Below are 72,089 nucleotides of genomic sequence, written 5' to 3' on the forward strand. Positions count from 1 at the left end.
CTGTATATTTCGTTTTGAGTAGAGTGATTGTATTAATATCTCGTTCTGAGATTAAATGTTCCGTACAAACACCTGTTTTAAGACATTATACACACTTATTGTCTTTTGTATAGCCATAGTCCATAAAGTCAAATACTCCTTGAAGGTTATGAATATGTACATTGCATACTTAGTGTTTCGTCGTTGTCAATGTGGTTTATAAGTGTTTCTCGTTTTTCGGGTTGTTCCTTTAAAGATTAAAAGTTAGTTTTTCTGTTTAATTTGTTTTACACTAATAGCTTGATAATACTTTAGATATAAATGACTAACAGAGTCGAAATAAGGTGAATTATCGGTCAAATCCTATACCGTATAGTAATTTATAGATGGCTCCAACATGAAATTTATAAAATATTTGAGAGAAAAAAACAATAATATAAGTGTACAACAAATTCAACTATTATTTAAACTTTGTACTTTCGTTTTTCTGGCTTTCAAAAGTTTTTCATCAGATCGTCACTGTTTAGTCTTGTTTAGATGAAACGCGCGCCTGGCTTATTAAATTTAAACGTGGCATCATTTGTTAGCTATTATTCGTGTGTTTCTCTGTCCTTAATGTTCCCCCATATATCTGTATCGTAGTCCAATCATGTAATGTTGTCATCTTAATGTTACATTTAACATTGCCATAATAGCGGGAGGTTTGCGAGACACAAAACCAAGTTCAAAATGTCCTGTACCAATCATTGTTGAATTATAGTTCGTCTCTGTGTGTGTTACATTTCCATGTTGTTTTCTGTTGTGTCGTAGTTCTCCTCTCATATTCGATGTGTTTCCCTCAGTTTACGTGTGTGTGCATAGGCTGTGTTTTCTTATTGGCACTCATGCCACAACTTCTTATTTATATACACAAAAATGTATAATAGGCATTGCATACATATATCGTCATTTGTAGAGTAAACTAAAAATTACATCAAGAATTGGTACTGAATACATTTACTCTCATTAAAAAATTGTTTGAATCGAGCTTTTGTGTACACAAGTTGTCATGTATTGTATGCACAAATCGTTTTTAGTTCTTAGTATCGGCTTTGTATACACAAATAATGATGACAATACTGCTTATTTTTATGATTCTACATATATGTTTTACATGGATAAATAAAATCGTCTTGTGTTCTTTGCATTGCATACACGATTCATGTAAGTAAATAAAGTATATCAAGCTTTCTCCGTTTGCAATTTATCATTTTTGCCACTTCTTTCTCCAAAATAAAGTCATTTTCGTCTATAACAATATTTTAACGTCACTGTTAATTTTTGAACCGCCACGTTTTCCTCTTAGGTCATGTAGGTACTGATATAGTCGTCAATAAATTTTGTTTGTGCATATACCAATTAAAGATCATATTGTTCAGGTCAGTTGATTGTTGTCTACTAAAACTGATACTCGTTGATTGTCATTTTGTTCGTTATAATCTTTCAGTTGGTTTGTGTTTCCATGCCGTTGTCTGTCATATATTACTATTCGATATAAGTTTTCCACATTTAAGAAGACTTTTGGTATTTATATAGAAAAGAAAGAATATTTATACAAATTTACGACACAAATCCGTTGATGAACAGCAAAATCAACAAAACGAAGAGGAATAATGCTTTTTTTCTCTCACTTAAAGTGTATGAGGACTTAAACACGAACCGAAAGACTCTAGCCATGCTGACCTATTTGCAAATTCAAATTTTAGACAATCCCTAGTACCGGTCTTTGCAAACTGACGATATGTGAATTGAAGAATTAAGCAATGCAGAAGTATCTATGAAATAAATCTGGCAAACAAAACAAACATGTTCTGTCGTGATAAGCCGGACTATCACAATGAACCGATAAAAATATACAAACATTTAGACAACCACGAGGCGAATCCAGATGAATGGTATATAACTTCGCAGGATACAAAGCATATAGTGCAATAATGCAGTTTTGTTTATATTATCGTTCGATGCCCTTATAAATGATAGTCTCATTGAGAATTATATCATATAAACTTATTTGTATAGTTAACACAAACGCGTTATGATAATTCGCGTTGTATTCACTGCCAGTGCCTGAATGCCTTGGACGAACATGGAGGTTGAATCGGAAGTTTCGAAGAAAACAAGTTTTTATTGTTTATCACAGCTCTAAAATATATACGCCAGTCCATTACAGCTGTATGGGCTTTACAGTAAGAAAGGTATGTATTTATCTATAGAATTCAGAAACTGTCATGTATCATTAATACATTTAAAAATTGTATCGGAGAAATTTTCTTACTTTTTAAGTTAAAACATCAATTATGTAAATTACGCATGCACTCTTGTCCTTTTTATATTCCCCATGAAACATTTATATAAATATATGTTAATGATATGCAATAGCGAAGTTGTGATATGTTGCCAGTAATTTTATACCTATGAGTTAGAATGTTCCTCCGGTATATTTCGCCTCTTTTCTTTAATAAATATCCCGTTTGTTGATTGTTTTATTTCAAATTTACAAATATGGATCAATAAATTTGCAACAAAACCAAAACATGTTATTATATAAATAAACAAGCCTAGATACTTTAAATTCGTTTCGTCTTGAAAGATGCACATTTTCTCTGCTTTCAAAATGTTTTTGTTTGAAGATGTCCTGGTTTTCTTTGAAATATCCTACATCATATATATTATAAATAAAGATGAGGCTTTACATCATACAGCTAATTGATTTGACTTCGTTATTTTAATAGTATAAATGTACCAAGTCAGGAAAATGACAGTTCTTGTCCATTCGTTTTTGATGCGTTTTGTTATTTGATTTTGCCATGTGATTATGGACTTTCCGAATTGATTTTCCTTTAAATTCGGTATATATTGTGATTTTACTTTTTTTTTGTATCTGTACAACTTAGAAGGGAGTTGTTCAATATTACTGAAATGAATGAATAGATGAGTTATAATTCTGAATGTAAACTTTCCGTTACTACCGATTAGGTGTAATGTATTCTCACTATGAATAATTCATATATTTTGGCTACTGGAACCCAGTTATGATCAAATAGAATAATATGGTTGTTTAAGGTGCTTACGTGTTAAAACATGATGGATATATAAACAACTATCAAAGAAGCTTTAATAAAACAAAGTTTAGACCAGCATTTGTTTAGGGAAATACATGTTCAAAGTCAAGAATATAGCATTTGTTATCGATTCGTTCTGTTGGTAGATACAGTTTGATTTTGTCAATAATATGGACTTCCTCTTTTGGAAATAAGTTTGGAGTGTTATAGTGTTTCTTTACTTTGATAATTTCCAGGGTTCTTTGATCGTCTTTTTGACTTTGTATCATTGAATACTTCAAATAAATCTTGCGATAGGTTTGTCTCTCATAGTAAAGTTCAACTTGGAAATCAACAAGGAGACTAGCATCGATATTAAACCAAAAGTGGTGATTTCAATTCAAATACTATGCACTTTTCAATTTTACAATTTTACAAAAACCTGACAAATGTAATATGGTCAATCTTATAAGAAACTAATTTATCTACAACTCGTGTACTGATAGTAATGTAAAGATTAAATATAACTGTCTTTTGTTTTTTGTAAAATTGCCTATTACTTTCCCTCTATCTAACCTTCATATAATAGTGCAAATAATTGAACGTACACAAGTACTTGTTAATCTTGCGTGCTGAAAATTAATAAAAAAGAGAACACATAATTGTTATTTTCCAATCATTAAGCCCTTTTGTACTTACTGGGATATTTGATTGATAATGGGTCTTTAAAAAATAGAATGTATAAATTAAAAAGAGAAATTGCCATTTCTAATTATATAGAATAACAAAAAAACAACAACAATAACAAAATGCGTCTAATTGTACATAACAGATTAAATCAACGAAACAAATAAGTTGCACTGACTCTATTTTGAGTTATGCTTATTGCATTAGAATTAGGTCAGTTTAACAAAATGTCTTTGTTTATCTTTTGCTATTCACGAACTATTTCGAACAATACACATAAGTACAAATGAAAACACCATTTTCGTAAAACTTTCGATCATTTCACTTAATTTCGTTGCCGTAAGTAGTTCGTTTTTACAGACTTCTTCAGATTTAATTTTACTTTTTTCATATTAATATTTTATATGTTAAACATTTTAGAAGATACGAATTACTTTAAAGTATTTTTTACTATAATGATATTTTTGATAAAACTATGAAAATTATAGTGTAGAGAAGTTAATTAATAAGAACGGGTAGTAATCGTTTCGACTGTCATAAAAGTGAGAGGTTTAGCTAGCTATAAAACCAGGTTCAATCCACCATTTTCTACATTAGAAAATGCCTGTACCAAGTCAGGAATGTGACAGTTGTTATCCATTCGTTTTATGTGTTTGGACTTTTAATTTTGCCTTTTGATTTTTGATTTTCCTTTTTGAATTTTCCTCGGAGTTTAGTATTTTTGTGTTTTTACTTTTTTTTTTATAGTGTGCGAGTCATACGTTTCATTGTAAGACATTTCTAAACGTTATAGTTAGAAGAAATTCATGTTTCCATTAGTCGATAGTGTCTTTGAAGCTAATAGTTGACTATGAAAAAACAGCCAAGAAAAATCGAAACATGAAAACGTTCGTGGTGTGAATTGACTGGAAGTTTCTGACAAAACCAAAAACAATTCGCATTGTAAATTGCGAACATGAACATTTTTACTGAATATGTATACAAGTGTATGAAAAAAGCAACTAGCATCACCAGTATCAATCTGCTTCCTGAATTCAGCACTAGAGAAACCATGCATCCATTTTGATGGTTCGAAGTATTTGCATTATTTAAGCACATGTTGGTGTCTAAACGGTAAAGCATACACATTTTTCTTAAAACAATTCAAATATTCAAAAACTAATACATTGTCTTATCGGTGATCGATATAGTTTAATAATCTGACAAAAAAATTGTTAAGCAAAAAGATATGTTAATAGACTAAATAAGTAATGGGACGTTTGTTTTGTAAAACAAATAAATTATTTTTTTCAGACTTTAGATGACAACAGACTAAATATTGATGGAGTGCCTTGCTTACCTTCTGGGATTTTCACTTCTTGTGCAAGTTATAGCAAAAGGTAAACTCATCAAAGTCATAACCAACGATTAAAAATGTATGATATAATAAACCATTTTATGACATGTTTTGCTCAAATGTTTCTTTTACACTCAATGTAGTTGGTTATCTGTGTAAAAATCTTGTTACGATAAATTATGATTAATAAATCTATGATTAAATTGCAAAAGATAATGACAATTTTAACAATATTAAAATGTGATTCCAAAATGATTGTTTTTGATATGTTTTTTCTTTTTGGAATGCTAAAACACTCCAATTTTACAGATATATTTCTTAACGATGATATTTCCTTAAGTAAAAAGGCAGCCACAAAATTTTTAGTTCGTCGTAAAAGGGGCTGGTGGTCGAACGCGGCGGAAGAATGTAGAGAAGGTTGTTCCTGGGAAGAATGTGAGGAGAATTCGTCATCTAGAGAAGGAGGCGTTAGTATATTAAGATGAATATGATAAATAAAATTCTTCATTCTTATTTTCAACTTTAATTAGTATTGAACTTCTGTAAAATGTTAAACATTAGCAATCTTTGCTTTCTTCTGTCTAGATTTCAATGAAAACACATCATAAAATATATCATACTATAATTTTAATTTGAATAATTAAAGAATGTTAATCAAAATAGTAATTAGTTAGTCCCTACTGCAGGTCGTTTTAGCGCAGTCGTTTCCCAGTAAAGTAAATAATTTAATTGAATCTTATGAAATAATAAATTAATACAAATTATGTAAAATATGATGTGTTGTTCCAATTGGTAAACAAATTTCACAGTTAGGGCCAATGCAATTTTACAAATCTGCAAAAGAGTGAAGTATTAAAATGTATTTGTTTCAAGACACAAGTAAGTTCATTGAAAATTTAAAAAAAAATCCTATCACTAATGACACTATGGACATTACGGACACGAGTAATGACAAATAGACTGCACTATTTATTGTCATTATCAATCTTTCGACTGCAAGTGAAATTGCCTTTAGTTTGTTGTCGATTTGAATTTAACATTTATTAAGAAACTGTCCGTTTCGATAGTTTCCTTTGAGTTTGGTATATTCATTTTTACTTTTTGCATACATATACGCAAATTGTCAATATGTTCAAAGAAGCAAGAAACAAAACAGAAAAGGCGATTCTAAAAAGGTATTGTTTGAATTTCATTTTCGTAATTTAACTTGGATGAACAAATATTATAGAATAATCTGTACAATTAATGTTCAATACGCTGCATTTATTTTAGAGAGAAATCATGAAGCAATATAAATGCAGATCGTATACCTGTTCTTCAGGATGTACAAATACCAATTCTAACTACGGACATATCAATTATCTGACTGTTGGATGTATCGGTAAGACACATGGAAATATTTTTTGTAGTTGAATATGTTGAGTAGGCATTTTAAATTATCTAACTGTTTTATCCGGATCGAAAGTGTCGTAAAAATCTTATTTGATTATTTTGAACGAAATTATAAAGAATCATGTAACATGTCAATGAGTATTATTTTTTTTAAAACATTTTCAATTTATATTTGGTAATGATTAAATGACAAATTGATTAATTGAATTAAATATCTATGTGTAAAATGTTTTTATGTTTAAAAAATTGATTTCAGTTCACGGAGGATGGTCTTCATGGGGAAGTTGGTCTTCTTGCACAAAAGCATGTGGAAGTGGAACTAGGTATCATACACGATCATGTAGTAATCCTAGTCCGAAAAATGGTGGAAATTACTGCTCTGGTAGCACATCGGCCTACGCCTCCTGCAATACACATGCCTGTCCAAGTAAGTATTTGAGTTACTAGGCAGATTTAACTGATAAGTTTTGTTAGTTTGTGGGTAAAACCAAAGTTTTACTGTTATAGATGATTATAAAAATAGTTGATCATAATAACATACATAATCATTCCGACAGATATTTATATATAGAGAATAATACATGGCAAACTCCGTATCATATAACGTATCATCCCGAGATACCAGTATCAGCCAGAGGCCCAAAGGATAATATTGATCGAGGGTGATACGGCATGTGATACGAATTTTGCTATGTATTATACTCAAACTATTCATATATTTTAACAGGAGAGTACACATGAACTTCTTTCTGATCCCTAGCACCTTGGTTACCTTCAGTTCTACTTTTGTCTTATTTTAAAAGCGTTAACAGATATGCTCAATTACTCATCTGAAGCACCTGGATTGCTTTACAATTTGCGTGCTATTGTTTACAAAATATTTTGTTAATTGTATTTTTTTGGTGTGTTTTGTATGGTATTTCTACTTGTTTCGGCTTTCAAACTTTTGTATCTGGGCGTGACTAGTAGATCTGGTGTGGACCAAATGCACTTCCGGCGTATTAAAATTTTAAACTTGTTGCCTTTTGTTGGCTGTTCTTCGTGTGTTCCTTTGTCAATTGTATTTTCCAATTTATTTATATTGTAGTCCTGTGGTGTTGAGTTGTCATTTTAATATTATATTTCACATGGCTATAAAAGAGGGAGGTTTGGAATGCCACAAAACCAGTTCAACCTACCATTTTTCCTTTAAACATGTCCTGTACCAAGTCAGGAATATGGCCCTTGTTATATTATAGTTCGTTTCTGTGTGTGTTACATTTTAACGTTGCGTCGTTTGTTTTCTCTTATTTTTGAGTGTAAATTCACATTGCGATAAGACGTGTCACGGTACTTCTCTCTCCCAAATTCATATATTTGGTTTTGATGTTATATTTGTTATTCTCGTGGGATTTTGTCTGATGCTTGGTCCGTTTCTGTGTGTGTTACATTGTAGTGTTGTGTCGTTGTTCTCACCTTATATTTAATGCGTTTCCCTCAGTTTTAGTTTGTTACCCCGATTTTGTTTTTTGTCCACGGATTTATGAGTTTGAACAGAGGTATACTACTGTTGCCTTTAATTATTGATCATGAGTTCTTTATAGTGCATTTCGTGTGTCAGAAATATGAAAATTGACGTTTGTGACGACACATTCCAAACAATGACGGCATTAAATAAATTGCGCCACGCCAAATGACCATTCATTAAAAACCCATTTTGAGGGGGGGGGGGGGGGGGGGGGGTGAATCTGAAGAAGCTTGGATAAACTAAAACGGCGTTAATGTAAAACCAAAAAAATTGGAGGGGTGTAATAAAGGGTGTGATAAAGGGTATGAATAAGGGTGCGCATCAAAGATACGCGATATGGATTAAATAGCAGGCTATTTATCAAATATGAAAAACTACTAGTACTGAATGTATGATAAAAATCAATTAAGATCTTTATGACAGATAGAGAGTCTTTTTTTTCTATTGTGTTTTTATTTATTCTGTTTTCATGTTGCATCTTAATGTTTTACATCAAGTATAACTCTTTAAAAAATAATTTTCACATAGTATTATATATCAGTGTGCATATCTTATGCATTCTATAGCAATCAATGACACTTAAAGCATAATTGGTACTTCAATTTTGCTATTTTATCTTTTTCTTCAAAACCAAGTCTTACAATGATACATAAACATTAATTCACATTAAGGAGACTTTCAGAAGGATATGATTTCAAAAGTTGAAAATGTGAATATAGATTGTAAGCAAATTCAATTACCCTTAGACATAGCGGAATTGGAAAATTTTATATAATTATACAAAGTGTTTTGAAAAAGAATAAAAAGACCATTGGCGACAAAAATAACACGCTAAATATTAAATAATAGTACTCTGTTCTTGTGAATGTTAATAAATTGTAGAGTAAAGACGTTTTGTTAACAATTATATCATTTAAAAAAATAGCCTTTTAACTTTTCTATTATGTAGTTAATGGAGGTTGGTCGTCGTATGGGAGTTATGGATCTTGTTCTAAAAGTTGTGGTACTGGCTATAAATATAGCTACAGATACTGCAATAATCCATCACCAGCTCATGGCGGGAATTCTTGTTCGGGTAGTTCTGTCACAAGTAGTACCTGTAACACCCAGGCATGTCCAGGTATGATGCATTGTGTCAAATTTTAACAAATAATAGGTTATACTTTTTGTTAACAGGTTTAAACAAATTGATAATAACATATGTTCTTTAAGAAAAAAGTATTGCAGTTTGTGTAAATTCTTTTTATGAACTACGATACATTATTAAAAAAGTATATAAATAAACTCATCATAGATACCAGGACTAAATTTAGTAAATACGCCAGACGCGCGTTTCGTCTACAAAAGACTCATCAGTGACGCTCGAATCCAAAAAAGTTAAAAAGCCAAATAAATTACGAAGTTGGAGAGCATTGAGGACCAAAATTCCTAAAAGTTCTGCCAAATACAGCTAAGGTAATCTATGCCTGATGTAGAAAAGCATTCAAAAAATTCAAAAATTTGTAAACAGTAAATTTGTAATATAACCATATCAATGACAATTCATGTCAGCACAAAAAGTAGTTAAAAATACCTATATGTTACTATATTAAGTATTATAAATGCAAAACACGAAAAAAAAAATTTTTCGGTGAAAACGTGTTGTACAACTATATATACACGTTTATTTTATTGTTTGTTGTCATGATTTTTCGTTGATTTGGATATCTTTACCAAAAAGTATCACTTATTGGTGACATCTTTTATTGACAGTCAATGGAGTATGGAGTGAATGGTCTAAGTATAGTTTATGTCCAGTGACTTGTGGAGGCGGTACAAATACCCGGAGAAGAGCATGCGACAATCCAGCTCCTGCTCACGGAGGAAAAGATTGTGTTGGTACCACAAGTGAAAACGGAGCATGTAATACTCTAGCCTGTCCAAGTATGTATTTTTAATGCCTCCATCAATGTTTCCGATAGTATATCTTCATAGGAACATTATTTTCTTCATTTCTACACAAGTATATGTTGATAGGGGATTAGTTGGGGAACCAAAATAGCAAAACAAAAATGTAGAGGTCAATATGTTTGTTTTTAAGATATTCGTCATTGGTTTAATGTTCTCTCTTGAGTTTTCATAGCTTTATCATTGTCAAGTTAAAGTTCTCATAATCTATACAAAATATTAATAAGATTTTATAAGACTTTAAGAAAATTTTCGGAAACTAGGTCTACATCTAGGATTACACCTTAGACTTACGATTACAGTTAAAAAAAAACAAAGGGTCATCTCAAAATGAAAAAAAAAACAAAAACAATTAAAGATACATAGTAAAATGATTTTTTTTATTATGTAAATAAGTATTTACGGCGGCAAACGAAGGCAGCACATATGGTCAAAACAGATGTTAATCGCTGTCTGGGATGCTCCACAAAGTCCCCATAACTTTATAATTTTTTTAATTCTCCGATTGCGTGTTCAACCTTAACTCTATAGTGGGTTATCAGTCTACTTAACTTTCTACATTTTCTCTGCATATTAATCAGCGTTGCTATCAAAAATATGTTTAAACGGAAAAAGAAAATTGTCGCAGTATCTGACCAGGAGTAATTACTTATGCTGAGGGCATATCAGACACACCCGTGTTCGTGGGACAGAATAATTAACACAGTAAAGAAAAGCATCCGTATTCTGACAACCGATGCACAAGATCTCTACAATAGTTGCATAAAAAAAACCATATCAACAAAATGTCCCTAGCCCATCAACTGCAAATGACAAAAGGGATAAGATACTTGAGGATCTATCCTCCGAAGATGATAATAACGGGCCACTTAAACTCCATTATAAAAAAAAATATAGAGCAGGAAGAACTAAAAGAGACAGAGGAACCAAAGGAACGAGACGACACGAATGAGGAGGAAATTGAGCAACCGCAAGCTGGCAAGAGGACCAAGCTACAAAAACCAAAACCCCCAAAAATGCCGTTCATGAATTTGATTAGAAAAAATCACGAGGCCTACAGCATGTTTATTACGAAAAAGGTTCCGAAGTTGCTACGTAGTCTTAAATTGGTGTCTCTTCATCAGAGTCTGACGATGATGAATTATAGTTCAAATTCTATATTTAAAAGATCGACATAAATATAATCACCAAAAATGGGTTGTGTTTTTCTTTTTCGTATACCTTTGAATGTGTATTGATAGAGGAAACGTAAACAAACTGTTTTCGCGATTGAGATAAAGTTAAACTTATAAAAATTTACCGAAAGGGAAATGAATGACCACGAAAAAAATATTATATATACATGTAGTTCCTAAACAATAACTTGCTGAATCAGTTGTCAAATTATTTAAGAAATGATTTTCGTTCATTTCTTCATATAAAATATATATGAAGATGTGGTATCAGTGCCAATGTGACAACTCTTCATCCAAATAACAATTCATAAAAGTAAACCATTATAGGTCAATATACGGCCTTCAACGTATGACATACTTAAACTATAGTTTAACACAACGACCAATATTAAATATGTTAATTATAGTTACATGTTTTGCTTGAAAACTCAATTGTTCAACATTTAAAATCATCATAAAAGAGATAACATTGGTTTGGAACGACAGTTTGTATTCACACTTTGAGACGACCAAAGTTTAAATGTTACCTGTAAGTGTAATCGTAATCCTAATCGTAGGTGTATGCGAGTTTTCGCAAATGTCTAATAATTATACATGTGAAAGATTTATAAAAAGAAAAATGAAGATCCATTAGAGGGTCCATGGGCAAATTTGTTAATGCATTCAAATGGATAAAACGAGATGATTTCGGAAATCTGACTTAATTCCAAAACATTACAATCTAACATCCCTAAACAATTTACTGTGAGATAATGAAGGAGTCATTTTGATATGTATTTTTGTTTTAACTAGTTTTATTATTCAAAAAATCATTGATAAATTGCAGTCCTGGTATTTATATATAATGATTTTATTTAAACTTTATAAATGATGTTTACAATACATTTGATCTTGATCGTTTTCAACATTGATATCTGATTGCAGATTACTGCGGGACTGGCCCTTGTCGAAACGGCGCAGCGTGTGCGAATATTCACTACGGTTACCAGTGCACATGTTTGATAGGATTCGAAGGCACCAATTGTGAAACAAGTAAGCTTAAGTTGTCAAGAATAAATTTTGTCGACACGTAAGTCCAATACATTAAATGAGTGGCAGTGAAAAGATGTTAACAGTATAAAGCAAAAAAACATTTTGTCTAAAATAGTTGAATCATATAATGTTTTCATAGGAAAAACATTTTGCAAAACTATATCATTTAAGTAATGTTACCCTATGAACTAACAGAGAAACTTTTGGTTTTCATTCGTTTAATGTGTTTGAGGTTTAGATTTTGCAATTCGATAAGTACTTTCTTATTTTTGTGATTTTACTTTTTTTGTTGATTTTCGTTTTAGATATTGATGATTGTGTCTCTGTGGATTGTCAACACGGTGGAAAGTGTATAGATCAAGTGAATGCTTACAGTTGTGAATGTCTTCCAGGATACGCTGGTCGTCATTGTGAAATAGGTATGTATACAAACTATATCTTAAACACTTTCAACTACCTTTAATTACAATTGCCACTTATAATTAAATACAAATCAGACAATCAAGTTCTCCGTTTTTCAAATTTGTGTTATTAAAAAGTCAATTTGAGAAGCAGCAATATGACATTGTATCACGATAATATAATCTTTCGTAGAATATACGCTAAATATTTTAGACCGAATTCTGCTGCGTGATCGGTTTTGTTATTACGACTATCGGCATTACTTTGTTGACTTTGAATCTCATGATGACAAAAGTCTCTAGAAAGATAAGGAGGTACGTATACTTTAGAAATAATTAATCAAGTTTTCTCATACAAAGAACGTAGAAAGCAAATATTTACTTATCAAAATGACCTTACCTTTTTAATATCGTTAATAACTTTTTAAAGATTTTTTTGTTTGTTAATGATGTCCTTTTACTAAATATATTGGAAGTTTGGATGTGAACTGATTGCTATTTTAGTCTTTGACAGCATTTTAAATGTGAAGTTATAAATATTTATATATCACTATACTTACGTTTCTGCAAATAACCTGTATTGCTACTTTAAGCAAGACATTTTCGTAAATTTTGCTTTTACTCGAGAGTTGTAAATTTTTTCTTACATTGATAAATAAAACAACTAACCGACAAGTTTCACGTTCACAAGGACTTATGCACGTTGTGCGTGTTAGAATTTAATAAGTGTGTAAGGTTGTATCTTCTTTTACAATTTCGCGTTCAATTATGCCATTTTTACCATTTAAATACTTTGTACTTGTCAATAGAATGCCTTGGCGAAAATTAACAAATAATTTATGAAAAAGAGTTGAGTGCAGATCTGTCAGGCAGATATCTTTTGTCTTCTTTTTTTGTTTAATGAAAAACAAAATCAATATAAAATATTCGTATGTCATAAGTTATTAGTGTTAAATACCAGTAAGCTGGATATTGTCATTATCATTTTAGATTTGAAACAAGTCGAAATATAATCTTCATGACACATCTGTAAATACCTAGTTTTTTTTATAAGTAAATAATATGTGGTGTACTACTATTATATTAGTAAGATCCGGTACTTTCCAGTCATAGATTTGAAAGAAGGAAAAAAAGTAATTAGAAGATTGTACAACGTGTGTAAAAACCTTTGTTTCAAAAACTTCAACAAAACAAGAAAAAATTTAAATTTAAAGAATATCAAATATAAATATATATGTATAGAATGATTATGGTTAATAAACTATACTATATATGGAAATAAATGAATGTTGATTTATGAGGTCGAATGTTCCTCTTTTAATGCATGAGCAACATGATCAACTCGACGGGTACCAAATGCAAGCAGGATATGTTTACCCTTCCAGAGCACCCGCGATCAGTCCAAGTTTTTGGTTGGGTTTGTGTTGCTATGTTTTGTCTTCTGTACTATTATTTATCTCTTTGTCTATTTTTAGGCATGTCGTTGTCAGTTTATTTTGGATCTATGAGTTTGAATATCCCTGTGGTACCTTTCTCCTCTCTTTTACTCTTGTTTTTTCTCTATCGATTTATGAATTTTGAACAGTGGTATATATGAGAATGTCATCAAAGTGAGAGGGTTAGCGCTATAACACCAGGTTAAATCCACCATTTTCTACATTTGAAAATGCCTGTACTAAGTCAGGAATATGACAGTTCTTGTCCAATCGTTTTTGATGTGTTTTGTTATTTGATTTTGCAATGTGATTATGGATTTTCCGAATTGATTTTCCTCTGAGTTCAGTATTTTTGTGATTTTTCTGTCGACTATTTAATGATAAATATAAGAACATATGTTTTCAATTTACAAACTGAAATTCACACAACTCCTCCTGATGATACCATAAAAGATTAGAAAATGATACAGACAAAGAAAAATTCACAAAAAACGGGAAAATATGATACAAAACAATTACAGAAAAAAAAACAAATATTTGGTGCTTAAATAATTAAAATAATAATAGCACCGACATGTAATTTTTTAAATAAGCACATTTTGTTAGTGTTATTTGATTATACGCTTACCGATTTTCCAATTGAGATATTTCTTATTTTTATACATATTCTTTTGTTCTGATGAACATTGTGCGTGTTTAAAGTTGGTCATGTTGAATTATATTTGCTTACCCATTTTGATACCTCATCGAATAACAATAAAGGAGTAGGTCCAGTAAGAGCCCTTTTTGGCCTCAAAATATAGCAGTTTTACAAAATTGATAAAATGTAAACTTTTAGTTATTTATTGAAAAGTAGAGTGCTTCTGCTACATAAATATGGACTATTTTCGACTATACAGTGAACATATATCGGTTACTGGCACCTTATAGTCATGCTAAATTTCTAAATTCTTCAAAATTCTATCATTTTAGTTAAATTTTAGACGGTTTTCGTGTAAAACGAAAGTGGCCGCATTCGTATTCATCCTTAATATTGGGATGGAAGTTGTGTTTTATGATAATACATAATATATATAAAGATTGAGGATGAACACGGATGCGGCCACTTTCATTTTTGACAAAAACCATTCGAAAAGTGACATATTTCGGCATATTTGGTTGATTTTTCATATTTGAGCTTGAATCGGATCGTTTTTAATGACTAAATCAGTTCAAATCTTTCACAATAACTAATTGATTCATATCAAATAGGCACCTAAGTGTTTAAAATGTGGTCAAAATATTTTGTCAGACGAACCTGAAATTTGAGGCCAAAATCGGTCCTTACCGGACCTACTCCTTTCCAATGCAACTTTTGCCTTTCAAATTAGCGGCAATTTACATCAAATGTTAAAAAATATTTTTTTTTTATCATTGCTATTGTTGTATCGTACACATTGTTCCAAAATCGAATGTAAGTCCACTAGACACGTTAGTTATTATTTAAGTTTTAAAACAGATATATTGCAAGACTCATTACCGAATTTGAACTAAATAGATAATTGATAAGACAACATAGTAAAGCAACTCATAAAAATCAGTTGTCAATGTAGGATATAGTTTACCTGATATATTTAAGAAGTAAGCTACAAACATATACAATGTGTAATGCTTTTGGTAAATCATTTTCAATATCAAATGATTATTACCTGATATTCTTCCTCAGTCAGAATAACCTTCCATTATTACCGAATTGAACAAAGAAATAACACGACGGATGCCGTATACGGTGCAGGAAATGCTTACCCATCCAGAGCACCTGATTTCACTCCCGGTTTTTAGTGGAGTTCGTGTTGTTTCTTAATTATTATTTGTAACTGTTGATGTAAATGTTCTTTGGCTTTGTGAGTCTTTGTTTACTCCTTGGTTTTGATTGTTATTGCCTTTAACTTACTTCAAATTTCACTAGATTTAAACCAATATTAGGTTAAAAAGGTTCATGAGGCATACTAATAAAATAAAATTTATAGTAACTTTTCATTTATTAATAGAACAAGGACATGCATCAACGTTATTGCAGATATAGGATATTGAATACAAGGATCTTAAATCGAATCAGGTTTTTTTCAAATAAATATTACCGAAATAAAAATATATCATCAACAGATCTACGAAATTGCTGATATTAATGAATGTGACTAATCTGTACGCCAGTATAGAGGTACCTATCGTGATAGAGTAAAATCATACAACTGCAAATTTGCCGCTAGATAACAGGCAATAAGGTTTTTTTTTTACAAAAGCTCGAATAACTTTCCAGTAGGGTTCTGCATCCCCTGTGAATGAAGAAATACTTTATAATAGTTGAGATGGTATTTGAAAATGTTGACAAGGGAAATTGATTTATATAGAGTTCCTATAACAAAGGACTCACTTTTCTGCCAACAATTATGTGTACTTTGTATATACGAAGCTTGCAACCTCAAGGTGAAGCTTGCAATCTCAAGGAGAAGCTTTCGTGTCAAGTTGTTCCTCACAAATATATAATCATGATTTCATTGGAAAATAACGCATAAGGAACATGATTGTCTGACTAGGTATACATCAATTAAATATTTTTGAAGGGTTCTAATTGTAACACACAATTTTCAATGTTTAAGAAAAATTCTTGATGTTTTAATACAGATATTGATGAATGTGCGTCTGGACCCTGTGTTAATGGAGGTAGCTGTACTGATGAAGTGAATGGATACACTTGCACATGTGCTCCAGGTTATAATGGTGTTCACTGTGAAAGAGGTAGGTGTTTGTCATGCAGCGGGATTTGTAAAAAATCTATTTCAGTGCTTATTTTCATATTTCAATCAGTAAGTTTCACGTAAGAAAGTTTACGAATGGTAACAGACAATTTAAGGTTCAGACGGATTTGGTGACTGAATACAAAAGATTTTCCATCTCAGGAATAGATTATTTAAATAGTGTTTGCCAAAACTGTTTGCATTTTGAAGGTACTAATTTGAACAGCTTTACCAATTTCATTGGTCTGTTAACACATCATCTTGTTGATTACAGATATTGACGAATGCGCGTCTGGACCCTGTGATAATGGAGGTAGCTGTACAGATGAAGTGAATGGATACACCTGCAAATGTGCTCCAGGTTATAATGGTGGTCACTGTGAAAGAGGTAGGTCTTTGTCATTATGCGAGATTTATCAGCTCAACTCAAATAGTCCATCAGCTAGTTCTGAAAAGAGCGCTAGTTAAGGAGTTTGTGTTACACCCTAGGGTACCGCGATTTTTTTGATATAATTCAACTTCATTATCTTATTGATAAAATACAAGGTGTTAGACTAAAAAAAAAGTGTCCAAAAGACGATTAAGAACGTCCCTTCCAATGGTACCCTCATTTAGCAATCACGACTAAGTAATTTTTGATTAGATTTTTTAATATAAAGCGATTTAAAAAAATAAAGTATATGTTTAAACAAAAAAGAGATACAAAACTTATCATATTGATTTTAACTCGGAAGATTTTTTGTTTAAAATAAAATGTTTTTTACATTACAAACAATCCGATTTTTTGGGTTCAAATTAAGGCATATTTTCTCCTTTCATAAAGAAATACGTTATACAATTACCCGTTTTAGCTAATTAAACTTGAGAATGAATCATTATGCAATGTTTAAATCATTTGCAGTATTTTTATATCGTCTAAAATATGAATTATTTAATAAAGTATATGTACGTGCAAATACTCGTGAAATACCGAAAATCATTAAATAACCGTCTTTGATTCAGTATACAACATGTACAATGTATTCACACTTAAGCATTATCAATTTGCAACTGAAAACAAACATTTAATTGTCGATTTATGATGTTTTTGTGAGACAAATATTTAATAAAGTGAATGTGTAACGAAATATTTATGAAAAAAATACAAAGTAAGGTGATTTTGTTTGCGATCAGAAAAGGTGCACTCTATCGAACTCAATAAAGGTGTGCTTGATAACATTTTGTGTTGTACATTTAGCTATGAAGTGACTTAAGATTGTAAAGTCATTCAATCGAAAAATAACGCTTTGAACGAACGTCAAATACTCAGCAGAAGGGTTTGGCAATACTTTTTACTCTCTTAGCTTTCTTAGAGATACCAAACAAATGGCTTTGTTGGTTTCAGTTTAAATAAAGATTCTGATAAACGTTGGTTGCTAAATGCACATGAAAGAGCTTCAATATCATTAAAATGTCGAGACTTGGTAGAAATGGTTAATCCTGAAACATCCGCCCAAAAAAACTCAGAAAAACTCGAATGAAGCGAGACGAATCTGATGTTTTGAAATTGTTTCAGACACTGCAGAGCTTGCCAATTCCATTATAACATCTGAGCAGTAAAATGGCTTGTTCTCGGGTTCTGTTCTTCGGAATTAATGTGCGACCTTCTTAACTCGTATGAAAAGGGAAAATTTGCTTCAGAAATTTTCATTACGGAGCGGCTTATTCAGAAGTCAACCGATAAACCGATATCTTCAAAACACTCAAAAGAAAATCATTGATTACATTTTTAAAAAGGGAAATAAAAGGCAAGCAGTTAATGGCAGATAAAAACAACAAAAGATTGAGAGCAGATGAAAAAAAAATGTCGCCTGCTTGTCATAGCCCAGACAAGATAGTTGGTTATGCGATAGATTCTCCAGTTTGATTTAGGTCCTCTTCCAATGTATCTTGCAAACTTTGATTGTACACATGTAATGAAAAATTAGAACCTGTCCTGAGTGGTCTTTTAGAAAAGGTTCATTCCTTAGGGAAGCATGTGGATATTTGATGACATGACAGTTATTCAAACAATTACTAGGATACCAAGCACATTTTTTGATTTGGAAATTGTTATTCTAAAAACCATCCTTTTAGTTTCAAAAGGTGGTCCCGCATTGATTTTGTCACTGAATAGTATCGCACAATATTCCTAACGAAATTGGGAGGGCAAATCATTACGATAAGTTGTAAACCTCACAATCGTGTTCTTGGGAAAGGAAGAAATTTTTGTTAGTTGGGGGAAACAAAGTTGCTTTTGTTGAATTCTTTTTTTTTTAAAAGAGTAAAGAATCGTATAGATTTACACTTGAATGTATTGATTTATTTGTATCACATGGAAGTATGTGCCACAAAATATATGTTGAAAATGAAAGAGCGTAAAATGGTTTTAGCTTATAATCGAATAGGAATAAGCCAATACATTTACAATATTTTTTCTTAATAAAATGAAAAAAACATGCAGCTGACAAAGGTTACGACTCCATTGTTATAAAACCTTCTGACACTGTTGTGGAAGTATTGGCTTACTATTTTCACAGTTGCATATCAATTCTAACATTGTAAGTCTGACATATACATCCTCCAAATGCAGATTATTAAATGTGCAATCAATGTGTGCAAATTTGGTGAGAATGCATGTTTGTAGAAAACTGCCAGGATTTCGCGCCAATACAGGTTGTGATTCAGTAAGTGTTTTGTCTGATAAAGAAAAAAAGCATTCGGCTTTTTGACACGTTATGTGGAGTTTTCAGAAGGTCTATTCCATCTTGGTGAAACCTGGGAAGAGGTTGGCGAAGAGTTGTCAAAACACTCGAGAGGTTTTCAAGTTCTATATATGGCTACGAAATTAAAAATTTCGATAAATAAAGATCAGAACGTTTTGAAATGCAAAAGATGCAATGTTAAAGCACATTAAACAAGCCAATTTTCAGACGAAGATTTGGAAATCTACTCTTAAACACAACACTGGTATGTTGTCAAACAACTATGGTTGGATTGTGTAGAGCGCTTTGATCATTATCAATTTGCTTGACCAACCACCAGCGTTAGATGCTTTGGTAATTCTGATGTGCTGTTCATGTAAAGCTGGTTATGCCAAAAAAGATGTTCATGTGTTTAACCAGGTTTATCCTGAACAGATAGCTGTATGTTAATGCTCGAAAGCTTGTAGATATAAGCATTATCAAATCGTTGATATTGCTAACGATGACGACGAAGATGATGGAAAGGATGATAATTCGGTAGATGCAAGGGACCAAACTGATGATGATTCTATGGATTGACCTTCTGTGTGACCTTAAAATGTGGTGATGCGGTTGTTAAATTAAAAAAAAATTAGAAACTTAGAAACCCTGATAGTTTTGTGTGTTTTAATATGTAAGTTATTTCATGAATGTGATATATAAATTTCTGACAGAATAGTGCATTTCTGGTTGCTTATGTTTGTGTTTGTCGTTGATTCTCGTTGTCTTTGTTTCTTATCTTTAATTTTTTTTTCAACAGCCTTTATATACTTTATGCTGTATGTTTCAATGTAAAACAATATACCATTTTATCAAGAAAATTAGAACGTATGCTTCTTTTCATTCAAAAACATGACTTTTGGAAATTGACCCTCCCCCTTTTTTTCTTGGTCCTCTACGATTTAAAAATTAATCAAAAATTAGCCTGCGTTTTAATAAGATATGATGTGTTCCATTTAAAAAAAGTTAAGTACTAAATACTTAGTTATTTTTCCATTTTTCTGTAATAGTGTGCAAAACAAAATTTTTGATATACCCTGAAATAAGTCCCCTTTTAACCCCTTGTGGACACTTTTTCAAAAGTCTGACACCTCTTAAAATATTCTTCAGATATTACTCTTTACATTTATACAAAAAAAATTGCGACACCCTGGGGTGTAACACAGAACTGAATGTTTGCCCTACCAGCTGATGGACTAAAAACTGAAATAGTGGAAGACTGATATTCCATATCTTATTCAGATCTTATTTCAATACTTCATTCAGTAAGTTTTACTTAAGAATGTACTTAGGTGAGGTTTTGGAATTTGGTTCAAATGTTCAGACTCCTTGGTGCTTTTCCATTTAACACAATGTAGAATATTTTGCCCCATACCACCCATTTATTTTTTCATGTAAGATTAAATACTTCATGAAAGATCATTTTCCAAAATTTTAGAAGATTCTTAATTTTCTTTCTTCTGTTTTGAGACCCAATAATACCAATGCAAATGTAAGGTAAAAGTCCGAGTCAGTCTTTTCCCGCCATATTTAAAATCTCAAATATCGCGAAAAGGAGGTCCACGACCTATCAATATTTGTAGCTTATTTGTATCCTTATTTGATGCTCTAATAGATTAAATTATCAATTTTGACTTCTTAATTTATAAATTTTCACCTAACCTCACCTTAGTACATCCTTAAGGACCTAAGCATGGTGACATCAAATGTGATGTACAAAATGATTTGATGACCAAATACTTAGGTTTTTGTATCCAAGAATACAGCACTTAAGCTGTATTTGGCAAAACTTTTAGGATTTGTGGGTCCTCAATATTCTTCAACTTTTTTGGATTGTTTTAAATGATTTTTGAATCTAGTGTAACTGGCCAGTCTTTTGAAGTCGAAATGTGTTTCTTGTATACAAAAATGCAATGCTAGTATCTACAATGAGAAGATGTTGTAAAAGTGTTGATGAGGAAACCCTCAATCCATGTCACAATTTGTAAAAGAAAAAAAAAGCATTATTAGTTATAGTACGGTCCTCAACACGGAGCATCGGCTAATACCGATCACGTACAGCAAGCTATAAAGGGTCTTAAGAATGCCTAGTTTAATATTTCAAACGGACCTTCAACGGTGTAATCTATATATCAAAAAAGAGAAACACTCATAAATCACATCAACAAAGGACAACTAAAGTACATCGGGTTCCAGAATTAGGATTGATACAGACAAAAAGCAACAGGTTATAATGTTTAAATAGTTCCCATGTGGAACTAAAGTGAAAATAACAACAGAAAAGGACACAATATAAAGTATGAATCGAAATGGCCAAACACAACTAAAAGACATATAAATACAAGTAACGTGGTTTCAGAAAGTCAACAATTAACTTTAACAAATAGCCGCCAATTAGAATGATGTACAAAGGTAAATGAAAATAATTTTGTTGTAAGGTATACAGTATAAATTGAGGTAGGATATATATTGACAAAATAAAAAAAATTCTGAATAAAAAACGACATCAGCCAACCATTTTGGTAGGTTAAATGATTACAGAAAATTAACAATAAACTTGAACAAATGGCCGCATATTATAATGTACAAAGGTAAATGAAAATAGTTTTGTTGTAAGGTATACAGTATAAATTGAGGTAGGAAATATTTTTTTACAAAATAAAAATGTGAATATCACAACAGAAAAAGACACGATATAAAGTATGAATTGAAATGGCCAAACTCAATTTAAAGACAAATAAATACAAGTGAACATACACTAAACGAATAAATTTGATCTTTGATAATGTAAATTCAAAATCAACAAAATAAGTAGTGAATAATATGGACAACCGTCTATCTCTGTGTTATTTAACGTGGTTTCAGAAAGTCAACAATAAACTTAAACAAATAGCCGCTAATTAGAATGATGTACAAAGGTAAATGAAAATAATTTTGTTGTAAGGTATACAGTATAAATTGAGGTAGGAAATATATTTTTACAAAATAAAAAAAATTCTGAATAAAAAACGACATCAGCCAACCAATTTTGGTAGGTTAATTGATTACAGAAAATTAACAATAAACTTGAACAAATGGCCGCATATTATAATAATGTACAAAGGTAAATGAAAATAGTTTTGTTGTAAGGTATACAGTATAAATTGAGGTAGGAGGTCCGAGTACACAGTTATCGTCCTTTGATTTTCGTTGTCCACGAATATAGTCCTTAGTGTGGACAGTGTGTTACTTGCCAATTTTTGTTATACCCCTTCCAAATTTAATTATCCATGTTTTATGCCTCATATAGCAAGTTGGGGGGTGAAATGACACTGTAAAAAAAATTGGGTCATAAATATTTAGGTAAAGTAGTGATTAGGTCCAGCTGAAAAAGGTCAAAAATTAGCACTTCGGAAGCTGTCAAAAGATTTCAAGACCCCCTTAACACAAAATTGTCCCTATTTTGAGTTAGAGCTGATGAAGTTTTCTATAATTTTGATATAATTTGTCCCAAAAGTAGTACAACACACTGTAAAAATATTATTGAGAAAGCGCAGGTGGGATTTTTTTTATTTACATTTATTGTCTAAAAGAAATGCACTACGAAATAACTGTGTACTCGGACCAGGAAATAATTTTTTACAAAATAAAAATGTGAATATCACAACAGAAAAAGACACGATATAAAGTATGAATTGAAATGGCCAAACTCAATTTAAAGACAAATAAATACAAGTGAACATACACTAAACGAATAAATTTGATCTTTGATAATGTAAATTCAAAATCAACAAAATAAGTAGTGAATAATATGGACAACCGTCTATCTCTGTGTTATTTAACGTGGTTTCAGAAAGTCAACAATAAACTTAAACAAATAGCCGCTAATTAGAATGATGTACAAAGGTAAATGAAAATAATTTTGTTGTAAGGTATACAGTATAAATTGAGGTAGGAAATATTTTTTTACCAAATAAAAAAAAATCCTGAATAAAAAACGACATCAGCCAACCGTTGTGATAGGTTAAATGATTACAGAAAATTAACAATAAACTTGAACAAATGGCCGCAAATTAAAAAAATGTACAAAGGTAAATGAAAATAGTTTTGTTGTAAGGTATACAGTATCAATTGAGGTAGAAAATATTTTTTTTACAAAATAAAAATGTGAATATCACAACAGAAAAAGACACGATATAAAGTATGAATTGAAATGGCCAAACTCAATTAAAAGACATTTAAATACAAGTGAACATGCACTAAACGAATAAATTTGATCTTTGATAATGTAAATTAAAAATCAACAAAATAAGTAGTGGAAAATATGGACAACAGTCTATCTCTGTGTTATGTAAGGTGGTTTCAGAAAGTCAACAATAAATAGCCGCTAATTAGAATGATGTACAAAGGTAAATGCAAATAATTTTGTTGTAAGGTATGCAGTATAAACTGAGGTAGGAAATATTTTTTTTACAAAATAAAAAAAAATGTGAATAAAAAAGGACACCAGCAAAAGGTAAATGAAAATAGTTTTGTTGTAAGGTATACAGTATAAATTAAGATCGGAAATAATTTTTACAAAATAAATAATTTTGTTGTTCATAGTAACAGAAATGGATCTTTTTTGTTAATTGCATTTTCGCCAATTACATCTTGTGTTTTGTATAATTTTACAGATATCAATGAATGTGCATCTGGACCATGTAAACACGGAGGTAGCTGTACAGATAATGTGAATGGATACACATGTTCATGTGTGCGCGGATATGACGGAGTTCATTGTGAAATAAGTAAGTCTTTGACATTCAGCGCAGTTAGGCGTTTCAGAATCAGAATTATGGGGAATTTTATTGTTGGTACCCGAGAATTAAAAAAACGTCACGTCATTAAATTAATTCAATACTTGTTGCTATACTGCATACAGTAAGTTTCATTTTAGGAAGTAACAAAATGGTTATAGACAACATGATTTCAAAGGAATTTACTGACAAAATAATCAAGATTTGCTATTCCATGATTAGATAACTACTTTACATGTATTTAGTAAAGCTTTTATGATTTTTGGGCCCTAACATATTAACTGTTTTGATTCGAGCGTCTTTTATAGCCAAAACCAACGTCTTGTGTTTAAAATGTCTATGCTTGTATCTATTATAAGCTTGAAGGTTGAATGCATTTTACCATCAAGTATGTACGTAGGTGAGGTTTGGTGAAAATTAATAAATTAAGAATTTAAAATTGTTACTATAAGCTGGTAGAGCATCCATTAAGGATAAGAATAAGCTAAAAATATTGATGGGTCATGGACCTCGTTTTCGAGAAATTTGATATTAAAACTATGGCGGGAAAAGGCTGACTAGGACGTTTACCTTATATTTGCATTGGTATTATTTGGGACTCGAAACAAAAGAAAGAAAATCTTGAATCTTCTAAATTGTGGCAAATGACTTTTCATGAGCTCTTAATTCTTTGATGAAAAAATTAATGGGTGTTATGGGGCAAACTATTTTTCATTGTGTTGTATTGAAAAACATCAATGAGTCCGAACAATAGACACATATTCCAAAGCCGCACCTAAGTACATCCTTTAACCTCTTTTTTTAATTTTTTTTTTGAATTCAACAGATATAAATGAATGTGCATCTGGACCATGTGAGCACGGAGGTAGCTGTACAGATAATGTGAACGGATACACGTGTTCGTGTGTTCCCGGATATGACGGAGTTCATTGTGAAATCAGTAAGAAGATAGTTTTGTATTAATGTCATCTTATTCTATCATTTGTAACTAAATGAGACAGTCTTCTATATGTTGTGAGAACAACACAGATTCGCCTCAATTTCATAAAAGTTCGGTTAAGATTAAAACATATGAACACTTTTAATTTATTGACTGCAGATGTACATGACAAAATATCTTAGTACAAAGCATTGCATATGAAACAACTAACATTTATTTTTCAATAACATTCAGACATAAACGAATGTGCTTCAAAGCCATTTCAAAATGGAGGTACTTGTATTGATGGAATGAACGCATACACCTGCATTTGTGCGGCTGGATATACAGAAAATAACTGTCCAACTAGTAAGACAAACGGGAATATTTCAGTTTCCCTCCCCTCTCAATTTAAAAAAATATAAAGTAGTAATTGAGAATATGTGTGGTACATAACACATTGAGGAACAGTGAGTTTGTATGATAAAAATTCAATATTTTTTTTTATAATAATATGTGCATATTATAGGTTGCACTTTGTAATTATAACTGCTTCTCAAACCACGCCTCTTTTAAGGAGATCTAGAATATTCATAGAAAATTAATTTTGTTAACATACTGGTTCCCAGTTATGCTCTCTGTGTTCCATCTCATAGAGACATAACTTGGGAATGTTACCAATAAATATACATGTGCATAGTGTTTACATTGAAATCTATGGTAACCATTCACTCAAGGTAAGGGTAGTTAAGAAAATTAGTGTTAGTTTAAACTGTGAGAAGTTCAGGGCATATAAACGTTGAAAATATGACACACAGCCCTATGTTTTGACTTTTGAAAAAAAAAATTGTAGTGCATATCTCTAAATTCTAGAATGATATTTTTTTCAAAACTTCAGTGTAAAAGTGTTACAGTCTTAGCCGTAAAAGGAGTTCCTATGGGAAATTGCAACGTCAATATTTATAGAAATGCAACCTATAGGGCAGAAGCATACAAACTCAAAGCGAGGCTTGATGTGTCAAAATGTCAGTCAGAAAATATGATTTACTTAATGTAAAAAAAATGAATTTTGTATATGTTAACATAATTAACTTGATTGTCTCACTAAGCTTTTGTAGGGTACCAATTGGACCACCTTTACTATTTTCTGGTCTGTTTACACAGATCATCTTTTTGTTTACAGATATTGATGAATGTGCGTCTGGACCTTGTGATAATGGAGGTAGCTGTACAGATGAAGTGAATGGATACACCTGCACATGTGCTCCAGGTTATAATGGAGTTCACTGTGAAATAGGTAAGATTTTGTCAATCTATTATGGGATTTATCAGCTCAAGTCAGAAAAGAAATATCAAAAGACTAATTTTCAAAATCAAATTTAGACCTTGTTTTTATACTGCTTTAAATAGTAAGTTGCATTTAAGAAAGTAAAAGAATGAAGACAGACAATGAGATGTTCGCAAGGATAAATGAACAAATACTACGGATTTTGTATTCCAACAACAGATTACCTCAGCTAAATTCGACAAAACAAACGTTTAAAATTTTTGTGTCCTCAAAGCCCTTCAATTTTGTACCTTTAATTGGCCTTATCAACTTTTTGATTCGAGCGCCACTGAGGGGTCCTTTGTAGACAAAACATGCATCAGGCGTAAGAAATTTCTATACTAGCATCTATAATGAGCGTTTGTGTTCATTGCAACTTCCCATTAAACATCTTTTGTTTTGTTTGATTTAACAGATATAAATGAATGTGCATCTGGACCATGTGAACACGGAGGTAGCTGTACTGATGAAGTGAATGGATACACCTGTACATGTGCTCCAGGTTATAATGGAGTTCACTGTGAAAGAGGTAAGTCTTTGTCATTCAGCGGGGTTTGTCAGCTGAAGTCAACCAATAAATAATGAAAGACTGATTTTCGAAATCTAAATTCAGTCCTTTTTTATATTTATTGTTGAGTTTGTTTAACCTTAGAAAGTTATAGAATGGTGAGTTATGAGGTGTGAAAGGATTTGGTGACCAAATTATTAGGATTTTCTTTTCCAGGAATAGATTACATTAGCTGCCTTTGACAAATGTTTATGATATTTGGGTCCGCAATGCTCTTCAACTTTGTACTTATTTATGCCATTGTTTCACTTTTTTATTAGAGCGCCATCGATCAGTCTTTTGCAGACAAAACGCACGTCTGACGTACACAATTTCTATGCTAGTATATATTATGAGCTTTTGTGTTGATTGCATCTTCCCATTAAACATCTTTTGTTTTGTATAATTTAACAGATATCAATGAATGTGCATCTGGACCATGTGAACACGGAGGTAGCTGTACAGATAATGTGAATGGATACACATGTGCATGTGTCCCCGGATATGACGGAGTTCACTGTGAAAGAGGTAAGTCTTTGTCATTCAGCGGGTTTTGTCAGCTCAAGTCAAACATTAAATAATGAAAGACTGACTTTCAAAATATAAAATCAGTCCTTTCTTATATATGTATCGTTCAGTTTGTTTAACTTTAGATAGTTATAGAATTGTGAGTTATGAGGTGTGAGAGGATTTGGTTTGCAAATTATCAGGATTTTCTTCCCCAGGAATAGATTACATTAGCTGCTTTTTACAAATGATTTTTGGATCCCCAATGCTCTTGAACTTTGTACTTATTCGGCCATTTTGTTACTCATTTTATTAGAAGGTCACCGATCAGTCTTTTGTAGCTGAAACGAACATCTGTCGTACACAATTTCTAAACTAATATATATGATGAGCTTTGTTGTTGATTGCGTCTTCCCATTAAACATATTTTGTTTTGTATAATTTAACAGATATCAATGAATGTGCATCTGGACCATGTGAACACGGAGGTAGCTGTACAGATAATGTGAATGGATACACATGTGCATGTGTCCCCGGATATGACGGAGTTCATTGTGAAATAAGTAAGAAGACAGTTTTTTATTAGTCTCATCGTATTATATCATTTGTAATTAAATGAGATATTCTGCTGTATGTTGTGAGAACAACACAGGTTTGCCTTTAGTTCATAGAATTTCGGTTAAGGTTACAACATATGAAATATGTTTATTCATTGATTGCAGATTGAAAAGGCAGAACCTTTTGTGGAAAGCAATGTTAATGAAACAACTAACCTTTCTTTTTTAATACCATTCAGATATAGACGAGTGTGCTCCAAAGCCATGTCAGAATGATGGTACCTGTACTGATGGAATAAACGAATACACATGCACATGTGCCGCTGGTTATACAGACAATAACTGTCAAACAAGTAAGACAAAATGGAAACATTTTATAATCCAACAGTTGTTTTCATCCCTTTGTAAAACAATAGTTAGTAATATTTGAAAATATGTGTGGTACATAACACATTGAAATATAGTGAGTTTGTAGGACGCCAATGATAATGTGTATTGTATATGTCGAAAGCATATGAACTCCACGTGAGGCTTCCTCTGTTGATAACGTCAGTCAGAAAATATGATTTACTTGCTATAACAATTTGATGTCGTTTTGAATATGTACACATAAGGAACTTGATTGTCTGACTAAGTATAAGTTTTTGTAGGGTACCAATTTGACTACCTTTACTATTTTCTGGTCTGCTTACTCAGATCATCTTTATTTACAGATATTGATGAATGTGCGTCTGGACCTTGTGATAATGGAGGTAGCTGTACAGATGAAGTGAATGGATACACATGCACATGTGCTCCAGGTTATAATGGAGTTCACTGTGAAATAGGTAAGATTTTGTGAATCCATGGGATTTGTCAGCGCAAGTCAGAAAAGAAATATCGACTGATTTTCAAAATCAAATTAAGACCTTGTTTTTATACTGCTTGAAATAGTAAGCTGCTTTTAAGAACGTTAAAGAATGAAGACAGACATTGAAATGTTCGCAAGGATAAATGAACATATACTACGAAATTTTTATTCCAACAATATACCTCAGCTAAATTCGACAAAACTTTAAGATTTTTTTGTTCTCAATGCCATTTTATTTTTTTACCTTTAATTGGCCTAATCAACGTTTTGATTCGGGCGCCACTGATGGGTCCTTTGTAGACGAAAAATGCATCTGGCGTAAAACATAACTATGCTAGCATCTATGATGAGCGTTTGTGTTGATTGCAACTTCCCATTAAACATCTTTGGTTTTGTTTAATTGAACAGATATAAATGAATGTGCATCTGGACCATGTGAACACGGAGGTAGCTGTACTGATGAAGTGAATGGATACACCTGTACATGTGCTCCCGGTTATAATGGAGTTCACTGTGAAAGAGGTAAGTCTTTGTCATTCATTGGGTTTTGTCAGCTCAAGTCAAACATTAAATAATGAAAGACTGATTTTCGAAATCTAAATTCAGTCCTTTTTTATATTTATCGTTCAGTTTGTTTAACTTTAGATAGTTATATAATGGTAAGTTATGAGGTGTGAAAAGATTTGGTGACCACATTATCAGGATTTCCGTTCCCAGAAATAGATTACATTAGTTGCCTTTGACAAATGTTTATGATATTTGGTTCCGGAATGCTCTTTAACTATGGACTTATTTGGGCATTTTTTTTAACTTTTTATTAGAGCATCACCGATCAGTCTTTTGTAGTCGAAACGCACGTCTGGCGTGCACAATTTCTACGCTAGAATATATGATGAGCTTTTTTGTTGATTGCGTCTTCCCATTAAACATCTTTTGTTTTGTATAATTTAACAGATATCAATGAATGTGCATCTGGACCATGTGAACATGGAGGTAGCTGTACAGATAATGTGAATGAATACACATGCTCATGTGTCCCCGGATATGACGGAGTTCATTGTGAAATAAGTAAGAAGACAGTTTTTTTATTGGTTTCATCTTATTCTTTCATTTGTAACTAAATGAGACAGTCTGCTATATGTTGTGAGAACAACACAGATTTGCCTTTTGTTCATAGAATTTTGGTTCAGGTTACAAAATATGAATTTGTTGATTCATTAATTGCAGATGTAAAAGGCAGAATCTTTTGATGCAAAGCATTGCTTATAAAACATTTTTTTTTCTTTCAATACCATTCAGATATAGACGAATGTGCTCCAAAGCCATGTCAGAATGGAGGTACCTGTACTGATGGAATAAACGAATACACCTGCACATGTGCCGCTGGTTATACAGACAATAACTGTCAAACAAGTAAGACAAAATGGAAACATTTTAGAATCCAACAGTTGCTTTCACACCTTTGTAAAACAATAGTAAGTAATATTTGAAAATATGTGTGGTACATAACACAATGAAATATCATGAGTTTGTAGGACAAACACTCAATATTTCTTCTCATGATAATGTGTATTGTATATGTCGAAAGCATATGAACTCAACGTGGGGCTTCCTCTGTTGAAACATCAGTCAGAAAATATGATGTACTTGCTATAAAATTTGATGTCATTTTAAATATGTACACATGCGGAACTTGATTGTCTGACTAAGTATAAGTTTTTGTAGGGTACCAATTGTACCGCCTTTACTATTTTCTGGTCTGTTTACACAGATCATCTTTTTGTTTACAGATATTGATGAATGTGCGTCTTCACCTTGTGATAATGGAGGTAGCTGTACAGATGAGGTGAATAGATACACCTGCACATGTGCTCCAGGTTATAATGGAGTTCATTGTGAAATAGGTAAGGTTTTGTGAATACATGGGATTTGTCAGCTCAAGTCAGAAAAGAAATATCAAAAGACTGATTTTCAAAATCAAATTAAGTCCTTGTTTTTATACTGCTTTAAATAGTAAGTTTCATTTAAGGAAGTAAAAGAATGAAGACAGACAATGAAATGTTCGCAAGGTTTATTGAACAAATACTACGGATTTTTGATTCCAACAATAGATTACCTCAGCTAAATTCGACAAAACTTTTAGAATTGTGTGTCCTCAATCCCCTTCAATTCTGTACCTTTTATTGGCCTTATCAACTTTTGGAAACGAGCTCCACTGATGGGTCCTTTGTAGACGAAACATGCATCTGGCGTACAAAATTATATGCTAGCATCTATGATGAGCGTTTGAGTTGATTGCAACTTTCAATAAAACATCTGTTGTTTTGTATAATTTAACAGATATAAATGAATGTGCATCTGGACCATGTGAACACGGAGGTAGCTGTACTGATGAAGTGAATGGATACACCTGTACATGTGCTCCAGGTTATAATGGAGTTCACTGTGAAAGAGGTAAGTCTTTGTCATTCAGCGGGGTTTGTCAGCTGAAGTCAACCAATAAATAATGAAAGACTGATTTTCGAAATCTAAATTCAGTCCTTTTTTATATTTATTGTTGAGTTTGTTTAACTTTAGAAAGTTATAGAATGGTGAGTTATGAGGTGTGAAAGGATTTGGTGACCAAATTATTAGGATTTTCTTTTCCAGGAATAGATTACATTAGCTGCCTTTGACAAATGTTTATGATATTTGGGTCCGCAATGCTCTTCAACTTTGTACTTATTTATGCCATTGTTTCACTTTTTTATTAGAGCGCCATCGATCAGTCTTTTGCAGACAAAACGCACGTCTGACGTACACAATTTCTATGCTAGTATATATTATGAGCTTTTGTGTTGATTGCATCTTCCCATTAAACATCTTTTGTTTTGTATAATTTAACAGATATCAATGAATGTGCATCTGGACCATGTGAACACGGAGGTAGCTGTACAGATAACGTGAATGGATACACATGTGCATGTGTCCCCGGATATGACGGAGTTCATTGTGAAATAAGTAAGAAGACAGTTTTTTTTATTAGTTTCATCCTATTCTATCATTTGTAATTAAATGAGATATTCTGCTGTATGTTGTGAGAACAACACAGATTTGCCTTGAGTTCATAGAATTTGGTGAAGGTTATAAAATATGAAATATGTTGATTCATTGATTGCAGATGTAAAGGGCAGAACCTTTTGACGCACATCATTGCTTATAAAACAACTCACTTTACTTTTTCAATACATTCAGATATAGACGAATGTGCTCCAAAGCCATGTCAGAATGGAGGTACCTGTACTGATGGAATAAACGAATACACCTGCACATGTGCCGCTGGATATACAGACAATAACTGTCAAACAAGTAAGACAAAATAGAAACATTTTAGAATCCAACAGTGGTTTTCATCCCTTTGTTAAACAATAGTAAGGAACATTTGAAAATATGTGTGGTACTTCACACATTGAAATATAGTGAGTTTGTAGGACAAAAACTCAATATTTCTTCTAATGATAATGTGTATTGTATATGTCGAAAGCATATGATCTCAACGTGAGGCTTCCTCTGTCGAAGCTTCAGTCAGAAAATATGATTTACTTGTCATAAAATTTGATGTCATTTTAAATATGTACAAATACGGAACTTGATTGTCTGACTAAGTATAAGTTTTTGTAGGTTACCAATTGTACCACCTTTACTATTTTCTGGTCTGTTTACACAGATCATCTTTTTGTTTACAGATATTGATGAATGTGCGTCTGCACCTTGTGATAATGGAGGTAGCTGTACAGATGAGGTGAATAGATACACCTGCACATGTGCTCCAGGTTATAATGGAGTTCATTGTGAAATAGGTAAGGTTTTGTGAATACATGGGATTTGTCAGCTCAAGTCAGAAAAGAAATATCAAAAGACTGATTTTCAAAATGAAATTAAGACCTTGTTTTTATACTGTTTTAAATAATAAGCTTCATTTAAGGAAGTTAAAGAATGATAACAGACAATGTGATGTTCGAAAGGATAAATGTACAAGTACTACGGATTTGTTTTATCCCAACAATAGATTACCTGAGCTAAATTCGACAAAAGAAATTTGTGTCCTGAATGCACATCAATTCTGTATTTTTTATTTGCATTATCAACTTTCTGATTCGAGCGCCAATGATGGGTCCTTTGAAGAAAAAAAATGCATCTGGCGTACAAAATTTCTATGCTAGCATCTATGATGAGCGTTTGAGTTGATTGCAACTTTCCATTAAACATCTTTTGTTTTGTATAATTTAACAGATATAAATGAATGTGCATCTGGACCATGTGAACATGGAGGTAGCTGTACTGATGAAGTGAATGGATACACCTGTACATGTGCTCCAGGTTATAATGGAGTTCACTGTGAAAGAGGTAAGTCTTTGTCATTCAGCGGGGTTTGTCAGCTGAAGTCAACCAATAAATAATGAAAGACTGATTTTCGAAATCTAAATTCAGTCCTTTTTTATATTTATTGTTCAGTTTGTTTAACTTAAGAAAGTTATAGAATGGTGAATTATGAGGTGTGAAAGGATATGGTGACCAAATTATCAGGATCTTCTTTCCCAGGAATAGATTACATTAGCTACCTTTGACAAATGTTTATGATATTTGTGTCCGCAATGCTCTTCAACTTTGTACTTATTCATGCCATTGTTTTACTTTTTTTTTATTAGAGCGCCATCGATCAGTCTTTTGCAGCCAAAACGCACGTCTGACGTACACAATTTCTATGCTAGTATATATGATGAGCTTTTGTGTTGATTGCATCTTCCCATAAAATATCTTTTGTTTTGTATAATTTAACAGATATCAATGAATGTGCATCTGGACCATGTGAACACGGAGGTAGCTGTACAGATAACGTGAATGGATACACATGTGCATGTGTCCCCGGATATGACGGAGTTCATTGTGAAATAAGTAAGAAGACAGTTTTTTTTATTAGTTTCATCCTATTCTATCATTTGTAATTAAAGGAGATATTCTGTTGTATGTTGTGAGAACAACACAGATTTGCCTTGAGTTCATAGAATTTTGGTGAAGGTTATAAAATATGAAATATGTTGATTCATTGATTGCAGTTTTAAAGGGCAGAACCTTTTGACGCACATCATTGCTTATAAAACAACTCACTTTACTTTTTCAATACATTCAGATATAGACGAATGTGCTCCAAAGCCATGTCAGAATGGAGGTACCTGTACTGATGGAATGAACGAATACACCTGCACATGTGCCGCTGGATATACAGACAATAACTGTCAAACAAGTAAGACAAAATGGAAACATTTTAGAATCCAACAGTGGTTTTCATCCCTTTGTTAAACAATAGTAAGTAACACTCGAAAATATGTGTGGTACTTCACACATTGAAATATAGTGAGTTTGTAGGACAAAAACTCAATATGTTTTATAATGATAAAGTGTATTGTATATGTCGAAAGCATATGATCTAAACGTGAGGCTTCCTCTGTCGAAGCTTCAGTCAGAAAATATGATTTACTTGTCATAAAATTTGATGTCATTTTAAATATGTACACATGCTGAACTTGATTGTCTGACTAAGGATAAGTTTTTGTAGGGTACCAATTGTACCCCCTTTACTATTTTCTGGTCTGTTTACACAGATCATCTTTTTGTTTACAGATATTGATGAATGTGCGTCTTCACCTTGTGATAATGGAGGTAGCTGTACAGATGAGGTGAATAGATACACCTGCACATGTGCTCCAGGTTATAATGGAGTTCATTGTGAAATAGGTAAGGTTTTGTGAATACATGGGATTTGTCAGCTCAAGTCAGAAAAGAAATATCAAAAGACTAATTTTCAAAATGAAATTAAGACCTTGTTTTTATACTGCTTTAAATGGTAAGTTTCATTTAAGGAAGTTAAAGAATGATAGCAGACAATGTGATGTTCGAAAGGATAAATGAACAAATACTACGGATTTTTTTTATCCCAACAATAGATTACCTGAGCTAAATTCGACAACACTTTAAAAAATTGTGTCCTGAATTGCCCATCAATTCTGTATTTTTTATTGGCCTTATCAACTTTCTGATTCGAGCGCCAATGATGGGTCCTTTGAAGACAAAAAAATGCATCTGGCATACAAAATTTCTTTGGTAGTATCTATGATGAGCGTTTGAGTTGATTGCAACTTTCCATTAAACATCTTTTGTTTTGTATAATTTAACAGATATAAATGAATGTGCATCTGGACCATGTGAACATGGAGGTAGCTGTACTGATGAAGTGAATGGATACACCTGTACATGTGCTCCAGGTTATAATGGAGTTCACTGTGAAAGAGGTAAGTCTTGGTCATTCAGCGGGGTTGGTCAGCTGAAGTCAACCAATAAATAATTAAAGACTGATTTTCGATATCTAAATTCAGTCCTTTTTTAAATTTATTGTTGAGTTTGTTTAACTTTAGAAAGTTATAGAATGGTGAATTATGAGGTGTGAAAGGATTTGGTGACCAAATTATCAGGATTTTCTTTCCGAGGAATAGATTACATTAGCTACCTTTGACAAATGTTTATGATATTTGTGTCCGCAATGCTCTTCAACTTTGTACTTATTCATGCCATTGTTTTACTGTTTTATTAGAGCGCCATCGATCAATCTTTTGCAGCCAAAACGCACGGCACGTCTGACGTACACAATTTCTATGCTAGTATATATGATGAGCTTTTGTGTTGATTGCTTTTTTTCATAAAATATCTTTTGTTTTGTATAATTTAACAGATATCAATGAATGTGCATCTGGACCATGTGAACACGGAGGTAGCTGTACAGATAACGTGAATGGATACACATGTGCATGTGTCCCCGGATATGACGGAGTTCATTGTGAAATAAGTAAGAAGACAGTTTTTTTTATTAGTTACATCCTATTCTATCATTTGTAATTAAATGAGATATTCTGCTGTATATTGTGAGAACAACAAAGATTTGCCTTGAGTTCATAGAATTTGGAGAAGGTTATAAAATATGAAATATGTTGATTCATTGATTGCAGATGTAAAGGGCAGAACCTTTTGACGCACATCATTGCTTATAAAACAACTCACTTTACTTTTTCAATACATTCAGATATAGACGAATGTGCTCCAAAGCCATGTCAGAATGGAGGTACCTGTACTGATGGAATAAACGAATACACCTGCACATGTGCCGCTGGATATACAGACAATAACTGTCAAACAAGTAAGACAAAATGGAAACATTTTAGAATCCAACAGTGGTTTTCATCCCATTGTTAAACAAAAGTAAGGAACATTTGAAAATATGTGTGGTACTTCACACATTGAAATATAGTGAGTTTGTAGGACAAAAACTCAATATAACTTCTAATGATAAAGTGTATTGTATATGTCGAAAGCATATGATCTCAACGTGACGCTTCCTCTGTCGAAGCTTCAGTCAGAAAATATGATTTACTTGCTTTAAAATTTGATGTCATTTTAAATATGTACACATACGGAACTTGATTGTCTGACTAAGTATAAGTTTTTGTAGGGTACCAATTGTACCACCTTTACTATTTTCTGGTCTGTTTACACATATCATCTTTTTGTTTACAGATATTGATGAATGTGCGTCTGCACCTTGTGATAATGGAGCTAGCTGTACAGATGAGGTGAATGGATACACATGCACATGTGCTCCAGGTTATAATGGAGTTCATTGTGAAATAGGTAAGGTTTTGTGAATACATTGGATTTGTCAACTCAAGTCAGAAAAGAAATATCAAAAGACTAATTTTCAAAATGAAATTAAGACCTTGTTTTTATACTGCTTTAAATAGTAAGTTTCATTTAAGGAAGTTAGAGAATGATAACAGACAATGTGATGTTCGTAAGGATAAATGAACAAATACTACGGATTTATTTTATCCCAGCAATAGATTAACTGAGCTAAATTCGACAAAAGAAATTTGTGTCCTGAATGCCCATCAATTCTGTATTTTTTATTGGCCTTATCAACTTTCTGATTCGAGCGCCAATGATGGGTCTTTTGAAGACAAAAAATGCATCTGGCGTACAAAATTTCTATGCTAGTATCTATGATGAGCGTTTGAGTTGATTGCAACTTTCCATTAAACATCTTTTGTTTTGTATAATTTATCAGATATAAATGAATGTGCATCTGGACCATGTGAACACGGAGGTAGCTGTACTGATGAAGTGAATGGATACACCTGCACATGTGCTCCAGGTTATAATGGAGTTCACTGTGAAAAAGGTAAGTCTTTGTCATTCAGCGGGGTTTGTCAGCTGAAGTCAACCAATAAATAATTAAAGACTTATTTCCGAAATCTAAATTCAGTCCTTTTTTATATTTATTGTTGAGTTTGTTTAACTTTAGAAAGTTATAGATTGGTGAGTTATGAGGTGTGAAAGGATTTGGTGACCAAATTATCAGGATTTTCTTTCCCAGGAATAGATTACATTAGCTGCCTTTGACAAATGTTTATGATATTTGGGTCCGCAATGCTCTTCAACTTTGTACTTATTTATGCCATTGTTTCACTTTTTTATTAGAGCGCCATCGATCAGTCTTCTGCAGACAAAACGCACGTCTGACATACACAATTTCTATGCTAGTATATATTGTGAGCTTTTGTGTTGATTGCATCTTCCCATTAAACATCTTTTGTTTTGTATAATTTAACAGATATCAATGAATGTGCATCTGGACCATGTGAACACGGAGGTAGCTGTACAGATAACGTGAATGGATACACATGTGCATGTGTCCCCGGATATGACGGAGTTCATTGTGAAATAAGTAAGAAGACAGTTTTTTTTATTAGTTTCATCCTATTCTATCATTTGTAATTAAATGATATATTCTGCTGTATGTTGTAAGAACAACACAGATTTGCCTTGAGTTCATAGAATTTGGAGAAGGTTATAAAATATGAAATATGTTGATTCATTGATTGCAGATGTAAAGGGCAGAACCTTTTGACGCACATCATTGCTTATAAAACAACTCACTTTACTTTTTCAATACATTCAGATATAGACGAATGTGCTCCAAAGCCATGTCAGAATGGAGGTACCTGTACTGATGGAATAAACGAATACACCTGCACATGTGTCGCTGGATATACAGACAATAACTGTCAAACAAGTAAGACAAAATGGAAATATTTTAGAATCCAACAGTGGTTTTCATCCCTTTGTTAAACAATAGTAAGGAACATTTGAAAATATGTGTGGTACTTCACACATTGAAATATAGTGAGTTTGTAGGACAAAAACTCAATATGTCTTTTTATGATAAAGTGTATTGTATATGTCGAAAGAATATGATCTCAACGTGAGGCTTCCTCTGTGGAAGCTTCAGTCAGAAAATATGATTTACTTGCTATAAATTTTGATGTCATTTTAAATATGTACACATACGGAACTTGATTGTCTGACTAAGTATAAGTTTTTGTAGGGTACCAATTGTACCACCTTTACTATTTTCTGGTCTGTTTACAAATATCATCTTTTTGTTTACAGATATTGATGAATGTGCGTCTGCACCTTGTGATAATGGAGCTAGCTGTACAGATGAGGTGAATGGATACACCTGCACATGTGCTCCAGGTTATAATGGAGTTCATTGCGAAATAGGTTAGGTTTTGTAAATACATTGGATTTGTCAGCTCAAGTCAGAAAAGAAATATCAAAAGACTAATTTTAAAAATGAAATTAAGACCTTGTTTTTATACTGCTTTAAATAGTAAGTTTCATTTAAGGAAGTAAAAGAATGATAACAGACAATGTGATGTTCGTAAGGATAAATGAACAATTACTACGGATTTTTTTTATCCCAACAATAGATTACCTGAGCTAAATTCGACAAAAGAAATTTGTGTCCTGAATGCCAATCAATTCTGTATTTTTTATTGGCCTTTAACTTTCTGATTCGAGCGCCAATGATGGGTCCTTTGAAGACAAAAAATGCATCTGGCGTACAAAATTTCTATGCTAGCATCTATGATGAGCGTTTGAGTTGATTGCAGTTTTCCATTAAACATCTTTTGTTTTGTATAATTTAACAGATATAAATGAATGTGCATCTGGACCATGTGAACATGGAAGTAGCTGTACTGATGAAGTGAATGGATACACCTGTACATGTGCTCCAGGTTATAATGGAGTTCACTGTGAAAGAGGTAAGTCTTTGTCATTCAGCGGGGTTTGTCAGCTGAAGTCAACCAATAAATAATTAAAGACTGATTTTCGATATCTAAATTCAGTCCTTTTTTATATTTATTGATGAGTTTGTTTAACTTTAGAAAGTTATAGAATGGTGAGTAATGAGGTGTGAAAGGATTTAGTGACCAAATTATCAGGATTTTCTTTCCCAGGAATAGATTACATTAGCTGCCTTTGACAAATGTTTATGATATTTGGGTCCGCAATGCTCTTCATCTTTGTACTTATTTATGCCATTGTTTCACTTTTTTATTAGAGCGCCATCGATCAGTCTTTTGCAGACAAAACGCACGGCTGACGTACACAATTTCTATGCTAGTATATATGATGAGCTTTTGTGTTGATTGCATCTTCCCCTTAAACATCTTTTGTTTTGTATAATTTAACAGATATCAATGAATGTGCATCTGGACCATGTGAACACGGAGGTAGCTGTACAGATATTGTGAATGGATACACATGTGCATGTGTCCCCGGATATGACGGAGTTCATTGTGAAATAAGTAAGAAGACAGTTTTTTTTATTAGTTTCATCCTATTCTATCATTTGTAATTAAATGCGATATTCTGCTGTATGTTGTGAAAACAACACAGATTTGCCTTGAGTTCATAGAATTTTGGTGAAGGTTATAAAATATGAAATATGTTGATTCATTGATTGCAGATGTAAAGGGCAGAACCTTTTGACGCACATCATTGCTTATAAAACAACCCACTTTAGCTAGCTATAAAACCAGGTTCAATCCACCATTTTCTACATTAGAAAATGCCTGTACCAAGTCAGGAATATGACAGTTGTTATCCATTCGTTTGATGTGTTTGGACTTTTGATTTTGCCTTTTGATTTTGGATTTTCCTTTTTGAATTTTCCTCGGAATTCGTTTTTTTTGTGTTTCTACTTTTTACTTTTTCAATACATTCAGATATAGACGAATGTGCTCCAAAGCCATGTCAGAATGGAGGTACCTGTACTGATGGAATAAACGAATACACCTGCACATGTGCCGCTGGATATACAGACAATAACTGTCAAACAAGTAAGACAAAATGGAAACATTTTAGAATCCAACAGTGGTTTTCATCCCTTTGTTAAACAATAGTAAGGAACATTTGAAAATATGTGTGGTACTTCACACATTGAAATATAGTGAGTTTGTAGGACAAAAACTCAATATTTCTTCTAATGATAATGTGTATTGTATATGTCGGAAGCATATGATCTCAACGTGAGGCTTCCTCTGTCGAAGCTTCAGTCAGGAAATATGATTTACTTGCTATAAAATTTGATGTCATTTTAAATATGTACAAATACGGAACTTGATTGTCTGACTAAGTATAAGTTTTTGTAGGGTACCAATTGTACCACCTTTACTATTTTCTGGTCTGTTTACACAGATCATCTTTTTGTTTACAGATATTGATGAATGTGCGTCTGCACCTTGTGATAATGGAGCTAGCTGTACAGATGAAGTGAATGGATACACCTGCACATGTGCTCCAGGTTATAATGGAGTTCATTGTGAAATAGGTAAGGTTTTGTGAATACATGGGATTTGTCAGCTCAAGTCGGAAAAGAAATATCAAAAGACTGATTAAAATAAAATTAAGACCTTGTTTTTATTCTGTTTTAAATAATAAGTTTCATTTAAGGAAGTTAAAGAATGATAACAGACAATGTGATGTTCGTAAGGATAAATGTACAAATACTACGGATTTGTTTTATCCCAACAATAGATTACCTGAGCTAAATTCGACAAAAGAAATTTGTGTCCTGAATGCCCATCAATTCTGTAATTTTATTGGCCTTATCAACTTTCTGATTCGAGCGCCAATGATGGGTCCTTTGAAGACAAAAAATGCATCTGGCGTACAAAATTTCTAAGCTAGCATCTATGATGAGCGTTTGAGTTGATTGCAACTTTCCATTAAACATCTTTTGTTTTGTATAATTGAACAGATATAAATGAATGTGCATCTGGACCATGTGAACATGGAGGTAGCTGTACTGATGAAGTGAATGGATACACCTGTACATGTGCTCCAGGTTATAATGGAGTTCACTGTGAAAGAGGTAAGTCTTTGTCATTCAGCTGGGTTTGTCAGCTGAAGTCAACCAATAAATAATGAAAGACTGATTTTCGAAATCTAAATTCAGTCCTTTTTTATATTTATTGTTCAGTTTGTTTAACTTTAGAAAGTTATAGAATGGTGAATTATGAGGTGTGAACGGATTTAGTGACCAAATTATCAGGATTTTGTTCCAGGAATAGATTACATTAGCTATCTTTGACAAATGTTTATGATATTTGTGTCTGCAATGCTCTTCAACTTTATACTTGTTCATGCCATTGTTTTACTGTTTTATTAGAGCGCCATCGATCAATCTTTTGCAGCCAAAACGCACGTCTGACGTACACAATTTCTATGCTAGTATATATGATGAGCTTTTGTGTTGATTGCTTTTTTCCATAAAATATCTTTTGTTTTGTATAATTTAACAGATATCAATGAATGTGCATCTGGACCATGTGAACACGGAGGTAGCTGTACAGATAACGTGAATGGATACACATGTGCATGTGTCCCCGGATATGACGGAGTTCATTGTGAAATAAGTAAGAAGACAGTTTTTTTTATTAGTTTCATCCTATTCTATCATTTGTAATTAAATGAGATATTCTGCTGTATGTTGTGAGAACAACACAGATTTGCCTTGAGTTCATAGAATTTTGGTGAAGGTTATAAAATATGAAATATGTTGATTCATTGATTGCAGATGTAAAGGGCAGAACCTTTTGACGCACATCATTGCTTATAAAACAACTCACTTTACTTTTTCAATACATTCAGATATAGACGAATGTGCTCCAAAGCCATGTCAGAATGGAGGTACCTGTACTGATGGAATAAACGAATACACCTGCACATGTGCCGCTGGATATACAGACAATAACTGTCAAACAAGTAAGACAAAATGGAAACATTTTAGAATCCAACAGTGGTTTTCATCCCTTTATTAAACAATAGTAAGTAACATTTGAAAATATGTGTGGTACTTCACACATTGAAATATAGTGAGTTTGTAGGACAAAAACTCAATATGTCTTCTAATGATAAAGTGTATTGTATATGTCGAAAGCATATGATCTCAACGTGAGGCTTCCTCTGTCGAAGATGCAGTCAGAAAATATGATTTACTTTTCATAAAATTTTATGTCATTTTAAATATGTACACATGCTGAAATTGATTGTCTGACTAAGTATAAGTTTTTGTAGGGTACCAATTGTACCACCCATACTATTTTCTGGTCTGTTTACACATATCATCTTTTTGTTTACAGATATTGATGAATGTGCGTCTGCACCTTGTGATAATGGAGGTAGCTGTACGGATGAGGTGAATGGATACACCTGCACATGTGCTCCAGGTTATAATGGAGTTCATTGTGAAATAGGTAAGGTTTTGTCAATCCATGGGGTTTGTCAGCTCAAGTCAGAAAAGAAATATCAAAAGACTGATTTTCAAAATGAAATTAAAACCTTGTTTTTATACTGCTTTAAATAATAAGTTTCATTTCAGGGAGTTAAAGAATGATAACAGACAATGTGATGTTCGTAAGGATAAATGTACAAATACTACGGATTTGTTTTATCCCAACAATAGATTACCTGAGCTAAATTTGACAAAAATAATTTGTGTCCTGAATGCCCATCAATTCTGTATTTTTTATTGGCCTTTAACTTTCTGATTCGAGCGCCAATGATGGGTCCTTTGAAGACAAAAAATGCATCTGGCGTACAAAATTTCTATGCTAGCATCTATGATGAGCGTTTGAGTTGATTGCAACTTTCCATTAAACATCTTTTGTTTTGTATAATTTAACAGATATAAATGAATGTGCATCTGGACCATGTGAACATGGAGGTAGCTGTACTGATGAAGTGAATGGATACACCTGTACATGTGCTCCAGGTTATAATGGAGTTCACTGTGAAAGAGGTAAGTCTTTGTCATTCAGCGGGGTTTGTCAGCTGAAGTCAACCAATAAATAATTAAAGACTGATTTTCGAAATCTAAATTCAGTCCTTTTTTATATTTATTGTTCAGTTTGTTTAACTTTAGAAAGTAATAGAATGGTGAGTTATGAGGTGTGAAAGGATTTGGTGACCAAATTATCAGGATTTTCTTTCCCAGGTATAGATTACATTAGCTATCTTTGACAAATGTTTATGATATTTGTGTCTGCAATGCTCTTCAACTTTGTACTTGTTCATGCCATTGTTTTACTTTTTTTATTAGAGCGCCATCGATCAGTCTTTTGCAGCCAAAACGCACGTCTGACGTACACAATTTCTATGAGGTATATATGATGAGCTTTTGTGTTGATTGCATCTTCCCATAAAATATCTTTTGTTTTGTATAATTTAACAGATATCAATGAATGTGCATCTGGACCATGTGAACACGGAGGTAGCTGTACAGATAACGTGAATGGATACACATGTGCATGTGTCCCCGGATATGACGGAGTTCATTGTGAAATAAGTAAGAAGACAGTTTTTTTTATTAGTTTCATCCTATTCTATCATTTGTAATTAAATGAGATATTCTGCTGTATGTTGTGAGAACAACACAGATTTGCCTTGAGTTCATAGAATTTTGGTGAAGGTTATAAAATATGAAATATGTTGATTCATTGATTGCAGATGTAAAGGGCAGAACCTTTTGACGCACATCATTGCTTATAAAACAACTCACTTTACTTTTTCAATACATTCAGATATAGACGAATGTGCTCCAAAGCCATGTCAGAATGGAGGTACCTGTACTGATGGAATAAACGAATACACCTGCACATGTGCCGCTGGATATACAGACAATAACTGTCAAACAAGTAAGACAAAATGGAAACATTTTAGAATCCAACAGTGGTTTTCATCCCTTTGTTAAACAATAGTAAGTAACATTTGAAAAACATGTGTGGTACTTCACACATTGAAATAAAGTGAGTTTGTAGGTCAAAATCTCAATATTTCTTTTAATGATAATGTGTATTGTATATGTCGAAAGCATATGATCTCAACGTGAGGCTTCCTCTGTCGAAGCTTCAGTCAGAAAATATAATTTACTTGCTATAAAATTTGATGTCATTTTAAATATGTACACATACGGAACTTGATTGTCTGACTAAGTATAAGTTTTTGTAGGGTACCAATTGTACCACCTTTACTATTTTCTGGTCTGTTTACACATATCATCTTTTTGTTTACAGATATTGATGAATGTGCGTCTGCACCTTGTGATAATGGAGGTAGCTGTACAGATGAGGTGAATGGATACACCTGCACATGTGCTCCAGGTTATAATGGAGTTCATTGTGAAATAGGTAAGGTTTTGTCAATCCATGGGGTTTGTCAGCTCAAGTCAGAAAAGAAATATCAAAAGACTGATTTTCAAAATGAAATTGAAACCTTGTTTTTATACTGCTTTAAATAATAAGTTTCATTTAAGGGAGTTAAAGAATGATAACAGACAATGTGATGTTCGTAAGGATAAATGTACAAATACTACGGATTTGTTTTATCCCAACAATAGATTACCTGAGCTAAATTCGACAAAAAAAATTTGTGTCCTGAATGCCCATCAATTCTGTATTCTTTATTGGCCTTTAACTTTCTGATTCGAGCGCCAATGATGGGTCCTTTGAAGACAAAAAATGCATCTGGCGTACAAAATTTCTATGCTAGCATCTATGATGAGCGTTTGAGTTGATTGCAACTTTCCATTAAACATCTTTTGTTTTGTATAATTTAACAGATATAAATGAATGTGCATCTGGACCATGTGAACATGGAGGTAGCTGTACAGATGAGGTGAATGGATACACCTGCACATGTGCTCCAGGTTATAATGGAGTTCATTGTGAAATAGGTAAGGTTTTGTCAATCCATGGGGTTTGTCAGCTCAAGTCAGAAAAGAAATATCAAAAGACTGATTTTCAAAATGAAATTAAGACCTTGTTTTTCAACTGCTTTAAATAGTAAGTTTCATTTAAGGGAGTTAAAGAATGATAACAGACAATGTGATGTTCGTAAGGATAAATGTACAAATACTACGGATTTTTTTTATCCCAACAAAAGATTACCTGAGCTAAATTCGACAAAACTTTAAGAAATTTGTGTCCTGAATGCCCATCAATTCTGTATTTTTTATTGGCTTTATCAACTTTCTGATTCGAGTGCAATGATGGGTCCTTTGAAGACAAAAAATGCATCTGGCGTACAAAATTTCTATGCTTGCATCTATGATGAGCGTTTGAGTTGATTGCAACTTTCTATAAACATTTTTTATTTTGTATAATTTAACAGACATAAATGAATGTGCATCTGGACCATGTGAACATGGAGGTAGCTGTACTGATGAAGTGAATGGATACACCTGTACATGTGCTCCAGGTTATAATGGAGTTCACTGTGAAAGAGGTAAGTCTTTGTCATTCAGCGTGGTTTGTCAGCTGAAGTCAACCAATAAATAATAGAAGACTGATTTTCGAAATCTAAATTCAGTCCTTTTTATACTATGTATTTATCCTTCTTTTTGTTTAACTTAAGAAATTAAAAAAAATGTAGAGTTATAAGGTGTGAAAGCATTCGGTGACCAAATTTACAGGATTTTCTTTCCCAGGAAAAGATTACATTAGCTACTTTTGACAAATGTTTATGATTTTTGGGTCTGCAATGCTCTTTAACTTTGAACTTTATTTTGCCATTTTTTTATTTTTTATTCAAGCGTCACCAATCAGTCTTTCAGAGCCAAAACGCACGTCTGTCGTACACAACTTCGATGCTATTATATATTATGAGCTTTTTTTGTTGAATGAATCTTCCCATAAAAGATTTTTTTATTTAAATTTAACAGATATCAATGAATGTGCATCTGGCCCATGTGGAAACGGAGGTAGTTGTACAGATAATGTGAATGGATACACATGTGAATGTGTCCCCGGATATGACGGAGTTCATTGTGAAATAAGTAAGAAGACAGTTGTTTTATTAGTGTCATCTCATGCTATCATTTGTAATTAAATGAGATATTCTGCTATATAATCTCAGAACATCACAGATTAGCCTTAAATTCATAGAATTTTGGTTGAGGTTACAACATATGAAATATGTTGGTTCATTGATGAAGCAGGTGTTAAGGGCAGAACGTTTTGATGCAAAAGGTTGCATATGAAACAACTAACTTATCTTTTCCAATCACATTCAGATATTGACGAATGTGCTCCAAAGCCATGTCAGAATTGAGGTACCTGTACTGATGGAATAAAATATTACACCTGCACATGTGCCGCTGGGTACTAGTATTATAATAACTGTCACAAAACTGGAACATTTAAGATTCCAGCAGGGTTCCTCCGGTTCCCCATGTAAAACGAAATTAATTAGTATTTGAAAATATTTGTGTAAAATACCATATTGAGTAATAGTGAGTTTCTTTAAAAACCTCAAAATAGCTGCTTATTATGTGTATATGATATAACGGACGCATATAAACTCAACGTGAGGCTTCTCCGTAGAACTGCCAGTTAGATATTATGATTTATTGATGTGAAAACTTATTGTCATATTGAATGTGTACACATAATGAACTTGGTTGTCTGACTTGGTACACGTTTTCAAAGGTACATATCGAAACACCTTTACCAATTTCAATGGTCTGTTAACATACATTATATTGTTGTTTACAGATATTGATGAATGTGCGTCTGCACCTTGTAATAATGAAGGTAGCTGTACTGATGAAGTAAATGGATACACCTGCACATGTGCTCCAGGTTATAATGGAGTTCACTGTGAAATAGGTAATATTTTGCTAATCCGTGGTATTTGTCGGCACAAATCAAAAATTAAAATTAGGAAAGACTGATTTTCCAAATCTGATTTAGTCCTGATTCAATAATTTTTACTTCATGATGTTAAATAATGATAATAAACAACGTTCAAGAAGTTTTAGTTACCAACTACTTATGATTTGCTATTCCAGGAATGTAGATTTCTTTTGTTTTATATGGCAAATCTTTAGAAAAAATAATTGGATCATCAATGCTCTTAAACTATCAGAATTTTTCCTCCATTTCCCCTTTTTGATTTGAGTGTGATTGATAAGTTTTTGCTATCAATAACGCGCGTCTGGTGTTCAACATGTCAATTCTTGTATATATGATGAGCTTATTTTTTATTGCTCCTTTCAATTAAACATGTTTCGTTTTGTATGATTTAACAGATATAAACGAATGTGCATCTACACCATGTGAACACGGAGGTAGCTGTACAGATAATGTGAATGGATACACGTGTTCGTGTGTTCCCGGATATGACGGAGTTCATTGTGAAATAAGTAAGAAGACAGTTATCTATTAGTGTCACCTTATCTTATCATTTGTAATGAAAGAAGATATTCTGTTATATGTTCTGAGTACATCACAGATTTGCCATTTGCTCATAGAAGTTCGGTTAAAGTTAAAAAATCTGAAATAAAGTGATTCATTGATTGAGGTAGAAAAGGGCAAAACGGTCACATTTTAAATTTTAATAGGGTTTTTAACTCAGTTTGAAACGAAATGGTGTAATATTTGGGAATTAATTCAAATTGGTATATGTAAGACAGTGTCCCTTATTTTGATTTCTAACCTTCAATTAAACTTAAAAAGCAGAAAATTGATTGGAAAATTATGTTCTAGTGCTCATATTTGCATTGTGATTTTGCCGTTTCAACACATTATTTAAACGTCGGTGTTTGAATGACTATATTATGCTAACTAATAGATAACAAATTCTGAAATATCTTGTTAGGTGATTATGAGTTTTAACATGAAGACGTCACACTAGTTTTGAGAATATTAAATGTTAAACTTTTGGGTTTCAGAGAAAATACAATAAGTGCTATTTTATTTTCATTCAATTATGATAAAATAAACCACATCGAACCTTGGACGATTTAGTGTAGTCGAAATTTTCAATATTCGGATGACCCTATTTTCACCTCTAGATTTTTTTATACAGATTTGTATGTTTTCTTTGTCCTTTGTTAATAGGTTGTAATGCTAATATACGTGTTTTATTTCAATTTTGTATATATCATTGTTACATTGGAAGACATTCAAATTAGTTAGTAAACATTTACATTTAAAAAGAACGGTACTTCGGTACTCGCCACAACCTTAAACAACGTAACTTACCACTTGTAAATGAACGATAAATTTTCAGACATTGACGAGTGTGCACACATTCCCTGTAAAAATGGAGGGAGTTGTACGAATGGAATAAATGAATATAGTTGCGCATGTGTTCCCGGGTATGATGGGAGTGACCGTGAAATAAATGAGAATAAAATTAATATAAATGATAATAGCGTAATGATGCATTGGCGAAACTAATCTAAATTTTTGTAGCCCATATTTATCAGCAAATAGTTTTGTTTTTATTAATGACAATCATGCTTTAGCTTTGGTAATGAATATAGATAGAACGTGCATATTAACAATAAGAAGAACAAAACCTAAAAGAATTAAGTAAGAAATTGAGATCATTATTATACCTCAGTACGTTTTTTCTATATAAAAATAATGAAATAGTTGTGCTATTTCATTCCACAGAACCATTTGCCAGTCAATAGCTTCAAAGACTATTGCCCCGGTTAATAGTTCCATAATCATCTTTCCTGTACTTTTTCATGCTTATTTTTCATTGGACAATAATGATGTCATTGACTACTCTGCTTGGTTACGTATGATTTGTAACGCCAAACTCACCTTTATGTTGTAAAAGGTGGAGTCTGTTTGTGTTGATTGTAATTTTACTTACGAGAAGCAATTATAAAAGAGAAAGAAAATCTCCAATGAAATGTTTTTAAAAGATCTAAAATATAGTAACTTATTCATAATATGGATTCGCTCTCCGTATATCAAAAGTGAATTAAATATGCGTTTGTCGTAATTTAGATAGAATTTATTATAAGCACGGAAAGTTAAACACAAGTATTTCTAGTCTTTTTTGAAATTAATGAAATATTTATAAATACAAAACGAATTATAAAAAAAATTACAGTTCACCGTGTGCATGTATAAAAGTTATGTAACATTTTTCTTTTCAATCAGATGATATATTTACACTTTTAAAAAATTAGTTATTAGGTATATAAAACACTTAATGGCTGTTTTGTTCAGTATAATAAAACACCTAATGACTGGGTGTACGGATAATAACAAGTTTGTTGTCCCTTCGCATACCAAATATTGCTCTCGGCTTTGCCTCGAGCAATAGTTGGTATCTCAGGGACAACAAACTTGCTATTACCCTCACACCCAGTCAATAGGTGTATAATATACATTTTGGGAGGAAGGTCACAAATGGTATTCATAAAATGCTTAAGTTCATGTGCCAATCAATAGGCTACTTTCTACAAATTTTTGACAATGATAAGAACGTTCGCAAGTGAGTTTTAATGACAGTTTTTGAATCTTGTTTATCATTTCCCCCCTTTAACATGAATCATGTTGCTTAAAATTAATGTTCAATGGTAAGCAGTGTCTGGCAAAGTATCTAACTATAACTATTTAAACTAAGTGTTTGACAGGAAAAAAAGACCAACAATCAGAGTATAACAATTTACATAAAACATCATTATATTTTGTTCATATTATTGCAGATATTAACGAGTGTGAATCTGATCCTTGTAATAATGGTGGTACCTGTAATGATGAAGTTAATGGGTACAGTTGTGAATGTGCTCCAGGATATACGGACGACACCTGCCAAACAGGTAAGACTATATTTAAATGTTACATCGTTATCCGATCATTTGTCACATACGTTTGATATTGTCTCATTGATAAAAAAAAATAACGTGAACGGTCTATTTTGAATTTCAATTTTGCATTTGAAATATTCCCAACGATCTATCAAATAAATATTAAAACAAACTTGATATTTGTAGATATTGACGAATGTGCACCGTTACCATGTGAGAATGATGGGAGCTGTGAAGACAGAGTAAATGGATACCATTGTTCATGTGTTGGTCAATTTTATGGAGAAAATTGTCAAAACCGTAAGTAAACTTTAAATTACAGTAACTCTGCAAAATCAGGCAGCTAGCCAATAACAATACAAGACAAGTCACAGTTGTGTTCACATTATCAGTTTAACAGTACTTGAAGATATTCATATTAGATATTTACAAAAAACCGGTTTTTTTCTAAAGTGAACATTGATTGGTTAAATATTTCTCAGTGTGTTTGAATTTGTTTGATAGCCTTTTGGTCATGACTGTTTGTCTCTAATATTTAATTAACTGTACATTTGTATTCAGATATCGCAGATCAAATTTATTCGTTCTTTGTGTAATCATACGTTTTTTGATTGAGTTAAGTCTGCTAATTGATATTTTATCGTATGTTTTTATATGTTGTGATGTTATGCTATTGTTTCAGAAAAAAGGAGAAGGTTTGGGCCCATTAAAACGTTTAATCCCGCTGCAAATGTTTGCACCTGTCCTAAGTCAGGAAGCTGATGTACAGTAGTTGTCGTTTGTTTATGTAATATATACGTGTTTCTCGTTTCTCGTTTTGTTTATATAGATTAGACCGTTGGTTTTCCCGTTTGAATGGTTTTACACTAGTAATTTTGGGGCCCTTTATAGCTTGTTGTTCGGTGTGAGCCAAGGCTCCGTGTTGAAGGCCGTACTTTAACCTATAATGGTTTAATTTTTAAATTGTTATTTGGATGGAGAGTTGTCTCATTGGCACTCACACCACATCTTCCTATATCTATTTGTTTTAAATAAACCGACACGCTGAATTCCAAATGTTTCATGCTATTTAACAGGCTAAAATATAAATTCAGCATCATGATATGGTACCCTTTAGTTACCCGTACACGCCATTGCGACTTAGGATCGACCTGTCTTTAATCTTAATCCTCAATACTGTATGCCTTGGAAAAATCAGGAACAACTCAGGATATACTCAAGGGAAACCGGCTACCTCGAGAACGCAAGTCCAGTAGTCTATATGAAAAAATGCGCGTAAACGTTAACAAAATTGAGTAACCTTTCAAAAAGGTGAATCAAAAATGCAGAGTTTTGATTTAATGTTTATTGTAGATGATGGTGGATGGTCTATATGGAGTGAGTTTTCGGTATGTTCGACAACTTGTGGTAGTGGTATACAGATTTCAACGAGAGATTGTTCCAGCCCAGAACCAATTGGTGGTGGTAAAAACTGTGAAGGAGAACAATACAAGACTCAAACATGTTCTAATGAAGCAGATTGTGCAGGTTTGGAAATATTCTTTTTTAAAGTTTAATCTTTTATCAAATGATGGAAATTGTAAATACACAAGTTCATAATTGCAAATCAACTCATCGTAGATACCAGGATTTGCATTTTATATTAACGCCAGACGTGCGTTTCGTCTACAAAAGACTCATCAGTGACGTTCGAATCGAAAAATGTTAAAAAGACAAAATAAAGTACGAAGCTGAAGAGCATTGAGAACCAAAAATTCGGAAAGGTAGAAAAGCCTTAGTATTTTAAAAATTAAAAGTTTTGTTAACAGTTAGTTTAAGTATAGTTTTCAACATATCAATAATATGTTAAATAACAACAACACTTAATTATGCTCTTCAACTTCGTACTAGTTCTTGATTTTACTTTAGAACTGTTTTCATCTGAGCGTCACTGGTTAGTCTTGTGTGGACGAAACGCGCGTCTTGCGTATTAAATTCTAAACCTGGTACCTGTTTTTAGCTATTACTCGTGTGCTTCTTTGTTCTTTGTGTTCTCCCATTTATTTATATTGTAGTCCTGTCATGTAATGTTGTCATTTAAATGTTATATTTAACAATGCAATAAAAGCGGGAGGTTTGGTATGCCACAAAACGATGTTCAACCCACAATTTTTTGTTCTAAAATGTCCTGTACCAAGTCTGGACAATGGCCATTGTTATATTATAGTTTGTTTCTGTTTGTGTTACAATTTAATTTTATATTCTGTTGTGTCGTGGCTATCCTCTTTTATTTGAGGTTTTCCCCTCAGATCTCAGATTTAGCACCGAATTTGATTTTTTTTTCTAAATAATAAATAAATTTTGAACAGCGGTTTACTACTTTTGCCTTTATTTTCAACTCCCAACAAATGCATTAAAATCACATTAAGTAATATTAACTACAAATTTAATATACCAACAATATTGTACAAATGACAAAAACGATGTCCTAATATAATAAAAAGAAACAATTTCGACTTATGTTGTAAACTTTTGTATTTAAAATTACCATTCATTTTAAATCGGAACTCAATTTCAATGAAAGTTAGATATAGGACTGGTGCAAATAAATGCAGCGGGTTAAAATGTTTTAACAAACGCTAGAATGAACTTATACTCAATAGTTATTATTATCTAACTACACTATCGAATGATATATTTTAGTAGGACGTTTTGGTATGTCACCATTTTGAAAATCATTAAAAAAAAAGTTTTCTTTTTCAGAGTCTCCATTCGTCAACTCAGGTAAACTACTCTTTCTCAATCATTTCTGTGTTTTTGAAAATGATATTCCTGATAGAAGGTTTAAGTCACACACAAATGCCCTCATTAAAAGTTGAACCACTTCCGATCTCAAATACTTAACAAAACCTTCACTCGGGGAACTATAATTCATTCTAGAATATAATCATGACAAACAGTTTACACTAATTGATAAGGGCGATATACCTAGAGAAAATCAACGACCTTCTGCAGCAATTATTGCGAAGTACTAAAGAGGAAGATAATGGAATTACATGGCTTTTGCAACAAAAACACTTAAAGTCTGATACATGTTGAATATTGGTTGCTTTTCCTTATTAATGTATAATCTCTGGTTTTGTTTCGTCAAGTAGAATAGCAATAATATATGCTCCCAATAATTTTTTGATTTATAGTATTCATGTGGTGTATGTGTAAGAAGCGTTGATGTAACAGCAACCAATTAAATAAGTTAGTAGAAATAAAAGGCGAAATGTTTAACGAATATATACTTTTTACATTTTAAATTGTAATTAATTGTAGGACAACTGCATTTATAAGATCAAACTAGTTTATATGACAAAATTCATCATTGTTTAGAGATAGTGAATACTATTGCTAACATCTTTAACACGTGATTCACAAATGGATTGTTAATGGACGTGTTACTGAATAATCTTGTCTCATATGAAGCAGTCAATTTTTTTCGTTCTTTACATATAGATTTCTGCAGTGGCAAAGCTGACGGCTTCTATTCTAACCAATTGACATGTGATGCCTATTATGTTTGCCGCAATGGTATTACATCTCCAATGTTCTGTGATCATGGTTTACACTGGGACCAGACAAACAAAGTATGCAACCACCCAGACAACGCTGGTTGTACTGTTAATGAACAAAGTGATGACACAAGATCTGGGTATACTTTTGGTCAGTTCACAATTTTTTTTATGAACATCATCCCGGTGTATGTTTTATAATGAAGTTATTTTTTATAATTCATTTAATGTTTTAAGGCTTATAGAAGAATTCAATGTATCCATGAAAAGTTCTCTATTTCGGATATACCCAATAGGAACCATTTTGTACTCGAAACACAAGAACATTTACTATATCAATGTTATTGCGCCAGTTGCGCATTTCATAATAAAAGTCTATTCAGAGTACTTGATGCCAAATCATTTGAATATTCAAAACCTTCTACCAAATGCTGTTAAAATCAGACAGGAAAAAGTCAAACACCGGTAAGGATTCAGAGGTTGACATAAGAGATATGTATGACGTTACGTAATCTTTATCAGTCACAGTTTATACAAAAGTTTTATCAAGCCCCAATGTGTACTTCGTCATGTGTCATAAAAAAATACACCAAAGAAATAAGTTGTTCTTCATTAACATGTATAAGATATGATGTAAATGATATGGTTTTTTTTTTCAATTTCTCACACCAAATTAACCAATATTATACATCGAGGAGAACTGCCGTGATGATATTTGTGTCTCGAGTTGATACAGGTATGAGTTTGAAAACGCCATATGGTGTTTCTATTAATCACTAATTATATCTTCAACCGAACGCTGTATAAGTTTTTTCCAGATAAATACTCTGCAATGATAATCATATGTTTTGTCAAAAGAACGTTGCACTATTTGTTCTTTCAGACATGTGCATTTCAAAGAACGAAGGTGATTTTGTTGCGGATCCGTATGACTGTTCAATATATTATCGCTGTGTTCATGGAGCCGCCGTGCAGATGAATTGTGTTGAAGGACTACATTGGTCTGTTACTCTTTCAACATGTGCTTACCCAGCAGATGCTAATTGTACTCCGATGTCAGGTATGTTTACAGAGAGATTATTTAAGAAAAATGACAAGTTATAAAATCCTTGGTATGGGCTTTATTTATACTAGTCAATCGCAAATATCGAAATATCCTTGATTTAAATTTTTCTGAAACACCATTGGTTACTAAAACTAGTATCAGCATGGTCAGGGAGCTAACTCCCTATCCGAGTATTTGTATAAAAAGACCAAATCGGAAAGCTAGACTTGTAACTTTATTATCGAATACAAAACAAATGACTTAATGAGTTGCTTGATACTTTTATTTGGGACCAGTAGCTAAATAAACCAAATAGCCATAGTCTGTGAGTCACTTTTGATTTTGTAAGTGTAATTTATAATCTGAATATATTTGACAGTTGATGGTGGATGGACTGATTGGAGTTGGAGTAAATGTTCAGTGTCATGTGGAAGTGGGACACAAACAGGGAGCAGATCTTGTACAAACCCAGCACCACTGCATGGGGGAAATGCATGTGTTGGGGAAACAACAAAAGTTCAGGAGTGTAATTCTTACCTCTGCCAAGGTTGGTAAAGGCTTTAATTTATAAAATACTAAAATGTCTGATAGCGTCTGTATTCATGCTAATTCATCTCCTCATTTATATGTAGGTTTTAACGGAACCACACACACACTACACGTTATGAAAATTACACAATACACTCCAACATGGCAAAGGTTTCAATTTCAATTCTTGAATCGTGTTTACTTTGGTTCGATCATGGTAAAATCAAAAACATGAATTGTGACTGTGCTATGCTGTCTGTCTTCGCTTTTTGTTAAAAAATCAAGAGAAAAACTGAGTAGATCAGTTCAAAGGTAAACTGTTTTGAAATCCTAAAAAAAACCTACAATTTGCCTTTCTGATTAAGATAAAATATGGGTTTCCTCCTTTAAACCGACATGCAGACAATTCCAATCAAGTTTTGATAATTTTTTTTACAGATGGCCAATGCTTGACTGTGAGATGTGATAGCTGGCAGTATGCTAGACATGAATGCGAAGTTACAGGCCTGACATCTAATAGCTTGTTGTACAGTATGACGCTGTTAAAACAATACTCTCCTATTTCGGACGGTGAATGCACAGATGGTTATTCCTTTGGATATAATACAACAGGAGTGTGGGTAGATGAAGGATGTCGGGCAGATTTCAGTGTTTGCTTAATACCAGGTAATTGTGTTTTTCTGTGTCGCCAAAATCACTAGTAGAGTAAGTAACGTAAATATATGCCCGTCCGATTGTCTGAACTACCATTCGTCGAACTTGTCTTTGCATAGTTATGTCTGCTTCATTATCCATGTAACATACATTGCTTGCATGAACGCAGTTCCAGATATATACGGTATTGATATTGTTCAATGACCAATTTCAATAGAATGTTTAAGTCGAATACACATTTCTAGAAAGTAATATTTAACAAAACTAAGATTGTAGTTGAAAATCAATTTCAAAATTAAACAGACAAACATCTTTGAACAAATGTACAATGTAGTATTCCAGAAATGTATGTAGTCTCATTTGCAATTTTGACATCCCGGGTTGTTACCTATGTTATGCAACATTGTGAAAAAATTAAAAATAAAGTAAAAAGGGCACGATTATAAGTGACATACATATCACATGTGGTCATTTCATTTAGGAGATATTTTCTATAGCAACTTTAAAATAAAGATTAAATAGATTCTGATTTATATTGTAGAGTATAATGACTGTGGTTCTGATCCATGCCAGAATGGTGCCTCTTGTGAGGATGGACCTGGAACATATACATGTACATGTGAGGGATACTTTAGTGGAATCAATTGTGAACATCGTAAGTAATAGGTCTGTTGAAATTGTAATGGTCAGCATCGCTATGGGTTTGACCGCCTTTGTGTATTTGATTCATTGATTTAAAAACAAGAAAGGGAAGTAGACAATACAAATTTCGGCAAAATACGGAGGAGTTGTTCAAAACAATTCTACGAACAGAAAAAAAGTACATGACATGAAGATAACAGATCTACAAATATAACAATGAAAGCTACGTATGCGTTTTATGGTTACAGAAAGGGGCTTCATATGTCTAAAGGTTTGTTAAGCTTACCTTTGGATTACGTGTGTAGTCCTTACAAATTATATTTCGCTTAAACGCTTTTTATTTGAGCGTCACTGATGAGTCTTATGTAGACGAAACACTCGTCTGGCGTATTAAATTATAATCCTGGTACCTTTGGTAAATATTAAAGACCATTTTGTTTATTCGTACATTGCATATAGGGCAGTTGAATTAAAAGATAATTGTTGATATTCACAGTGTTAAACATATCAAGCGTAAAATTTAGAGACCGGAGATTCTTTAGGGTAACACAAACTCATTATTAAGTCGAAGGCAAGCTAACAATACGATGGTAAAAAATCCCAAAAATTACAATAAAAAAGACAAAAGAAACAATATACTAGTATACAGATAAATATGAAAAATGATGGCTGATTTAAACGAGGCACAACAAAACAAGGTTGGGATTGGGTGGTAAAATGAGGTTATCCGATAGGAAACGAAGATCCTGTTCAATGTGTGACATTTTATTTAGGATTTCTGTATAAATCTAAAATTTTGTGGTATGATTCTATGAATTTTGTATAATACTAAGATTTTGATATAATTATAGGAATTGAATGTCCTGAACCAGAAGATGTCGGAAATGCTACAATGAACATGACTGGAATTTCTCCAACTGATACCGTTAGTTATACTTGTGATGAGTATTACAAACGTAAAGACGGTGATATGTACAGGGTTTGTCAAATTAATGGAGAATGGAATGGAACACTTCCATCATGCGGTACGTTAGGGCATTTTTAATTATATCCTTACCATAATATCAACACCTTTAACTAATTTGTTCGTATGCCATGTACAATACTTTTTTTCCTTTTATGGCCATTTGTTACAAAATGCATGTTGACACTATATACCAAAACAATTGCAATCAAAGCCAAGTAGTAAACAAAAACTAGAAAAACCAAAGAACATTTACATCAATAGTTATAAATGATATTTCTTTGGTCATTTCGGTAATGATGGAAGGTTATTATAACTGAGGAAGAATATCAGATCTGATTTCTGACAAACTTTTGTCATAATTGCAAAATATGAATTAAGAAGTGTAGTGCAGATGCTTGAAGTATTTGTTTATTCAAAGGACATATATATGAGTTTTACTCATAAATAGACAGAATTTTGACCATTCCTCACGTAAAAAAGAAAGATATTTGTATTTTGTCTTTTTTTGTAATTATAACAGAACTGATTGATTGCGGCAGACCAGAAGAACATTCCACCACGCAATTGCAATTGTTTGAAACAGGTCCAGGACAGATCGCCACCTACGTCTGCAAAGAAGAGTCACCGGTCCTCGCTGCAGGCAATCTGACAAGAACATGTCTAATGATTGGTGAATGGGACGGCCAGACACCTGAATGTATGATGCATCCAGGTATATATCAAAATAATAAAATGCTTATTGATTTAGAAAAACAGTATTGAAACAGTAAACAAAACAAATAAAATACAAACGAAATTTCATCAGACACATTGATCTCAGTTTTATATATAGATATTGATAACATAAAATGCACTTTTTGCTCGAATGTATTTTGGGATATCAACAAGTTAAGCATGCCGGTTAATGATTGTTTTAACGTAAATTAAATACTAACAAGCAGCAAATACTGCAAACTAAGACTTAGAACGGCGCTTTGCATATAATATATAAAACAGTTTGATAATTTGGTGTTAAAAAATTGATTTTTCTCCACAGGTGCACTTCAGTCAAAGGCTTCCAGTTTTAATTTCTCCTGGATAATGCTGAACACTATCATATTAATAGGAGTGGCTATGCAAATTGCAAATTAACAGGACGGTGATATTATATACAGTATTAACTATGACAAAATGATACAACAATTGAGTGTTTGTACATTGTATTTTATACTATTGTTTTCTAATTAACAAATTTAAAATTTATTATTCATGTACGTCCTACTAACTATTAAAATATTATCTCATTCCTTTTAATCACATGTTTTACAGTTTTATTTGTTTTAAATTTATATCATTGTTAACTGTATGTTCATATATATATATATTGATTAACTTATATGGTAAATGGTTGTATTGTGTTTAGCACATCATATTTTTAACATAGGATTCTTGTTCTTGTATATATATGAATATTTGCATATTAGTACGATTATCATTCCCTTTATTTTTAGAGGGATAATTAACCAGGTTTGTTTCTCTTGCTGAAAATCATGGAAGATCCACTTATTCTGTTATCCTGTATTTTTGTCTGTGATAAATACATCTTAGATTTTGTTATATTTATAGACTAATAAAATATGTGTACTCACAGTTTTACTGGTCTGATTAAAAATTCAATCAATTGTCCTAGACTTTTGTCGGGAAGGGAGATTGACACACCAATCATAAACTTGTCAAAATCTGGACATGATCTAACTACACCACACTTTCGTTATAAAAAGACGTTCGAACCATCTATTGAAATGAAAAATGATTTGTTCCCAGAATAAACGCGGGACAGGATAAATCTTTACTCCTGCCAAGTATTTCTTTATTTGAAACATAAATTCTGCACTATGTTTGGAAAGTGCAAATTCAACAAAGACTAATAGGGGAAAATTCATTGTGGTAGTACAACTAATATAGGAAGCTGTACATGCACCTCTTACTTTGTGCGTACTCTCATGTGTTAACATTTCTTGCTATTCAGGTGAAAAAATACAAAAAAAAATAAAAAAATATTCTGAGTGGATTGAGTCTCCAAAACACATTTTATGAGAACATTTCCCTTGCAATAGGACTCAACCATGAATATTCAGTTGACAGAACAAGCCATACTTAGTCTTTTCGGAGCTTTTTCTCCTTATTTCTTATACTCTGCTATGATTGAACATTTTCCTAGGAAAGACTTTAATAAATATATACCAACTCGTGATGGCGTCCGTAAAATTCAAGGAAGGATGATTTCAACTTCACAGTTTTTAACTCTTGGTTCAATAGCTTGCTCGTGAGCAGCAATCCTTTAGCAAGAAAATCATAATAGGAAATGCAAGCACGGGAATATCGTTTCAATTAAGAGATATATACCCCGTATTGAGGTGCTGCTGGATTGTTGCTACTTAGAAATGGAAAGTTAACGATAAGAAAGCTAAAATCATATTTTTCAGTTAAGTTTTGTTTTTTACCGACTTCACTGTCAATCTTTATGAAGTCAGCTTCTGAATAATAAAGAAACAAATCGATAAGAAGAAGGGCATAATTTGTTCCCATGGGAATGCCGACAGTCTGTAGACAAACACGTCCTCCAAACGTAAAAAATAGATTGTCAATAAAGAAATCAAGCATCTTGACAATGCCAGTTTCAGATACTTTTTTGTCTGAATCAGTGATCCTTTACAAAGTAGAATTTATCAGTCCCTAAGACAAGATACTTGTGTCTACGTTGGCCATTCTTTTTATGAAACAAAGCAATACCAACTCTTTCAATTTGTCTTTTAGTTTGGTTTGCTATAGTATATTTTATGTTTGTGAAAAATATCCTTCCCTTCAATAGATAAAAATACAATTCCATGTTAGCGATATAGTATTCCTATCAATACAGAGCTTCAATTATTTTAAATTTATCAATAAAATTATCAGAATGACTTCAGCTTTTCAATATATAGCAATCGTGAAACAAACAAAGAACTTTAATTAAGTACAACCAATAAATATCTGAATGTTTTTATAGTTCATTTTCTGATATATGTAAAAGAAACTCGACGACTGGATACATGATTATTAGAAACTGGAAAATCTTTTGTTAGAGTTGATGTATATATAAACTACTTGACGGCTAGTGGGGTGTTTTATAAAAATAAATTATTACAGATTAATATGTATTAATCCCTAACGGAAGGGATCTGAAGCTGGTATGACAGTTTACTGCTAGTTTTGCGCCTGTCCCAAGTAAGGAGACTATGGCCTTTGTTAGTCTTGTATGATTTTAAATTTTATTTGTTTGTGTATAATTCGGAGTTCAGTATGACTTCCATTATCACTGTACTAGTATACATAATTTTAAGGGACCAGCTGGAGGACACCTACGGTTGCGTTTCTCCCGCTTCATTGAAGACCCATTGGTTGCCTTTGGCTGCTGCCTGTTCTATGGTCGGCTTGTTGTCGCTTTGACACATTCACCATTTCCTTTCTCAATTTTATTACCTGTTTGTTATTTGGATTATAAATGTATTGAAACTACTTTCACACGATGGATGCACTTCAAGTTGAACTGCTAGTTACCGAGTGAATTAAATGCGCAGTGGAGTCGACGAAAGGCGACAGAGAACAATAACAAAATGGAATTAGTCATTGCATATGTGTAATTTAGTGAACTATGATCTGTGAGACTGGTTTTTATATTTAAGAGAAGTCTATGCGATTTTGGTTCAATTTATTTTAAAACCAATTTACTAACAAACACGTTTCACTCCTAACATATTGTTTATATTTATCTCATTAATATAATGCTATATATCAACAAAGGATATTTCTTTAAAAGTTCCTTGTTCTGAAGGATGTCAACTCTGAAATAAACCAAAATATATCACTCAATTGAATGTTAATACTGCTCTTTCATCTCTGTAGATGTTTGAAAAAAATAATGAATCTTTAATGTATTGATTACAATTGTCAACAGTTCATATTAAACATAAATTATCTAAGAGGAAATCTATATTGGTTTCTATTTCTGAAACTAATATGAACATCCTTTTGATTTTTTATCCCTGTGAGCCAACATGCCCCATGTGAAATTATAAAATTGTTGTGTGTTAAATTGAAAGACAAAATTTCTTTCAAAAATTCGAAAATTTATACGTCAGACAAGCAAAGCAATGAATGTGTTTTTACAATAATATTTGCTTTTGAGCTTTTTTGTAAATGTTTTTGTTTGAAGATTGTAAAACAATGATGACTGTTGTACCCATATTTTAAGTATTTTGTTTATTATATCTATTTTGTTCACGCATCGTTGTAAATGTAACGGAATTTGATGACACTGTCGTAAATTTGAGAGGTTTAGCACTATAAAACCATGTTCCAACCACCATTTTCTACATTTGAAAATGCCTGTACCTATTCAGGAATATGACAGTTGTTGTCCAGTCGTATGATGTGTTTTTTGTCATTTGATTTTGCCATGAAATAACGGATTTTTAGATTGAATTTTCCTCGGAGTGCAGTTTTTTTGTGATTTTACTTTTTTCTATACATGAGTATTAACCCCAACATGAATTGTTATATACATTCAAATGAAACACATATCATTGACACATCGCTCTTCCGCATTCTAAATCATATATAAAACATTGATGTGATATAACGTGTCGTGCTCACCTGTATTTTGATACGTTGTTTTCGCATTAAAGTCTTTTCTGACGTTATAATCAACGATTTTTGGATTTTTTCTCCTAAAATAAAAATGCACTGCTTTCGAAATATCAATAACCTAATACAAAAGTTAAGTCATACACGCGGGTACATGTCGTATTTTGTAACAAAATGCTCCTTTCTGTAACTTCATCTGCTGTATAAAATTACCCATGAAATTTGAAGATAACTTTAAAAGAGGGATGAAAGATACCAAAGGGACAGTCAAACTCATAAATCTAAAACAAACTGACAACGCCATGGCCAAAAATGAAAAAGACAAACAGAAAAACAATAGTACACATGACACAACATAGAAAATTTTAAATATATATATATGTACGTCTGAGTCAGTGACAACCCTACAACAGATGTATCCATCGGATCGCCATCAATAATGGTGATACATGGCTGTGTACATAATGTATATACAACTCGTCTAAACATCAACCCAACATTGTTAGATCTGTAAATTTGCCTTCGCAAATGTTTGGTTCTTCCCTCGCCGGAATTCGAACCCATGCTACTGTGATATCGTGACACCAAATCGCCTGCACTGCAGCCGTCCCGCTAGACCACACGACCACCTGGGCTCTCAAAAAATGAGCTTTCGGTGGGCATGTGTAACCTTTCCACGTCAGTTTTAATCTAGCGGCGTACTACAGTACATGATAGATAAGGCATGAAGATGTTATTGTTACAGATCAGCTAAATTATCTATAGTAAAGGATCCTACAAATTAATGTAAGATACAGTCACAGAATATATATATATATCAATATACAGAATATTGACCAATCTTCACGTGAATAAGAAAGATATTTGTATTTTGTCTTTTTCTTTGTAATGACAACAGAACTGATTAATTGCGGGAAGACATGAAGAACATTCCACCACGCAATTGCAATTGTTTGAAACAGGCCCAGGACAGACCGCCACCTACGTCTGCAAAGAAGAGTCACCAATCATCCCTGCAGGTAATCTGACTAGAACGTGTCTAATGAATGGTGAATGGGACGACCAGACACCTGAATGTATGATGCATCCAGGTATATATCAAAATTATAAAATGCTTTTTGATTTAGAAAATAATATTGGAACAGTACACATAACCAAAAATGCACAACAAACAAAGTTTCCTTAGACACTTTTATCGCAGTTTTATAGATATCGATAATATAAAATGCACGTTTTGTTCGACAGTCTTCATGGATAACAACAGGTTAAGCATGCCAGCTAAGTATTGTTATAATGTAAAAAACACACTTACAAGCATCACATACTGCAAAATAAGACTTATCACGATGTTATGCATACAATGTAAAACAAAGTTTCATAATTGGAGTTAAAAGAAAATGATTTTTCTTCACAGGTGCCCTCCAGTCAAAGGCTTCGAGTTTTAATTTCTCCTGGATAATGCTAAACACCATCATATTAATAGGAGTGGCTATGCAAATTGCCAATTAACAGAATGGTGATATGATGAGTGTGTATATACAGTATTAACTCTGACAATATGAAACAATAACACTTGAGTGATTGTAATTTGTACTTTATATTTTAATTTGAAATTTATCATTCATTTACGTCCTACTTACTATTCAAATATTATCTTATAATTCTTTTAAATCGAATGTTTTACAAGTTTACAAGTTTACATTGATGTGACGTTTTAGAATTTTATCATTGTAAACTGTGTATGCATGATTAATTATGGTAAATTGTATATAGTTTGTAACATTTCATATGTGCACATGATTTTGTTAGACAACATTCTTCTTCTACTAGAGGAAGGGGGAGCTATCAACGGGGGTTTCAAAGTTCCCAGGGTCAAGATCAGGCTCAGGGCCGTGGTGGCTACCATTCCGCAAAACGATTTCGGACTGGTAGTAGTGACATTGAAAACGATGACCCTGAAGTTCTGTTGGATGTATTCGTAGGCATCCTCAATGACCAAAAGATCATGGACAAGTTTGTTGCCTCATTGTGTGACATTCCCCATTTGAAATCAAAGCTCGTTGAACATCTACTACCATCCCTCGATGCTCAAATAGCAGACATCTTAACTCCTTTACGTAAAAATGTAGAAATAATGAGTGAGAAATTAACAAAATCCGAAGCAAAATGTGACGAATTGGAGTGGAAAAACGATGACCTCGAACAATACACTTGCAGACAGTCAATTCGTATAGCAGGTATCCAGGAAAAAAAATTCGAAAGTACTGATGATGAAGTTCTTAAATTTTCGAATGATGTGCTTAATTCTCAGTTAGAACCTGGTGAAATAGACAGATCGCACAGAGTGGGTCCTCCGCGATCTAATGATAGTAACCAAAAGCCTCGAGAAATTATTGTTAGGTTTGTGTCGTACAAAAGCAGACAAAAACTCTTAAAATGCAAAAAAACAATGCACGAATTCAACAAGAATATTGGTACTAACTACCTAATGTATGAAGACCTTACACGCAAGCGATCTGAACTAGCCTATAATGCACGTTGGCTCAAAAATAACAACTTCATAAAAGAAACCTGGACTTTTGATGGGAAAGTTTTCATTAAAATGCCTGACGACCGCATTTTTTTATGCACTAGACCATCAGACTTTCCGACTGCATTTCACCAACATCTTCCTATCAACAACAAACCATCAAAACCAGATGATAACAAAACAAGCAAACGACCATCCAGTTATGCTAAAGCGGTTCAAAGTAAAACCAATAAACAGTCATCAGAGTCGACTTCAGTACCAATACCATCACAAACGTCCCAGTCGACTATCCTAGAGGAAACATCTGTAAAATCATCATCTGCCTCTAAAGAACCAACCGTTGAATCAGGGGATACTTAACAGTTCGTAATTTAAAATTTGACTAATTAATAAACATGTGCTGGTTGATATCTTATTTGTAAACATTAACATGTGTTAAAAAGCACATGACTCTATTTATAGTCGAACTAAATATTGACAAGGTCACACTGGTCTATCTGATTTCCATATCTAGCAATATAGCTATAATTATAAGTTACTACTATTGCCTACAGCTGTGTCTTACTTAAACAGTAACACACCTTTTTATATTTATTTATCTTGTGTATTAATACTTGTATATATGTTACAGTTGACAAGAATGATATTATTTTGTATAATTTTGGTGCATTTCAACATATGTTTTGGTACTTTAGTTGTTGGGTCTTATGCTTATACATTTGTTTACTTCCTGAAAATGAGGACACTACCAAATATACTTTTGATTTTTGACACATACGATTAAATAATGATCACTATTAAGTGTAGGAACGTTATTGGTAAGTGTCACTCATCATTTAACTGTATCAATCACTTTAAGTGTTATGCAATGTATAAACTTATTTTCCTGTTTTTTGTCACCAGTGAATTCGAAGTTATTATCAACTTACATTTCTCACATCTTTTGTCAATACTCCTTGTACGGTATGGAATTGAGCGGAACCCAGGTCCACATCGCTCAACAGAGTTACGTAATATTAAAATAGTTCACAATAATGTATGTAGCTTACCACCTAAGGTAGATTTGATTGAATGTGAACTAGGCACATATGATATTATTGCTCTTTCTGAGTCCCATCTTGATGATAGCATATCTAATGAATCAATAGCCTTAGCTGGTTTTCAAAAGCCTATTAGATTAGATAGAACACGAGCAGGCGGGGGAGTCATAATTTACGTTAAAAATTATTTATACTATGAAGAACTACCTGAATTGGCAAAGCCAGGTTTGGAATTATTGTGGTTGAAAATCTCAACCCAACACTGTCATTTTTTACTTGGTGTTTTTTACAGACCCCCAAATTCTCGTGTGAAACTATGGGATTATTTTTATGATTCTGTGTCGAAAGCTTTAGAAAAAAATTTGCCTGTTTTTCTGACTGGTGATTTCAATGTAGATATGCTATCAAACAATAATATGCCATGTAGAAGTACCGTTAGTAACAATTTGAGAAACATTTTGCAACGCTTGAATATATACAATCTTGTCTTTGAAAAGACAAACTTTACTACTGATACAGGCACATGTATTGATTTATTCTTGACAAACAACAAAAGTTGTGTAAAGTCAGTTGATATATTGTCACCTTTTTGTAGTACTCATGCACCTGTGTGTGATGAGGTTAATTTTAAAGTGAATAAAGAATATACATATAAACGTACAATTAGAAAATATGAAAATGCTAATTATAAAGATTTTGTGAGTGACTTAAACAATATTGATTAGAATGAACATTTTCATCCATGTGATAATATAAATGACATGTATTCTCAATTTTTGAATATTTATTCAACAAATGTGAATAAATATATACCAACTAAAGTTGTTACAATACGTCCAGCTGACAAACCGTTCATGAAATCCACTATCCGTAGGAAAATGAGACAAAGAAATAGAATTCATTACAAAGCTAAAAATACTAACAATTGTATTCATTGGCAAAAATTTAGAGAATTACGCAACGAGGTGATTGATTTGGTTAGACAATCAAAAGAGCAATATAAACAAAAACTTACAAAAGAAATTACTGACAAAAATATACCACCAGGAAAGTGGTGGAGGATTGTAAAATCTATTTCTAAATTATCAAAGTCTCGTGAACCTACACCTTTTTTGAAATCTGAAGGTCAAATATTTTTACATCCAGTAAATAAAGCTGAACTCTTAAACTCTCATTTTTCAAATATTTCTAAAATTGATGTTGAACCTGAACTTCCAAATAATGTACCAGACCCACCATTTAAAATGGAGGAAATAATTATTACAGAAGAAGAAGTTCTTGATCAATTAAAAAACTTAAATTGTAATAAACCTTCTGGTCCTGATGGTGTTTCACCTAGAATTTTGAAAGAAATTAAATCTGGTATTGTAAAACCACTTACTTTGTTATTCAATTTTTCACTAAAACTCAAAAGGGTTCCATGTGCATGGAAACTTGCCATGTCACTCCTATTTTTAAGGGAAAGGGAAGTTGTCATGATCCAGTTAATTACCGACCTATTTCGCTTACAAGTATCATATCCAAAATTATGGCGAAAGTTTTATTCAAGCATATGTTTAATTACATGAAAGATCACAATTTATTATGTAAATTTCAATCTGGTTTTCAGCCAGGTGATAGTACAGTAAATCAACTAGCAGAAATATATAATACTATTATTTCCCATCTTGATCAAGGAAAAGATATTCGCTTTATTTTTTGCGATATTTCCAAAGCTTTTGACAAAGTTTGGCATGATGGTTTGCTATATAAATTGAAAGTTTTGGTATCCATAGTAATTTAATTGATTGGATTGGAGATTACCTAGGTGACAGATGCCAAAAAGTTGTTTTGGATGGGTTTTACTAGTATTCATCTCAAAAAGGTACCAGTGCTGGGGTACCCCAAGGCTCGGTACTGGGTCCATTCCTTTTTTTAACTTATATTAATGATATTGTGGAAAATATGAGTAATCATATTAGATTATTTGCAGATGACACCTCTTTATATGCCATTATTGATGATGACTATGATACTGTTTCTATGTCTTTGACTGATGATCTTGGGAGAATTAAAACATGGGCTGAAAACTGGGCTGTAACCTTTAATCCCTCTAAAACAGAAACCCTTTTATTTTCTAGAAAAGATATCAATCCTCCCCCTTTATACTTTGGCATTGGAGGGGACAAAATAAAAGAAGTTAAAAGTCACTGTCACCTAGGTCTCAACTTTGAGAGTAAGGCTAATTGGAAATTACATATAAATGCAATTTATAAAAAAGCATGTTCTAGATTACATTTATTAAGACAAGTAAAATATAGTTTGGATCGAAATGTACTTATTACAATTTATACAGCATTTATTCGCCCTATTCTAGAATATGCAAACATTGTATGGGATAATTGTACTTTACAAGAAGCTAACTTATTAGAAAGTGTTCAAATTGAAGCTGCTCGTAATATTACTGGTCTCCGACGTACAACTTCTCTTAAAAAATTATACAATGAAATAGGTCTTGAAAAAATATCAGACAGAAGGAAGAAGCATAAACTTACTTCATTTTATAAAATAAAAAATGGATTTTCCCCAGATTATATGACAGACTTATTAGAACCTTGTTTTATCACACCGAATGATTATAATCTTAGGAGAGACTCTCAGAATTATACCATACCAAGGTGCAGAACAGTTTCATATTATAAAAGTTTCATACCTTCTGTTGTTAAACTCTGGAATGAATTAGACAGTAATGCTAAAAATGCTTTGTCGATTAACCAGTTTAAATATGTACTTGATAAAATATATAAACCAGAGATTCCTCCTAAATATTTTTGTTCAGGTATAAGAAAATTTAATATTATTCATTGTCAATTACGAAACGATGCAAGTAATTTAAATTCTCACTTGTTTCATGATTTTTTGACAGAAGAACCTTCCTGTTCTAAATGTTTATATAAATGTGAAGACAACCAACATTATTTTTTTGATTGTCCATCATACACTATAAATAGGATCACACTCCTTGATAAACTGTCTGCTTATGGAGTTGATATTGATTTAAACTTGATACTATTTGGTGATTAATCTTTGAGTTTTGAAGACAATGTGCAGATAGTTAAGGCCGTTCATGAATATATAACAAATTCAGAGAGATTTGTATAATGAAATGTATTTTATAGTCCAAAACCAAATTAACTTTTACTTTGTATGTCTGTATTTTGAATTATATTAAGCTCTTAGACCTGAATCAGCAGAAAAATAATTAATATTGAAACAAAAGTTATAATGAAATGACAGTACATTGAAATTAATATTATTAAAGCTAAAAAGCTACTAAATGCACCTTTATTTCTATATCATTCATATATTCAATTTGTATATCTTTAATTTCTTAAATCTGTTTTTTTTTCTTTCTTTTATTATTAACATTCTAAATTCTTTTTATATTATTTTAATTCTTTAATGTATCAATATGGTTACTACTCGCTGTCGTTTTTCTTCAGGTGCAAAAATTTAGTAAAAATAAGTACATGATATCAAACATGTTGTTTTAAAAATGAGTTATTAAATTTATTATTTTAGATAGCTGACTGGAGACCATTTAGTTTAATATGAGACCTCTAAATCAATGTTGGAGTTTATAGAACTTAATCTTTTTTTTTCATAGTATATTTTTTATTAATTTTTCTGAGTTTACATTTGAAGCATTTTAAAAATAGTCATACTTTTGATCTGAGCTAACTATTTGAAACATCATTCCAGTCAGCTAAGAGGTATTTTTGAAAAAAATATTCTGTTTTGTCTTTATGTTTGTGCATGTATTGCTTTGTTTGAATGTAATATATTGTACCTTGTTTTGTGGAGAGGGCTTACATAGGCTATGCCTGTTGCCCAATCCAATTCAATTTATTTGAATAAAATATTGTTTAAACTAATTCTTCTTCTTAAACATAAATATAAACATTACAACATAACTTAGATACTGAATCATTTTATTTAATTTGTTATCAAAAGTACCAGGATTATAATGTTATACGTCAGACGCGCGTTTTGTCTACATAAGATGCATCAGTGACGCTCAGATCAAAATAGTTAAAAAGCCAAATAAATACAAAGTTGAAGAGCATTTAGGATCCAAAATTCCAAAAAGTTGTGGCTAATACGGCTAAGGTTATCTACTCCAGGGGTAAGAAAATCCTTAGTTTTTCGAAAAATTCAAAGTTTTGTAAAGAGAAATGTATAAAAATGACCATATAATTAATATTCTTGTCAACACCGAAGTGCTGACTACTGGGCTGGTGATACCCTCGGGGACGGAACGTCCACCAGAAGTGGCATCGACCCAGTGGTGTAAATAGTTATCAAAAGTACCAGGATTATAATTTTATACGACAGACGCGCGTTTCGTCTACATAAGACTCATTAGTGACGCTCAGATCAAAATAGTTAAAAAAGCCAAATAAATACAAAGTTGAAGAGCATTTAGGATCCAAAATTCCAAAACAGTTGTGCCAAATACGGCTAAGGTTATCTACTCCCGGGGTAAGAAAATCCTTAGTTTTTCGAAAAATATAAAGTTTTGTAAAGAGAAATGTATAAAAATGACCATTAAATTAACATTCTTGTCAACACCGAAGTGCTGACTACTGGGCTGGTGATACCCTCGGAGACGAAACGTTTACCAGCAGTGACATCGACTCAGTGGTGTAAATAGTTATCAAAAGTAACTGGTGTAAATAGATATCAAAAAAGGATACTTGCTTTGATAAACAATTTTTTTCTCATGCTAGAAGTTTTGCAAGAACTAATAATTATCTTTATTCGCGTCATGTTTTATTCTATTTTGTACTTTTGAATTTGGTAAATACATCTTAGATATTGTTAAATGTGTAGACCGATAACATATTTTTACTCACGGTTTTATCTGATATGATAAAATAATCAAATAATTGGCCTTAGACTTTTTTCAGGTTAGGTGGATGACAATTCATACCAATTGTAAATATAAAAAAAAGATGTGATATGATTGCCAATGAAACAACTATCTACAAAAGACCAAAATGACACACATTAACAACTATAGGTATCCGTACGGCCTTAAACAACGAGCAAAGGCCATACCGCATAGTCAGCTATAAAAGGTCCCGATAAGACAATATAAAACACTTCAAGCGAGAAAACTAACGGCCTAATTTATGTAAAAAAAATGAACGAAAAACAAATATGTAACACCTAAACAAACGATAACCACTAAATGTACGGGCTCTTGACATGGGACAGGCACATACATAAATAATGTGGCGGGGTTTAACATGTTAGCGGGATTCAGGACCTCCCCTTTACCTTGGACATTGGTATAACAGTACAACATAAGAAACCTATCAAGGTCTTAAACATATCATAACTCAAACACACTGTAGCTATAGGATGGCATTACAACCCTCTATTAAAAAAGGACACGTTCCCACAAAATGTAACCCAAACCAAAATGAAAAGATGAAATACATAAAGGAGAGACCACGAAATCGTGAAAAATAGATTGAAAATAAAATGACAACTCCATGGCTACAAAAAGAAAGACAAAGAAACAAACAACAGTACAAAAGACACAAAATAGAAAAAGACAAACTATAGACACAAAAACATTTTCTTAAAGACAACATTGCAACCATTGTGTTTGCAAGATAGTTTAATGGAAAAAAAGTAAATGAAGGATTACACGAGGAAATACCTGTACTAAGTTGGTAATATGACAGTTGTTTTCCATTCGATAGATGTGTTTTAGATGTTGATTTTGCCATTTTGTAAAGAGTTTCTTTTTAGTTCAGTATTTTTGTTATTTTACTTTTTACATCTTTAGTTATTCTATATGACGTTTAAAACGAATTATAAAGAATCTTTGAGACAAAGAGTCATAAGAATCAATGTCCTAAAACAATGCCATACTAAAGTAGGTTTTTTTATAGCTCATATTCGGTTATCTGTAAGAAACAGAAATTCTACGACTTTTGACATAATTGTCAGAAACCTGAACAATCTTTTGCGGTTAGAGTTGATGTACTACTTAGCTTTGCAGTTTTGTTTATGAAAAGAGGTTATTATAGGATAATATGTATTTATTGAATAAAATGCGCATCGTTTAGTACTTTTGTACAACAGCACAAGGAAAGTCAGTGGAGTCGAGGAAAGACAAAAGAGGAAAAAGTAAAATTAGTCATTGAAGATGTACATGTGCATGTGTAATAGAGTAAACTCTGATCTGTGAGACTGATTTTTCTTTTTATATTTATAAGAAGTATATAAACCTTCGTATCAATTTATTTGAAACCAAATCGCTAAGAAAAACGTTTTTATTTTTAGAATATCACTTTTATCTCATTTATAGAATTCTATATTTTAACAAGGCATATTCAGTCATCACTTTTTAAGTTCCTTGTTCTGAAGGATGTCAA

The 72,089-nt window shown here is 32.3% G+C and overlaps 3 protein-coding genes across 3 annotated transcripts in view; all 3 read left to right on the plus strand.

The window, feature by feature from the left end:
* LOC134688105 (thrombospondin-2-like) overlaps nucleotides 1–3,426 on the plus strand; it is a 7,852-nt gene extending 4,426 nt beyond the window's left edge. The window contains exon 7 of the mRNA XM_063548575.1: nucleotides 3,317–3,426. Coding sequence (XP_063404645.1) covers nucleotides 3,317–3,426 — 110 coding nt within the window. The remainder of the gene's footprint in view (nucleotides 1–3,316) is intronic.
* Nucleotides 3,427–4,065: 639 nt separating this feature from the next.
* Nucleotides 4,066–51,604, plus strand: LOC134688106 (neurogenic locus notch homolog protein 1-like). Its single transcript, XM_063548576.1, has 54 exons — nucleotides 4,066–4,085; nucleotides 5,047–5,125; nucleotides 5,392–5,549; nucleotides 6,355–6,463; nucleotides 6,731–6,901; nucleotides 8,931–9,101; nucleotides 9,734–9,904; nucleotides 12,028–12,135; nucleotides 12,441–12,554; nucleotides 26,392–26,505; nucleotides 26,951–27,064; nucleotides 27,497–27,610; nucleotides 28,039–28,152; nucleotides 28,860–28,973; nucleotides 29,405–29,518; nucleotides 29,951–30,064; nucleotides 30,296–30,409; nucleotides 30,787–30,900; nucleotides 31,337–31,450; nucleotides 31,883–31,996; nucleotides 32,231–32,344; nucleotides 32,722–32,835; nucleotides 33,269–33,382; nucleotides 33,818–33,931; nucleotides 34,167–34,280; nucleotides 34,658–34,771; nucleotides 35,212–35,325; nucleotides 35,763–35,876; nucleotides 36,111–36,224; nucleotides 36,602–36,715; nucleotides 37,149–37,262; nucleotides 37,695–37,808; nucleotides 38,043–38,156; nucleotides 38,534–38,647; nucleotides 39,079–39,192; nucleotides 39,625–39,738; nucleotides 40,159–40,272; nucleotides 40,650–40,763; nucleotides 41,193–41,306; nucleotides 41,737–41,850; nucleotides 42,086–42,199; nucleotides 42,577–42,690; nucleotides 43,122–43,235; nucleotides 43,668–43,781; nucleotides 44,017–44,130; nucleotides 44,509–44,622; nucleotides 45,054–45,167; nucleotides 45,605–45,718; nucleotides 46,155–46,268; nucleotides 46,987–47,100; nucleotides 47,523–47,636; nucleotides 49,947–50,060; nucleotides 50,235–50,348; nucleotides 51,402–51,604. The coding sequence occupies exons 2-54, from the start codon at nucleotides 5,068–5,070 to the stop codon at nucleotides 51,602–51,604; spliced, it is 6,279 nt and encodes a 2,092-aa protein (XP_063404646.1). The 5' UTR covers nucleotides 4,066–4,085; nucleotides 5,047–5,067.
* Nucleotides 51,605–54,536: 2,932 nt separating this feature from the next.
* Nucleotides 54,537–58,565, plus strand: LOC134688410 (neurogenic locus notch homolog protein 1-like). The gene is made up of 7 exons (XM_063549116.1): nucleotides 54,537–54,647; nucleotides 55,012–55,179; nucleotides 55,599–55,826; nucleotides 56,356–56,469; nucleotides 57,308–57,481; nucleotides 57,944–58,135; nucleotides 58,460–58,565. The coding sequence occupies exons 1-7, from the start codon at nucleotides 54,563–54,565 to the stop codon at nucleotides 58,552–58,554; spliced, it is 1,056 nt and encodes a 351-aa protein (XP_063405186.1). The 5' UTR covers nucleotides 54,537–54,562; the 3' UTR covers nucleotides 58,555–58,565.
* Nucleotides 58,566–72,089: the final 13,524 nt, after the last annotated feature.

Source organism: Mytilus trossulus, chromosome 10, assembly GCF_036588685.1.
Source record: "Mytilus trossulus isolate FHL-02 chromosome 10, PNRI_Mtr1.1.1.hap1, whole genome shotgun sequence".
Taxonomy (NCBI): Eukaryota; Metazoa; Mollusca; class Bivalvia; order Mytilida; family Mytilidae; genus Mytilus; species Mytilus trossulus.

What these genes read in the sequence shown, in the direction of transcription:
- LOC134688106 (XM_063548576.1), top strand. Translation starts at nt 5,068, where the DNA reads ATGGAGTGCCTTGCTTACCTTCTGGGATTTTCACTTCTTGTGCAAGTT. An exon ending in TGGAGTTCATTGTGAAATAG is followed by an intron (nt 34,772 to 35,211) that starts GTAAGGTTTTGT and finishes ATAATTTAACAG; the next exon opens with ATATAAATGAATGTGCATCT. An exon ending in CGGAGTTCATTGTGAAATAA is followed by an intron (nt 41,851 to 42,085) that starts GTAAGAAGACAG and finishes CAATACATTCAG; the next exon opens with ATATAGACGAATGTGCTCCA.
- LOC134688410 (XM_063549116.1), top strand. Translation starts at nt 54,563, where the DNA reads ATGAATTGTGTTGAAGGACTACATTGGTCTGTTACTCTTTCAACATGT. An exon ending in TGGAACACTTCCATCATGCG is followed by an intron (nt 57,482 to 57,943) that starts GTACGTTAGGGC and finishes TAATTATAACAG; the next exon opens with AACTGATTGATTGCGGCAGA. An exon ending in TGAATGTATGATGCATCCAG is followed by an intron (nt 58,136 to 58,459) that starts GTATATATCAAA and finishes TTTTCTCCACAG; the next exon opens with GTGCACTTCAGTCAAAGGCT.